At 40.2% G+C, this 72,089-nt stretch overlaps 1 protein-coding gene across 2 annotated transcripts; it reads right to left on the minus strand.

Annotated features, from left to right (window-relative positions):
• Positions 1-524: 524 nt before the first annotated feature.
• On the minus strand, positions 525-30,518 carry AADAT (aminoadipate aminotransferase). Of its 2 annotated transcripts, XM_001155018.8 has the most exons (14): positions 30,422-30,518; positions 29,900-30,012; positions 28,678-28,846; positions 27,398-27,530; positions 18,790-18,864; positions 13,417-13,626; positions 10,879-10,944; positions 9,440-9,522; positions 8,883-8,979; positions 7,623-7,684; positions 6,708-6,772; positions 5,011-5,117; positions 2,193-2,294; positions 525-1,270 (listed from the first exon to the last, which is right to left on the minus strand). In XM_001155018.8, exons 2-14 carry the CDS (start codon positions 29,964-29,966, stop codon positions 1,229-1,231), a joined length of 1,278 nt encoding a protein of 425 aa, XP_001155018.2. In that variant the 5' UTR covers positions 29,967-30,012; positions 30,422-30,518; the 3' UTR covers positions 525-1,228. The 2 variants fall into 2 exon arrangements, with proteins under 2 accessions (XP_001155018.2, XP_009446849.2); XM_009448574.5 differs by lacking the exons at positions 29,900-30,012; positions 30,422-30,518 and adding an exon at positions 29,539-29,658.
• Positions 30,519-72,089: the final 41,571 nt, after the last annotated feature.

Genomic DNA, 72,089 nt, shown 5'->3' on the forward strand with positions numbered 1-72,089 from the left:
ACAAGGGATGGCATAAATGATAATGACATAAACTTCCTAATCCCTCAAAGATACTTACAACTTTACAATTATTGGGTCATAGAACACTTCGTCAATTTGTTAAACAGAAAATGAATAGAAAATGAATACAGGGTATTTATGATACACTGTCACAATGAGATCCTATTCTAGATATTACATGTGTATGCAGAGAACATTGCAAAGGAAGCATGCTAAATGCTTATAGCAGTTATCACCAGGGGTGAGACAGTGAGTGGCTTTTACTTTATTCCTTATACATTCTGGATTGTTTGAAAACTCTAAAATGAGCATATCTTACTTCAATAAAGATTTTAAAAGGCGAGAAAAAATAGTTAAAAAATATTTCCTAATACCTTAAACGGTGGTAGTAGATTTAAATTACATAATTGATAAGAATGTATTTTTGTAAATTATGTAGTATTATGAAAATACAATGTAGTAAATTTTCCTAAGTCCATGATCTCCCCTCCTTACTTAGAATTAATGGGTCTGATGCCTTTAGGTATGTTTAGTTTAAGAATTTTATTTTAAAGGAATTTCTGTGGCATAACATAAGGTTTATGGTACTTTTACTAAAAGTCACTTATAATGACCAAATTATAACAATTTTTGCAATAAGCTCTCATTAAATTTTCCTAAAAGTAGAAAAAGTACACATTATATACCATTTTGCACTTAATTACTTCTTTAAAATCTCAAAATAATTCAGTGTAAAATGTTAGTCTCAAAGACAATTTATGGGAAATTATAAAGCAACTACAAAGTTCTTCATAATAAATCCAAGATAAAAGTAACTTTTTACAGGTTGAAAGTTTTTCAAAATGCCTAAGTGGATTATAAATACAGTTTGGCCATCTGATGAATTTAGGCACTTTAAAAGGTGTCTAGTTGAACTACTACAGATAGGACATGTTTGAGGAAATTTAATCTGTAAGTCTAATACCAGTGTTCATTTCTTCCTGCCAAAACAAGAAATTTATTGGAAAAATCCATGAGCAGCATGATTAGTTTGATTTCTTTCTCTTTTTTTAGAGACAGGGTCTTGTTCTGCCATGCAGGCCAGAATGCATGCAGGCCAGAGTGCAGTGGTGTGATCGTAGCTTACTGCAGCCTTGAATTCCTGGGTTCAAGTGATCCTCCCTCCTCTGCCTCCCAAAGTGCTGGGATTATAGGTGTGAGCGACCATGCCCAACCTAGTTTAATTTCTTCATAAAGATTCTTTTATAAGTTGTGCTAATACCTGGAAGGCCTAAAACAGAAAAAAAATTAGAATTAATTAAATTAGGATACTATATTGGAAAACTCTGTAACAACTTTAAAAATCCAAACAAAGAGTATCTGTCTAAGGTTGAGAGAAGGCATTGAAAAGTCAAGTTTAACATCAACTTTATCTGTGCAGGATACCATCAATGTCTATTAAAATATGAAGACTGAAGTACATCAGATTTTCAGGATTTTGTTGTTGTTGTTGTTCTCGTGGCCTTCAAGATAATTTTCCATTTTATCCATAACATGGATTATTTTAGATTTTACATAATCTCTCACCTGCATTTTATATAGATTCAATTGCCCAACTCCACTAATACATTAAAACAGAGAGAACTTATGAAAAACACATTTAATGACACGAGAAAGCAAGTAAATAAAGAACATGCCAAAAATGTCCCTTTCCAAGGATAAATATAAACTCTTCTCAAGGTTAATGGCACTGTTCAATTTATAGCTCTTCTGTTTGATTTCCACATACACAGCTTATTTTGGTTAAAGCTAGATTGTGATTCAGAATATTATTCTATTTGACCCTTGCTGATACTTTTTTCTTCAGAGAAAGAGACTGATAGCCATCATGAATTTGTACTTCTGGCTCATGTTAATTCAATAAAGGAAGGAAAGAAGTTTTCCTCATAACGTGACAATTTACGCAGCTCAGTAGGTTGTGATACATTATTCATGCAGACAATAAATTTTAACTCCAATTTAGTCTCATTTCTATAGAAGTCTAGCAACAAAGTAAAATGGGTCTTTTAATGATAGTTCATGACTGGTCAACAAATATCTGAATTTTAGAAACCCAAACAGATATTAAGTAATATTCTAATTCAGAAAGTATACACGTGCATTAAAAAAATAGAACTGCTAGCTAGTATTACTGAGGAGAATACTACACTCACCACATCCATCTGTTCTGGAGAAGCTGAAGAGAAGGATGCTCTCAAGTAAGGGCTAGGAGCTGAGCTATCGACGTAGAAAGCATTTCCAGGGAGCATTAATACCTAAGAGAGTTGGTGGAAGATAAGTAATGTACCACTAAAGAAAAACTCAAAGATAATATAGTTAAGCCTAATCTCAGAGTAGGGAAGGATGTTTTAAGTTTAAAAGCAGTTAAAGAAATCACAAGAAAAAATACTAATTTATATAAAAATTGTGTATGTCATACAATGAACAAAACTAAACACATAGAAACTGAAAAAATGTTCAGAATCAATATGGCAAATGCTCTCTTCTCAAAACATCAGGAATACACGGAAACTGAGAACACTCAAATTTCAGCTTTAATGTAGAAAGGACAGCTTACTAAAGAAAGATGAACGGTAATAAATACAAACAAATGTTTAATCTAACTAGAAAAGTAATTTTTAAGTTAATAAGTCTGAAAGTTACTTTTAAGCTGGGGCCTGAAAGATAAATTACGTCAGGCAAAAAGCAGGGAGCAGTATTTGAGGGCAAAGACACAGAGAGTAAAGGCCGTGAGATGGGAAGAAAATTGGTGCATTCAAAGAACTGAAAGGAGGTAAAAAATGTAATGTATAAAATGAAGGAATAAAAGTATTAAATAAGCGTGTCAAGATGGGGTGGTCGGAACAGCTGCTGTTCTTGATGGCCACGCAGGCAGACAGCTCACTGACTGTAAGCTCCATTTCCTCTTCTTCCGGGGCATCACATGTACCCTATTCCCCAGCCTCTTTCTAGCTGTGTGTGACCATGAGAGCGAATCCTAATCAATGGATGTGAGTAGAAGCCAGGTAAGAGATGTCTAAGGCTGGCCCATACAAATCATCCCATGTGTGATCTGCCATGCTCTTTCCATTTTGTAGCCATCTTGGAATCCGTGTGTTGAAGAATGAAAAGCAACGAGATGTAAGAAACCCGGGTCTCTGAATCACTGTTGGAACACAGAGGGCTGCAGGTCACATCTTAGAATTATATGTGAGTCAGAGATAAATTTCTATTGCTTATTAAGTCTTTGAGATTTTCAAGTTTATCTTCTGTGGTGGTTAGGGCTGACTAGTATGATCTTCAAGAGCATTGAGTAACTGCTTGTTACACTGTCTGCTAAGACAAGAGGAGTTGGGAGTGACATGATTTGGAGTACTCTGGGCAAAAGATTTCAAAGCAGAAGATGGGTTTCTCTGTCCTGGTTAAAAATTAAGTGAAAACCATCATTTCTCCCAGTAGCATGGAAAAGTTCTGGGATGTACTAGAAGCAAGGAGCTGAAAGAGAAGGGAGTGGTAATAATCTCTTCACAAGATAACCAACATCTGGGCTGACAAAGTGGGGATAAAGCTGGAGATTATTTAGAAAAGGTAAAAAAAGAACATGTAGCAGGATATATGGGATAAATGAAGAGGACTGAAGAAGAGTAGAGTAAAAACAAAGTCTATATCCTTAGCGCCTCGCTTAGACATACCTACAGATAACCACTTACCACATATTTTGAGGATAATGGCATTGACAGAAAAGAATGTATCAAATTGATTTATTATACTACAATGCATTTATTTGAAGTAAGTCAATTGTTTATCAAGTACCTACTATGTGCTGTGATTAGGGTTAGAACAATTAATGAAGTCTGAGTCCTGCCCTCAAGTAAGATGGTTAAGAGAGGATAATAGCTTTCCCAAGGTGGTGGAGGTAGGACTGAAGTCCAGGCAGTCTGTCTCTAGGTCTAACTTCTAGAGCACCTTGTCTCTTATGCACCAGCATGGCACGTTGCCATCATCAATCCAATCTGTCCTTTAGTTCTTATGATTCAAGACAAAAGTGAATCTAGCAGTAGGGTTTCAGTGTGTATAAAAGACTGACAAACATGCAAATGGCTTTAATTAATGGAGAAGGAATAATTTATCTGGTAAACTGGAAAGCTACACAGAAAAATATTTAGAATTTTCAGCTTACTTGATGCCCCCAATGAAACCTAAGTAGATTTATAATTTAAATATAAAAAGAGGAAAAAAAAAGAAACCTAGAATACATTCTACGAGCTAATTTTAAGTGAAAAAAAAGTCAGGATACAAACTTTTCTGTATAATTTTAACTATGTAACATAAGTGCACAGCCAAAATACTGTAAGAACAAGCTTTTCAAGGAACTATACTATAAATGGTCACAAAATCTGGGTAGTAAAATCATGGGCTATTTAAAAAATTTTCATTGTGCTTTTATACATTTTCCAAATATCCTACCACGAGTATACTTTATCTCCATCATCAGAAAACAAACCCTTCATTTTAAATACCAGTGGCTAATACTTACTGAGCACTGAGTATGTGCCACATACTAGTCTAAGGGCTTTACATATATTAACTCACTTTATCATCAGAGCAACCCTATGAGAGAGGGATTCTTATTACCTCTGTTTTACAGAAAAAGCACAGAAAGGGTAACCTATTCAAGGCCACACATCCCCTAAGGGGTGGTGCTGGGATTCAAACCCAACAGGTGTGGCTCCGGAGACTACCCTCAGCCACTACGCCAATCAGTAGCTGAGATGAACAACTATATTTCCACTAATTTAGACCAGCTGGATAATTACATAACCCAAAAACCTCTTATGATTTTGATAATGCAGTAAAATATCTAATATTAGAACATTATGAGTTGGCTGGCGGGCAACAAGAAACATTTCTTTCCATCCTATTCAAGCAAAATATTAAAGAAAAAGTATAACTTTTCCTTAGGTTTCCCAGCCCTTCACCTCCCAGTTTTACCCCCATCTTAACGGCCTTTTCTTCAATCAGTTCTTTTACATCATTAATGCCTTTAACTTTAATCCATAAAAACATTCCAGCAGCAGGAACATGCCATTCTGCCAAACCTACAAACAAAAGAAGAGAATAAATGTCTTCCAAAGGAAGGCATTTTTGATGATATCAAAGTGTGTTGTTAAATGGCATAAGTGTAGTAAGTAGAAACTAGTATTCCTAAAAAAGTTCCTTCAATTATAGCATTTTTTAAAATATCATTTTGTGAGCCTTCAAAATTGACGTTCTGGGTTTTATTTCAAAGAGTTACTGTGGGTGAGGGAAGAAGGGAGGGGTAGGGTGGGCAAGTGAATAGCTCACGTGTGCGTATTTACAATGTAGTCAGTCTTAGGGTAGTGCAAGAAATCCCACTCCTCTCTCCTTCACTTAGAACCATACCTAGACAAACATGGCTATTTCAATTTAGAAGAGGATTCTTCCATTATTTGTGGATTCTTCCAGCATTACAACAAATCCTAGTATTCTTGTAATAGTTTAGATGTCCAGTGGATTAGCATTTTTATCAGAATGTAATTAATTATGAAAAGAAATACTTAAAATTCAAGAATTCCAGAAGCAGTTGTGGGCTTTATGTTTCATTGAGTATTAGGATAGAGAAATCAAAAACAAGCATAATGATCTTTGATTTAAATTACTATCTTTTTAAAAAAAGAACTTGCTGTTGATTCAAAGTTTTTCTTCAGAACTATTATGCAAAGTGGTAAAATAGTGCTATTGTCAAAAAGATACTAATTCTGTTTTTTTTTTTTTTGGATGGAGTTTTGCCTCACCCAGGCTGGAGTGCAATGGCATGATCTTGGCTCACTGCCACCTCTGCCTCCCAGGTTCAAGCGATTCTCCTGCCTTAGCCTCCGAAGTAGCTGAGATTACAGGTGCCTGCCATCACGCCCAGCTAATTTTTATATTTTTAGTAGAGATGGGGTTTCACCACGTTGGCCAGGCTGGTCTAGAACTCCTGACCTCAGGTGATCCACCCACCTTGGCCTCCCAAAGTGCTGGGATTACAGGCATGAGCCACTGCACTCAGCCACTAATTCTGTTTTTACCAAGACTTTATAGAAAATAAGATAAGACAGAAATAAGGAATTGCTATTTTTGGTTTACTATTATTTATATCAAAGGCATTTTAATAATATAATTAAAGCCATGTGATTAATTTGACCTTCATAATAAAAAAATGAATCTAAAACATTTTGCAATCCAGTTAGCAATAGATAATACTACAGAGATAAATGAGGTTAATGATTAGAAGGCAAATAATTTGTCAATAAGACATCTGCCTTTGTACAGCTTAGTTAGAGAAGAATGGTTTGACAATTTTACCCTTTGGGGTAAAATTCTGAAATAACTAAAATTTTTGAAAATAGATATTATTAAGCTTTAAGTAAGTTAGTGATTGATTTTTAGATCTTTTTTTTTTTAATCACAAATTCTTTGCAGCAGACAGGTAAAGTGGATAGGAAGGTCTGTGCCCAGGTTTATCAAATGTTGCTTCTGAGATGATTTATGGTGTAATGTTTCCTTGGCAAGAATACTCCTGGACTGTTTCTTTTCCACCAGGATTGTTAGTAATATTCAGTGTTTATCCCCTACTTTTACAGATGCTACTGTTTATCATGAGGACAAATATACGTTCCACTCACCAGTTAACCACTTGTCTGCAGCTGCCAGTATTGCATCCTTCTGGTTACTATAGAAATCAATAACCCTAGAAGAAGAAAACAATGAAATGGATGTGCTCAGTACATTGATTGCAGAAGCAAAACAGTCTCCAGAGTCCAGGCTATAAGAATTTGTTTTCTATCTTGATTAAAATATTGAATGCTTGATAGAAGAATGGAGCATATTTGTTTCACTTGTCTGGTGAAAAACTTTTAACCGCTGTGTTTTTTCCTTCATTGTAGAATAATTAAAAAATAAAAATTCATAAAGAGAAGTCCATTTCTATGTAAAATATGGAACCCAGAAGTAGCAGGATCAATCTTTGTGTTTAGCTGTCTAAATACTGGTTCTCATCACTCAGGATAAAAGACAATACTATTGAAATAATGAATCACTGGTCTGGGAATGTGAATACCCCATTCCTCCTTATTTCTAAATGTCCTAGGAGGTACCACATTTACACAGCTAAAGTAATCCATAACTTGTACCAATATACAGACTATTTAGGGAAATTATGTTCACCTTCATCTTTACTTGAGCCAAATCCCGTGTCATGTATCCTTCACAATTAATCATTATTAAATAAAGTATTTATGTGTATGAATAGTTTACCCATTACATCATTTAAGTAAGTAAATCTTAACCTGGTGGGGATTTTGGACTACCTTAGGAGTGGGTGGACACTGCTTTCAAACCACACCTTGGATGCTGAGAAGACTTGCTAGGTGAAGAACTAATAAAATGAATAGACTTTTGACTTATAATAGACTGTTCCTATTGTCTCTCCTTTCCGAGGATACTTAGGAAGGAAGAATAAATCAATAATGTAGGTGATCTGTACTATGTTCACTGGGCTCCTGTTTTGTTCATAAATATTTAAAGAAATGATACAATACCTGTCTACATGAGCCATGAAACCTTCTTCTCCCCATTCGTGTAGAAGCTGTGATATCATGAGCTAAAAGAGATAAAATCATAAATACCATGTTTCATCCCCTGAAAATGTAATTTTTGCCATATATAAAAGCAACTCACTTTTGATTACATGTAAACCACAGTAAGATATAACAAGCTGAGCCTAGCTTATATAGTCAGCGATTTAAAACAAATGTCAATTAATAACAATGATAATACTAGTAAAAATAACAAATATTGATATACTACTTGTTATGTAGCAGGCACTATTGTAAGATACTAATATATTTTACCAAATGTAATCTCTATAAATTTCTATTTTACTAATGAGGCACAAGGGTTAAGTTAACTTTTCTGAGTCCCACAGCCTGAATTCAGTCAGGCTATCCAGCTCCTGACCCGCACTGTTAATTGCCATACTATACTGCTTCTCTAAATATAAAAATGTACAGTAGATGTGTAAAGTTACATGACATATTTGGAGATTTTCTTTTTAAAATAGAAGTTCTAGGCTGGGTGCGGTGGCTCATGCTTGTAATCCCAGCACTTTGGGAGGCCCAACAGGGGCAGATCACCAGAGGCCAGGAGTTAGAGACCAGCCTGGCTAACATGGTGAAACTCTGTCTCTACTAAAAATACAAAAATTAGCCAGGCATAGTGATGCGCGCCTGTAATCCCAGCTACTCGGGAGGCTGAGGCAGGAGAATCGCTTGAACCCGGGATGCAGAGGTTGCAGTGAGCCAAGGTCATGCCACTGCACTCCAGCCTGGGTGACAGGGCAAGACTCTGTCTCAAAAAAAAAAAAAAAAATTTAAAATGTTATAAATTGATAGTGAACTTCTGTTGATAACAGATACAAAAAATATGAAAAAGTCTCCAACTTGGTAAAACATGGGGCCATCTGCACTTTATGGAACATACAATATCAAACAAGTGTCCTATTCTACACAAACTTTTCTATTCTATTCATATTCTTGCAACCTGCAAGGTTGTGTTACACACGGATCCAATAATTTCTCAAAGTTTGTAAGGAAATTTACACATTCTCTTAAATTAATTTTACTTTATTTTAATTAAAATGCATTCCAACCCATTTCTTTAGAAAGATTAGCATGTCTGCAAAGAAGGCAAACTATGAGTCACTAAACAGGTTTGGAGTTTCTGTTCTCTACCATCTATTTTTTTTAAAAATTCTAATCTGATTACAAAAAAAAAAAATCGATTTCCTAAATTGTCCTTACCTGGTTAAAAGTGCTGGGGTGCAATGTTGAAACTTGTATGTGTAAAATAACTCTCTCTATTAAGGGTTTTGGACCAGTTAAAAATCCTATTCTCAACCTATGTGGAAAGAGAAAAGGCACGATACCAATTCCATATTAACAATTAATACATATCACTTTCCTGATTTCATTAGACAGACAATTGTGACCTGGGGACAAAAGGATCTAGATAATTAAAACATTCTAATAAAACTAACTACTTCTTATTTCAAAAACAAATTTAAGTGTACATTTAAAACAAGATCGACCACGTATTTCCAAATGTGCCCTTTCATACCTGATATCAAAAACCTGACTGGTCCCACTACAACTTTAGATAAACAGCCAAGAATCTTTGACTATTGCAGGTGAATAAAGGGAAAAAAAGGCCTGTGTTAATATTAATCATGAAACTGGTATTTTAAAACAAGTAGACTACAAGCATTTTAAGTGAAAAAAATTGTCTAGACTAAAAGATACTGAGGTACTATCTCTGGCTGTATTAGATCTAGCGTCAAGTTAGAGACACAGGGCCTTACCCAGAGGAAATGATTTTTGAAAAAGAGTCAGCTCTGATGACACGTCCATCAACATCCATGGAAAGAAATGTTGGTACCCTGAACTTAAAATGAAAAATAAAAAATACTGTTGGTCTGAAAGCTCTGTTAGTCACTGTACGATTATTTTGAATAGAGAGTAGACAGGAGATGGATTTGGATAACAACAGTACAAATATTCTCTTACCTTTATTTCAACCCTTTAACATGGAATAACAAACAAAGATGCATATTCTTTTATTAGCATCTGCTTGTCTTCATGGCTTTTCTGCCAAAAACACACACAAGGGCTTATTATTTGCTCCAGATGCCATTATTATGAACTTAGGGAAACTTCAAACAGGCCCTCTTTGCCCCAGAGGTTGAAATCCAGGATTAACAGACTTACAGGAGGGACTCAAGAAACACTAGTTTGAACAAGACCATAATGAGGATGGCCAGCAGCACTGAAGGGTGTTCAGAGAGAGAACGCTGATCCTTAGGACTGACAGAAAGAAAAATGATGAGAATGAAGATGAGAAATTAGTCAACATGAAAGACTGACTTCGACATTTACTTTAAAAGTAGCTACAAACGAGAAATGAAATTTGCTGGCATGCTGATGGTGGGAGGCAGGAGGCAAAAGTGATGTTTTAGGAAACCCTGTAGAGAAATCAAGAGTTCTTATCTCTTCCCAGTATATTTAAGGGGCAAGCTGAATCCAAGTACATGTTCTTCGCAGCCCTAAGAGCAAAGAAAGTGTTGGCTTTTGAAGAATCAGGCTTTGGTCTTAACATTATTATCATCTATCAGAAAAAAGTCATCATGAAACGTAGCTCACATACATGATAGTGTGAGAATCAATCTAAATGCCCATTACTCTGCAGTAAGATCCAGGACATAAATGACAGGGTGGCAAATGTGTGATGCGCTGCCTGTGATGCCTCCTCTTGTGTCCATCGGGGACGCTGCTAACAGAGCACAGCCTCTTTCTCCTTCAGCTTGAGCACGGCTTCCTAATCCTTCTCATACATCATTCTAATCGGCCACCACCAAGACACAGAAGTCAACTGCCAAAGATGAAACTCAGTTCACATCCCTGGGTGATGTTTGAGGAGCTGTTAACTTGGATGTGGAGTTTAAGACGTCCATCAGCCCTGATGTACTCTGTTTGTCCCAGTGCCTGGTATAGAAAGCCAGCTACTATTTTGAAGGTAAGTAATTTCTGGAAAGAGCAGTAACACCAAAAAAGAAAGGTACTAATTCCATAATAAAACTGGAAGACTGAAAAGTAAAGTAGTAGCAAATTAATCATAATTGATTTATTTTCCATGTAAAAGTGGATTAGTTCTGACTCAGCAGTCAGCCCAATACCCAACAGAGTGCAGTAACTTAAAACAACTTATCTTCTAATAGTGAAGTAAGTTCACATAATCACTTACCTTGTTAAACTGGAGAAAATAGTAAGGATCATCTTCTATTATGAGGAAATCATATTTTCTTGCAAGCTAAAAAAGGTTGAAGTAATTGTTTATTTCTTAAAGTAATCTATTTATTTCTTAAAAGTTATCTAAAATTAAATTCATTTGGAATTATAATTCTTTGTACTCATTCAAGGAACTACTGTGTCTATTGTCTTAGACAATGAGGATAAAAAGAGGAACAAGGCATTAAAGGCTCTTATTCTCATGGAAGTTAGATTCCAGGGGAAAGACAGAATATACATAAGCCTGTGGATCATGAGCAGAATAAACATTAGATAAGTGGTTTTATTTATTTTGTTTTTTTGAGACGGAGTCTCGCTCTGTCGCCCAGGCTGGAGTGCAGTGGCGCGATCTTGGCTCACTGCAACCTCTGCCTCCTGGGCTCAAGTGATTCTCCTGCCTCAGCCTCCCGAGTAGCTGGGATTACAGGCATGCACCACCACACCTAGCTAATTTTTGTATTTTTGGTAGAGATGGGGTTTCACCACGTTGGCCAGGCTGGTCTCAAACTCCTGACCTCAAGTGATCCACCCACCTCAGCCTCCCAAAGTGCTGGGATTACAGGCGTGAGCCACTGCACCCAGCTAGATGGGTGGCTTTTAAGTGCTGGGCAGAGCATTACAACAGGTGAGGGAGAGAGTGACAGGGTAGCTATTTCAGGTTCAATCACTGAGAAGGCCTTCCAGACCAGGTAATATCAGAGCTTAAAATGACAGGAAGGAGTCAGTTGTGCAAATATCAGAGAAGAAGAATCTAGACTGAGGGATGAATGCGGGCAAAGGCCCCAGGATAAGCAAAATGCTTGACATGTTTAAGGGCTAAAAAGGACAGTGCGGCTGCCCCAAGTGCAGCAAGAAGAATGATAAGAGAGAAGGCTTGAGAACAGACCAACCATGTTACCTAGCTCTGCAAGGCAGATAAAAGAATTTGGGCTTTATTTTAACTGCAAGGAGAAACCACCGGAGGGCTGTAAACAGGAGAACCCGGAGCTGGGCTTTATACTGACATTTCTGCAGGGACAGATGTGGCTGGCTGCTGTGTGAAGAGTGTGACTGGTTAGAGGGCAGGGCGAAATGCAGCTGGTGTAGTGAAGAAGGCATTGGAGGAGTCCAGTGAGGGCAGGCAGGGGCTCAGAAGATGGGGACAGTGATGACAACAGAGAAAAATGGATGGACTTGGATAAGCTCAGTGGTAGAGTCCACAGGAGAAGCAAGATGTGGGGGATGGGGGGCAAAGGAGGGAACGACAGGAATAAAGGGTAACCATTCATAGTTGCACTCTTTATGGAGATGGAGAATGTGAGAGGCTGTAGATCAGAGGTTTGGGGTGGGGCTGTGGAAAATCAGGAGTTCTATTTTGGGCATGTTAAGTGTGAAATGATTTTTAGACATCTCTGTGGAGGTATCAGCAGAAAGTTGGATACAGAAGCATGGGCCTCAGGGAAGAGGTAGGGGCCAGGCAATGTGCCGGTCATCGTGTACGTAATGGAATAGACAGCTACAAAACTGGACAAGCCTGTCTGGGGAGTATGTAAACAGAGAAGAGAACTCAGGACAGAGCCTGGAAAGTACAAACATTAAGAACATGACTGTGTGTGTGTATGTGTGTGTGTGTATACGTGTGTTTATATAGATACACGTATATATATGTGTGTGTGTGTGTGTGTATATATATATATATTTAGAGTTGGGGTCTTGCTATGTTGCACAGGCTGGTCTTGAACTCCTGGGCTCAAGCATCCTCCCACCTCAGCCTTTCAAAGTGCTGGGATTACAGGCGTGAGCCACTGCACCCAACCTGAGGCAATATTTTGAACCTAAAAATTTTCTAAGTAAAAGGAACTGGCTGAAATCTTTCCTATGATTCCACTGGATGTGACTAAATTCTATAGAGTTTAACATGGGTTTGGTATTTATTTTAAAAAGCTATTTGTAGTGAAAGGTTGGAGACACAGTCAGGTACATAAAAGAGACTTTCCAAAAGGCACATTTCTCTTATTTTTCAAAGATTTCTGGGGAGCTTAATATATGTTTGATACTTAAAAAAATGTTTATAGTGAAAAGCTAGGCATCATCGGTATCTCAAAGAGATTTTATGAAAGGGGAGCATGCCTCTTATTTTTAAAGAATTCTTGGTAACCTAAGATGACAAGAAGTAGGAAGCAGAACAGACAAGTTAACAACACGGAAAATAATGGAACTCAAACTTGGGGTAAAATATTAAATAATCTCAAAATTTAACATCAGGCTACGGATGCTATTTCTTTTATATTAAAACATCAATTATGGGGAAAGAAAAATCTCATAACTAATGAAAGATGCAGAAATTTATTGTGTCTAAATTTATTAGGACCCTGAGCATATATGATTTCCTTTTATTCAAAATTATATTCCTTGAAAGCAAAAGGCTAAGAAGAAAGGGAGCTTGCATAGTGCTCTTCTAAAAAGTCACAAAGAAACAGGAACACAACTACTTTAACCCATTCTTCTACAATACCTCATAGATTTCCTTTTTGCGTTCACTTGTTAATGAGTTTCCAGTAGGGTTGTTGCCATTTGGAACAGTATAAAGAAATTTGGGGGTGTTTTTCTGGGGATTCTTTGAATCTTCTGGTTTCCATCTGGAAAGTATGTCTCTTAGGGAATCTGGAACAATCCCGCTTTCATCACTGGCAACATTAATAATGTTGCAGCCCAGTGGGTGCAGCTGTTGAGCACAAAAGAAAGCCTGAGTCAGTCATGATTACAAATGTAAGTGCTATTGGTTTTTTTTTTCTTTCTAACTAAGAACTTGCTCATTCATACCCTTAAAAATATATAAACCCGCACCCAGCTCTGAGTTCCTGAGGATTGAGGTTATACATTTATTTTTTTTTTTGAGATGGAGTCTCACTCTGTCACCCAGGCTGGAGTGCAATGGCGCGATCTTGGCTCACTGCAACCTCCCTGGTTCAAGTGATTCTCCTGCCTCAGCCTCCCGAGTAGCTGGGACTACAGGTGCACGCCACCACACCCAGGTAATTTTTTGTATTTTTAGTAGAGACGGGGTTTCACCATGTTAGCCAGGATGGTCTGGATCTCCTGACCTCGTGATCCGCCCACCTCGGCCTCCCAAAGTGCTAGGATTACAGCCGTGAGCTGCCACACCCCTGGGGCAGATTCCATTATTGTTCAAAAATACCTCCTGTCCCTTCCCAGAGAATTATATAATTCTTTCTTGCCCCATTTACGTCAGGTATGGCCATGTGTCTTGCAGTGGGCAACAAATTCGGGGCAGAAGTGACGCATGTTCCTTCCAGGCAGAAGCTTTAAAATCCAGCTTGTGGTTGTCTATGTCTCTTTTCCCTCTGCTCTAAGATTGACCATGTTTCAGATAGAGATTGCTTCTGTCAATCTGGGGCTTAGAAGAAAGATGGCATGGAACTGAGCTCCAGCAGTCTTGTAGTGGATATGGAATGTAAGGGAAATAAAACTGTACTGGGGTCATTGGTTGCAGCATAACCTAGCTTCTTCTGACGGAATTATCTTTTTTTCTGATTTTTCCTTTATTATTATTACTTTTTCAACTTTCATTTTAGATTCAAGGGGTACGTGTGCAGGTTTGTTACATGGGTATACTGCATGATGCTGAGGTTTGGGGTACAATTGCTCCTGTCACCCAGGTACTGAGCATAGTACCCAATAGGTAGTTTTTCAAGCCCTTGCCCCCTTCCTGACTCCCCCCAGCAGTCAGCCTCAGTATCTTTTGTTGCCATCTTTATGTCCCTGATGAGTACCCATGAATTATCTTCATAATTATAATTATTACTGGTTTATGAAGTAGGGGTTTGACAAAAGAATGTTTTTTGATAGAGTAAATAAATCACATGATTAATTTACTGTTGTGTTCATATATAAAATAGTCACAAGCAGAGGTGATATTAAAAATATTTAACAAGTGGCATAGCATGGGTATATCAGATACAGCACAGCCTGGAATGGGGACCTGTAGGCCCCCTGTTATGCCGACATTAACTCTGGATCATGGGAGGTTCAGGGTGGTCCTAGGAGAGGGGTCAAGGAAGCCAGGGTAGTGGCGGGACACTGAATGGGATGAGCAGATCACCAGGCAGTACAGTAGAATTTCCATATTTTACCAATTGCTAAGGCTGAACTGGCATGTACTGGTATTGCTTATAGACTTAGCTTTATACAAATTTGTGGAATCTCATTCATGGTTGAGCATTAAAGAAAAAAAAAGGAACTTAAGAAATAATAATTGAATGAGGTTCTAAAAAAATTGCAAATGAAAACCAAACACTCTTTTAGCAGTCAAATGTAGAATTACGCATAAAAAAAGAACAATTCAGATCCTCCTTATGACAAATTTAAAAGGCCTTAACCTTATAAAGCACATCTACCATGAATAAAGCAAATCAATACTGGGCCATAAACTAAACACATACTGCTTATTAGCATATTTCCTCAAAGCTTGGCATAGTTTCTGTTTTTCTGTTTGGGTATGTGAAAACATTTGTGCATGTGTATATGCACGCTTCATATGTAGACACTGGTTTTACATTCATAGACATTATGTAATCTTAAATCTTAGGCATTTAGGAAAATAAATTATGAGTATCCAATCATTAAGAAAAAGTAATTATTTTATTTTAGTTTTATTGTGGTAAAATTGTTGCCATTTTAAGCCTTTTTCGTTTGTTTATTTTTTTAAGCAACAAGGTCTCACTTTGTTGCCTGGGCTGAAGTGCAGTGGTGCAATTATGGCTCCCTGTAACACCACGCTCCTGGGCTCAAGCAATCCTTACACCTCGGCCTTCTGCCTGGCTAATTAAACAAACAAACAAAAAGTTGTAGACACGTGCTTTGCTATGTTGCCCAGTATGGTCTCGAACTCCTGACCTCAAGTAATCCTTCAGCCTCAGCTTCCCAAAGTGCTGGGATTACAGGCGTGAGCCACCTCGTCTAGTCCATTTTAACTATTTTCAGGAGTACAATTCAGTGGCATTAATTACATTCACAATGTGTGCATCCATCCATCACCTCTGTCTATTTCCAAAACTTTTTCCTCACCCCAAATAGAGACTCTGTACCTATCAATAACTCTCCATTCTCTACACTCCCCAGCCTCTGGTAACCACTCACCTACTTTCTTTCTCTATTAATTTGTCTATTCTAGATGTTTCATATAATTGGAATAATACAATATTTGTCCTTTTGTGTCTGGCTTCTTAAAGTTAAAATGCTTTCAAGGTTCATCCATACTGTAATATGTATCAGATCTGTGTTCCTTCTTATGGCTGAATAATATTCCATTGTATGTATATACCACATTTTATTTATCCATTCATCCACTGATGGACACTTGAGTTGCTTCTACCTTTTGGCTATTGTAAATAATATTGCAATGAACATTTGTATACAAGTATCTGTTTGAGTCCCAGTTTTCAATTCTTTCTGGGTATATACCCATGAGTGGAATTGTGGGTCACATGGTAATTCTATTTTAATTTTCTGAGGAACTGACAAACTTTCCCACAGTGGCCATACCATTTTACATTTCCTTCCACCAGCAATGAATGAACCCAGTTTCTTCACAATTCACTATTTTTTTTTAATAATAGCCATCCTGGTATGTGTGAGGTAGTATCTCACAGTAGTTTTGATTTGCTTTTCTCTATTTAAAAAAATCTTTTTCCCCAAGCCTGAGTCTTGCCAAATAATCAGACTGCAGGTACAGCTGTCACACATTGTAGAGTACTAACCACTACACGATCATGGAACTTGCGGCTTTCATACGTTGATTTATGTTGCTTTGCATTTCTCTAATCACTAATGATGTTGAGCATCTTTTATGTGCTTATTGGCCTTTTGCACATGTTCTTCAGACTAATGTCTATTTAAGTCCTTTGTCCATTTTTAAATTGGGTTGTCTATCTTTCTGTTGTTGAGTTGTAGGAGTTCTTTATATGTTCTGGTTATTAAAGGTTTATCAGATATATTATGATAAATATTTTCTCCCACTGTATAGACTTTTTTTCACTGTTTTCATAATGTCCTTTGATACACAACTACTTTTAAATCTTCAAGTTCAATTTATCTATTTTTGTGGTTGTTGTTGCTCATATTTTTGGTCATATCTAAAAAATGCACCAAATCTAAGGTCATAAAAATTTGCCCTTATGTCCTAAGTGTTTGTAGTTTTAGCCCTTATATTTAGGTCTTTGATCCATTTTGAGTTAAATTTTCATATGGTGTGAAGTAAGGGTCCAAGTTCTTTTATATGCATGTGGAAATCCAGTTGTCCCAGCACCACAGTTGAAGAGACTATCCTTTCCCCCACTGAATGATCTTGGCACCCTTACTGAAATCAACTGGATTTGTGGGTTTATTTCTGGATGCTCAGTTCTATTCTATTGGACTATATGATTGTCTTTATGCCAGTACCACATTGTTTGATTACTGCAGCTTTGCAGTTTTGAAATTGGGAAGTGGGGGTCTTCCAAATTTGTTCTTTTTCAAGATTATTTTGGCTATTTAGGTCCTTTAAACTCACATCAATTTGAGGACTGGCTTTTCCATTTCTACAAAAAAGGCTGTTGGCATATCGATAGGGGTTGTATTGAATCTGTAAATTGCTTAGGGTAGTATTAATATCTTAACAATATTAAGTCTTCCAATCTATGAACTGTGGAAGTCTTTCCATTTATTTGAGTTTTGCTTAATTTCTTTCAGCAAAATTTTTCAGTTTTTAATGTACAAGTCTTCCACCTCCTTTGTTAGATTTATTCCTAGGTATTTTATTCTTTTGAATGCTATTACAAATGGAATTGTTTTATATATTGCTTTATATGTTGATTTTCATAAAAATAATATAAAATTTGAAAAAAATAAAAGGATCCATGAAGTTGGAATCAATAGAGCATAAAAGTCATCGCATTCAATTCCCCTACTCTAAGCTAGAATTACTTTAGCCATATTTGTGTTAGGTGGCAGTCAAGAGTGACTGAGCACCTACAGTGATGGGCAATGTTGTAACCCATTATGAAGTCCGGTAAGGCCAATGGTTAGCAAGTTCTTATACAGAGCTGAAATTGTTTCCCTGTGGTTCCAGTTCTATTAACCTAAGGTCATGTACAAATAAATCTAATTCTTTTGTCACATGGCTAACTTCTATGTATTTGAGGACAGTTTTCATGCCTCTGTTGAGTCTTTTCTTTCTGGGGAAAATAGCTCCAGTTCCTACAACCATTCATCATATGATATGGCTTCCAATTCCCTATTTACTCTGACTATCTTTCTCTGAGTATGCTCCAGTTGTGGACATTTCTGTCTTAAAGTAGACTGCCCCAAACAAACCTAATTCTCAGCAATGTGCTCTGACCAGTGCAGAGCAGAGTCAGATCATCAGCTTCCTCATTCTGTAAATCACAGTTCCACGGATCTAACCTTGGAATGGAAAGTCGTCATTATACCATATAAGTATACTAAACTGACATATAACATAGTTGTACTTATGCATATGGTAATAAGATAGTAATAAAAAATAAATTTTTGTAATTTAAGTTACATTTCAAGTAAAATATTAAGAGAATTGGACATGATTTTGCATAATCTAATTTTAATGCCTATACACTTGGATTTCAAAAAAGAAATGTATAAAGAAGAGAATACATTTCACATATGTTGTATATATCCTTTAAGATTATCCTGCTTATGGGTAAAAGATGCTATTTCATTTTTCTGTGGACAGATTATTTTAAAGTTAATAAGATATTAACTTTATTATAATAAAGTTATTATAAAACCTTTATTATAAGTTTTCTTCTTATTTACTACAAGAGAGTTGCCTTTAGTAAAAATGTATACTCACACTTTGAAGAGTTCCTGCATAAGCAGGTTCATCTAGGAGGACATTATCTCCAGGGTTAATGATCATTTCAAACACCTAACAAAAGAAGCATAGGTTAGCTTGTTAGTCAGCATAGGTTAGTACTGTTTCCATGCTCAGAAGCCCATTTTTTAGTTTGAGCTCACATGGTTCTAGAGTAAGAATTAGCAAATTGTTTATAAAGGGCCAAACAGTAAACACTTTGCGGGTCATAGTATCTCTGTTGCAACTACCCTGCAACTACTCTGCCTCTATAATGAAAAAGCAGCCATAGACAATATATAAATGAATGGGTGTGACTGAGTTCCAATAAAACTTTATTTACAAAATTTGATGAAGGGCTGGATTTGGCTCTCAAACCATAGTTTGCCAACTCCTGTTCCAGAGAAAGGTGAACAGAGGTTTGGCTGCTAACATTCATTTATTCCTCTTATTGCTTCTTTGAAAATCTATTAAATGTTTACTATACGCCAGGCCTGTGTAAAGTGTCAGAGATAAAATAGCAAAATGACATGGTTCTTACTCTCATGGAGCTACTGGTCCACTGGGAAAGCTAGACACCAATTAAATAACTACCCAATAAATGTGCAATTAAAAACGGTGGTGAGTGATATTAAGTACAGATGCACAATGACATAAGAGCTCATTGTAGGAAGACCTAGGCATTCAGGGAATTCAGGGAAGGCATCCTGGAGGAAGCGATGAGTTGGTGTATGGGGTAACAACAGTTAGATTTGAAAAACCAAAATAATTATGTGTCTTGAGGCAGAATGTAGAGAAAAGAGTGGTGTGACATCAGACAGAAGTGGGCAGAGACCAACCATGTAGGCATTTGAGCCAAGGGAGGCAAGTAAGGATTTTAGAAGAGAGTGGGGAGGAGGAGTCACATGATTAGATACTCATCTTGAAAAGATCAATCTGGCTGCAGTATGAAAGAATGAAAGAAGGGTGAGAATACATGTGGAAAGTTTGGAAAGTTTTTAGGATTGTTTGGGAAGTTACTGCCACAGGCCTGGAACAGGTAAGGGTCATCTTAAAGTAGAGTGGTGACAGAGGAATTGTGGAGAAGAACTGAGAGGTATTAGGAAATGAAAAGTAATGGAACATGATTATGGACAATAGGGAAATGAGGAAGAGGAGGTGTCAAGAATGATGCCTAGATATTTGGTTATGGAACTAGATAGATGGTGGGGGTGGTGCCATTCACTGAAACACATAACCAAAAAGCCATCCATATCTGAGTGAGAGGATGATTTGTTTTAGTGTGAGATGCCTTTGAAACACCCTGTGATGATGTCAGATGGATAGATGGACAAATGGATTTGGAAGGAGCCTGGAAGTTACTGGCATATGGTTGATCATGTGAATGTAAATGGAGATACCCAGGAAAAGTACATAGACTAAGGAGAGATGTTCAAGGACTGAGCTACAGGGAACTCCAATAAATAATGGCTGGGTAGAGGAGGACACTGCAAGGAAGGGAGGGAAAGTGGGCTGGAGGAGAACCACACAACATGCTACTGAGAGAGCTAGAGGAGGACAGTGTTTTCAAAAGGGTGGGGGAGACTTCCAGTTCCAAAATGGTGGTGTAGAAGCAAGTTGACTTCATTCCCTCCCACAAAACCACTAACAAATATACAGTGCTAAAATTTACACCAGAAACAACCCAGAACTCAAATATGAGGATGAGTCAGTTCCTAGGACTACAGAGAAGTGAAAAAACTCTGAACAGATGGTAAGAAAGGCATACTTCAGCATCTATGATACCCCTCCTCCCAATTCTGCCTGGCACCAAGCACGTGGAAAAACTCCCCCTAATTCACGGCTTCTACACTGGAAAAAGTGAGATTGAGGTGGCCAAGAGTTTTCCCCACCATCTTTGGTTCCCTGGCTGGAGACCTGTCCTTGCCTTTAACCCTTTGGAAGCATCATGACTGCCTGGAGGGAAAAACATCCCTGAGGACAGGCAGAGACAAAATGGGGAGGCAGGACTACCATCCCAAGCCCTGGAAACTCTGCACTGTAACTCAGCGAAAGGCATGCCAAAACAGAGTGACTGTTCAGCAGCACCACACTGCAGGAGGAATGTTCCAGAGGTTCCTGGGTATAATTCTTTTGCTAGCCATCTCATGCCAATGGAATAAATCCTTTGGGACCTCCCTGATTTGGGACAGGCTGTTCTCGAATTATTTACTAAACCTGGACTTAAGGTGCCATCTTGGAAGATGCCAACAAGGAAGCAGTGACCCAACAATAGAGATTTACTAAGCAAATATATCCAATAAAAAGCAAAGCAAGCCAGACAAATCAAACAAACAAACAAAACTAGAATAAATAACTAATCCTTTAATGCAAAAAACTGATGTATACATACAAGAAACAATAGCCAACAGGAAACCATGACCTCCCCAAAATGACAAAGCAAAAATCCAGTGACTGATCCTAACAAGATGGCAATTTGTCAGCTTTTTGACCAAAAATTCAAAATAGCAGTTTTAAGAAAACTCAGTGATCTTCAAGGTAACTCAGAACAGCAATTCAGAAATTTATCAGAGACATTTAACAAAGAGATTGAAATAATAAAAATAACAAAAAACCCCAGAAATTTTGGAACTGAGAAATACTGAACTCAGAATTGTTGAACTGAGGAACTCATTAGAGGCTCTCATCATCAAAATGGACCCAGCAGAAGGAAAAATAGGTAAGCTTGAAGATTGGCTACGTGAAAATACAGTCGGGGAAAAAAGAAAAAATAACAAAGAGTGCCTACAAAATACAGAAAATTACCCCAAAAGACTAAATCTAAGAATCAGTGGTCTGCAAGAGGAAGGTGAGCAAAAGCAAGGAGTACAAAGCTTATTTAAAGAAATAATAACAGACAAGTTTCTAAACGTGAGAGAGATAAATATCCAGGCCACAGAAGAAGGTCTGAGAACATCAAACAGATTCAATCCAAATAAAACTACCTCAAGGCATATAAGAATTAAACTCTCAAAGGCTAAGGACAAAGAGAAGATATGAGAAGCAACAAGACAAAAGAAGAAAATAATACATACATGAGCTCTAATTTGTCTGGCAACAGACATCTCAATGGAACTGTACAGGCCAGGAAAAAGAGAAATGACATTTTCAAAGTGCCCAAAGAAAAAAGCTGCTATCTAAAAATATACATATATTTTTATTGATTGATTGACTGAGATGGGGCCTCGCTATGTTAACCAGGCTGGGCTCGAACTCCTGGCCTCAAGCAATCTTCCCATCTCAGCCTCCCAAAGTGCTGGGATTACAGGCGTGAGCTACCATTCCCGGCCCATCCAAAAATATTGTACACTTGATCTTAGCCAAAAGGCCGAGAAGCGATCATCCAAGAATATTGTATCCAGCAAAATTATCCTTCAAATATGATGGAGAGATAAAGTCTTTCCCAGACAAACTAAAGCCGAGAGAATTTACCACCACCAGATCCATCTTACGAGAAATGCTAAAGGGAGTTCTCCAACCTGAAAGAAAAAAATACTAATGTGCAAAAGAAAACTTTTCAAGGTAAAAAACATAGTGGTAAAATTAAGTACGTGGACAAACCCAGAATACTCTATGATTGTAATTATGGTGTGCAATCCACTCATAATTCTCATATGAAGCCTAAACGACAAATTGATCAAAAACAATAATAGCTACAGCAACATGTTAAGATAGGTAATATGTAAATTGAGACATCTCAAGCCAAAATGTGGGGGGAATGGAGTTAAAGAATAGAGGATTTTTTTGTGTTTTTTGCATTTGTTTGCTTCTCCAAGATAAGTTGATCCAAGATAAGTTGTTACCTCTTTAAAATAACTTGTTATAAGATTTTTTTTTGTAAGCCTCATGGTAACCACAGTACAAAAACTTATTATTGATTCACTAAAAACAAAGAGCAACAAATTATAAAATACTACCAGAGAAAATCACTTAACCACAAAGGAAGACAGTAAGAAAGGAAGAAAAGAAGAGAGGAGTCTCAAAACAACCAGAACACAAGCAACAAAATGCCAGTAGTAAGTTCTAACTTATCAATAATAACACTGAATGGAAATGGTCTCCATTCTCCCATTAAAAGGCATGGAGTGGCTGAGTGGATAAAGAAACAAGACCCAATCATATGCAGCCTACAAGAAACCCACCTCACCTATAAAGACACACAGTCTGAAAATGAGGAGGTGGAAAAACATATTCCATGGAATTGGAAACCTAAAAAGAGTAGGTGTAGCTACACTTAGAAAAAATAGACTACAAACCTAAGATTGTAAAAAGAAACAAAGAAGGTCACTATATAATGATAAAGGGGTCAATTCAGCAAGATAATACAACCTCCCAAGTATACAAATATTAGTAAATTTAAAGGGAGAGATAGAATGTAATACAATAATAGTAGGAGACTTTTTAACATTTCACTTAGTAATGAACAGATTATCCAGACAGAAAATCAACATGAAGAAACAGTGAGATAAAACTACATACTAGATCTAATAGACCTAGTAGACAGTTACAAAAATATTCAACCAACTGCTGCAGCATATACTTTCTTTTCATCAGCACAATGAAGAGTCTGCAGAACAGACCATACCTTAGGCTATAAAACAAGTCTGAACAAATAAAAAAACCCAAATCTTATCAAATATCTTTTCTGACCACAATAATAAAACTAGAAATCAATAACAAGAGGAACTTTATAAAATATGCAAACACACGAAAATTAAACAACGTGCTCCTGAATGGGTCAATGAAAAATTCAGAAGGAAATTAAAAGTTTTACTGAGATAAATGAAAATGGAAATGCAATATACTAAAATTTGTGGAAGACAGCAAAAACAGTACTAAGAGGAAAGTTTATAGCAATAAACGCCTGTTTCAAGAAAGTAGAAAGACTTCAAATTAACAACCTAATAATGCACTTCAAGGAACTAGAACAACCTACAGGAGAGGAGAAAATATTTGCGAACTACCCATCTGACAAGGGATTAACAAGTCAATAGCAAAACCCCCAAATAATCCCATTAAAAAATGGGCAAAAGATCTTAACAGACATTTCTAAAAGAAGACATAAAAATGGCCAAAAGACATTAAAAAAGTTCAATATTACCAATGCAATCAGAAAAACCTCAAAACCACAATGAGATATTACCTAACCATATTCAAAATGGCTAGTTTCAAAACGACAAGTGATAACAGATGCTGATGAGGGTAGAGAAAGGGGAACCCTTATACACTTTAATGGAAATGTAAATTGGTACAGCCACTATGGAGAACAGTACAGAGGTTCCTCAAAAAACTGAAAATAGAACTACCATATAATCCTGCAATTCCACTGCTGAGTATATATCCAAAACAAAAACATCAATATATCAAAGCAGTATCTGCACCTCCATGTTTATTATGGCACTTATTCACAATAGCCAAAATATGGAACCAACCTAAGTGTCCATCAGCTGATGAATGGATAAGGAAAATGTGGTATACACACAATGGAATATTATTCAACCATAAAAAAGGAATAAAATCCTGTCATTTGCAGCAACATGGATAGAACTGGAGGTCATTATGTTAAGTGAAATAAGCCAAGTACAGAAACACAAATATTGCATGTTCTCCCTCATCTGTGGGAGCTAAAAAAGTGGATCTCATAAGGATAGAGAGTGGATTGGTGGTTACCAGAGGCTGGAAAGGACAGGAGGGAGATAGGGTGAAGGAAAAATAAAGAATATAAATGTACTTATTACCACTTAACTGTATACTTAAAAATGGCAAGGATAGCAAATCTTATATGTGTATTTTATGGCAACAGAAAAAATTAAAAATTAATTTTTTAAAATAAAATGGATGGGGAGATCAACGGAGTTAAAGAATATTTCTAGGTCAAGTAATAAAAGGTTTGACAATCTTTGTAAATTATGTGGATAATATGATTTCTACTACAATCACTAGAGCCAGGCAATAGATTTTTCCAGCCTGAATCAAAGGGGTCTATTATGACTAAATCATACATAAGTCACAGAATAATTGCTTCTTAACTTGTGATGTTTCACAATCCCCAGTTTGAGTCCTTTTTCCTATCATTTTAACAACCCACATCTCACCACAAACAGTAGGGCCATTATCAATTGAGATAGAAGATTTGACTTTTGTTCCCCAACTGGCCTGTGATGTTGAATTTACCTTTTCCTTATGAGCTTTTGGCATCTTATGACAAACAGTATCCTCCTCCAAAAAGTTTCTAATTGACTTAAGCTTTACAAGACATCCTAGGACCAAAGGAATCACTTGGGTGGCAGCATGTACATATCAACAGATCAAATGAAAACCTAATTAGCGTTGATCCTTGAACAACATAGATTTGAACTGCACAGGTTCACTTATATGCACAGTTTCTTCTGCCTCTGCCTCCCCTGAGACAGCAAGACCAACCCCTCCTCTTCCTCCTTCTCCTCAGCCTAAGCAACATGAAGATGAGGATGAAGACCTATATGATGATCCACTTCCACTTAATGGTAAATATATTTTCTCTTGCTCATGACTTTCTAATACCATTTTATTTTCTCTAGTTTACTTTATTGTAAAAATATAGTGTACAATACATATAAAATATAAAATATGTGTTAATTGACTATATTATCAGTAAGGCTTCTGGTCAAGAGTAGCCTATTAGTAGTTATGTTTTGGAGGAGTCAAAAGTTATATGCAGATTTTCAACTGCATGGAGTCATTGCCCTTAAAGCCCTGCGTTGTTCAAGGGTCAACTGTAAATATATTTTTCATATCAGTTAGGGGACATACAAATTTCAAATATCCTAAATTAGAAGGGAAGGCTGTTTATCATCTGGGAGCACTGTTTAAAAGATGAGAGAGAAACACAGGAGTCTAAAATAACATGACTCCTGGAGAACAAAGTGGAAGAAATATTAAACCAGATACATATTAGTGCCCCTATAATAAGCATGTCTGTAAGTAGTAAGTTATTGACGTATTTAGCCATCTATGCTATCTTCCTTTTTTGTGTAACTGGTGTTGTGATGGATAAAGAAGAAACTGTCTTGAGCAACTTTCTGGAAGAAAAAGTCCATAGTATCCTTTCTTGAGGAAAGAATTTATTTCATTAAAAAATACTCTTATATCATTCTATACAATCACAAATGTTTCTCTTCAAGCAAAGACTCAAACACTAGCTAATTCTTTTACTTTTCCTAATTAAATACAAAAAGGGTAAGTTTTTTTAATTTTTAAAAACTTTAAAAAATATTTTTACTACTGTAACCCATTATTCTGTAACAATAATTTAATTAAAATTCATTAAAGCAAACCAGATTACAGTTTTCATATTTCCATGAAAAAGAAAACTACTCTGGTTTAAGATAAAGATAAATGGGAGTCATAGATTAATTTAGATCTGAGAATGAATATAGAGAATCTTATTATTCATGGAAAACAAAGGAGAAAATATACCAGCACTTTGGGAGGCCAAGGTGGACAGATTGCTTGAGCCCACGAGCTCAAGACCAGCCTGTCCAACATGGCAAAGGAATATAAAAATTAGCTACGCATATTGGTGTGCACCCGCAGTCCCAGCTACCTGGGAGGCTAAGGTGGAAGAATTGTTGGAGCCCAGGGAGGTCGAGACTGCAGGGAGCCGTGATTGCGCCACCGCACTCCAGTCTGGGTGACAGGGTGAGACCCTGCCTCAAAAAAAAAAAAAAGAAAGAAAAGAAAATAACAGATCAAACTGAGGACCACAGATGTGGTCTCTTTATTGTGGCAACTAACCAGTGGTGTTTACATCTGTGGAGTTCCTGGAACCCAGAAGGGAAGAAGATGGAATAACTAATGCCAGGGGGAGAGGGAGAGAGAACCAATCCATGTAAGAAGTCAGAAATACAGACATATAAATAGATGTAGAGAAATACACCCAAGAGGGGGACAAGATACAAGCAGTGGCAAGCAGAGATTCTACAGACAGATATGTAAAAGAATATAAATATGTGTATCTCAGGAATATGAAAGCATGCCCTCTAAAAAATTTTAAAATTGTATTGAAATTTCCTAACTATAGGCGGAAATCAAATGTAACTTGAATTTTTGAGCCAGATGATGAAATTAAGCAGTGTTCACTAAGCTTTTGGTAGGAGTTGAGTACTCCCTTAGTGGGCATCCTGCTTTAATGGTTAATAGGTCTGGGTAATTGACCACATGCTCTGTATTTAATATTTAAGAAAGATTAGGCTAGTGAATGATGTTAAGAGCAGATAATTTTTCAAAGTCCTTGTGTTCACAATGAGGAAAACTAGGGGGAAATATTGATAGATCAACCTACAATATTTCCACCTGGCTTTTGCTTACAGTCAACACCCCCTACCCACCCTTGCCCATCCCCGGCCACAACTGCTCCCACCCCCATCCCATGACTTGTCTTTTAGTTCCCTGTTTATAATTCTAGGTGAAGACAAGAAAGACTACCAGTAATCCATAAAATATAATTCTCTGTGGTTAAGTGCGAGAGGACTATAGAAATGAATGCTTCCAATTCTATATTTTGGCTGAGTTTTCCTTTCAGTCTTACCTTACAAAGACCTTGTTGGCTGCCGGATGTGACACATAGGTCCATTTGTCCTTGACTGGGTGGGTAATGGATGGTAGGAGGATTATGCAATTTTATTTGTAACTGTTTTAGCCAGGACAAAAGCTCTGGAATTCTAAAGCAAAAAATGTATATTTAAATTCATAGTAGTAAAAATCATAGTAACAGTAGTAGACAGGAAATAATAAATGACAGCTTTATCAAGCACTTTGTACACTCAATTAAAAAACCCTCAAATGCTTTTTGCCAGTATGAATATTCCTATTTAAAAGATAGGCAGTAGACTTAGAGATTAGGAAATTCCCGTAAGTCATTCAGCCAGAAATTCTCAGAAAGTCAATTATGTAATAAATGAGCTGAGATTTGAATCTACATCTTTCTTATTCCAAACCTGAAGTCTTTAGCGCATGCATTGCATAATCGATTCTTTGTTCTCTCTAGGAAGAGTTCTATGGCTACCTAGAAGTTCAGACTCAATAAGTTGTTTGTATCATGGAATGTTTGAATAAGCCTATGTATATTTAACATATTACATAACTAACACATATATACATGAATAACATTTCAATACACTTTTCAATCACAGAACAAAGCAGGTTTTAATAAAGTATAATTTATAGATTCTCTATAAATTATCCTTTATCACTTGAAGAAGACCAGCTAAGAAAGTCAAGGTATATGTTTCAGCTTGCCTTTAAGAAATTAAAGACATTTGAACCTATGAGGGCAATGTATTTGAATGGCTGCTTGTTTAGACTATAGAAATGAATGACTATATTCAATGTATTTGCATGACTGCTTGTTTAGACTATAGAATGAAGAAACGGAAGATCCAGGAAGCTTCAACTTTTTAAAGTTGAAGCTTCCTGGATCTTCCGTTTCTTCATTTCTCCTGATATGTTTTTTTCACCTGGACATCTTCTTATTTTTTTGGACTCAGCTCTAATGGTATTTCCTTCTAGAAGCCTTCTCAGTCATTTGCGATTGAGAAGCAATCACTGAGGAGTGTTAAACATTCAATATCCTTTCTGCTCTTAATTATCCTTTGAAAACCTTTCCCCAGACCTTCCTAACCATTGAATACTCATTTGGTTAGTATTCAATGACTGAGTATTTGGTCACTGAATGACCAAATGGGTCAATAGCTTTAGAATATTTATGAATGGACCTTAGAATATTTCTTTAATATTCTTTATCAATGGGCCTTAGAATATTTCTCATGAAAATAAGCCAATAAAATTATGTTAAGTATTGATACTTACCCAGCACTCGGAGAATACTGAAGTGCTCTCTTCATCATCTCTTCTCCAAATTGGATGGTCTTTCCATTTTCTACAGTGATTACAGCAGTCTTAAAAGGAAACATGTTTGGATTTGGTAAGCCACCAGCCAAGGAGATCATCGATTTTGGTCCTCTGCTCAATATGTCAGCTACAATACACATGGAAGAGAAGAAACAATTTCATTGAAGACTGTTATAAGCGGAGAGTTAAGCATGCATTATAGTCAATAAAACTATAAAGTTTAACGATTTCTAGTGATAGAGTGTGCTATGGTCTAAATGTTGGTGCTCCCCCAAATTCATACTTCGAAGTTAATACTAATGTGATAGTTTTAAGAGGTGGGGTCTCTAGAGGTGATTAGGTCAAGAGGGATCCACCCTCCTGAATGGGATTGGTGCACTTATAAAAGAGGGCTGAGGGAATGCCCTTGGCCCTTCTGCCACGTGAGGACATAGGTTCTCCCTTCTACCACGTGAGGATGCAGCAAGATGGCTCTGTCTATAAGGAAGGGCTCTCACCAGACACAGAAGCTGCTGGCACTTTGATCTTAGACTTCCTAGCTTCCAGAACTGTGAGAAATAATTCTATTGTTCATAAATTACCCAGTTTGTGGTATTTTGTTATAGCAGCCTGAATGGACTAAGACAAAAGCTAGTCTAAAATAAACATACAGAATAACTTTTTCTGGGCACCTCACTTGCGGAGGGACTAAAGAATGAAGATGACCAAAGAGAAGGCAGAGGGATCAGAAAGACAGCAAAGGGCCACAATAGCAGAAGCCCTCCTCCACTTAGCCCCGACCTGTCTGTGAGCTTCATGGCCCACCCCTCTCCCATTTACCTGGCCCTCTCCACTGCACACCCATCTGCACGCTGTGCATGCCCCTTCTCAGCTTCCCAGGAAGAGCCTTTCTTGATAGCACGCCCCCTCCCTTCCAAGGCCGTGCCCCACAGCAGTCTGCGCCTCTCTACTGTTGCTCCTACTCTGCTCCAGCAGAAATACCCGCCTTCCGTTTCAGCCCGAGTTCTTTGAGAACAAAGGCTGTGTCTATTTCATTTCTGCACGCAGAGCCTGGCTCACCGCGAGCGTGCACAGGGGTACGCATGGAGGCAACCAAGCGGTGGCTTGCTAGGGAACCCTCCTTAGAGGCTGTGCGAGGAATGCCCCACCCCAAAGGAGAGATGGTCACCCCGTTTCTCACTCATGGTCCGGATGGGAGAAGGGTTTCTGGCTGCGCTCGCTGCCGTGATGAACCGTGCGTAATTCATGTCTTCTGACAGCCAAGCATCAAGCTTCTTCTTCAGTGGTTGAGGACTAGAAAAACCAAAGAGCCTCGTCAAGTCCTGCCTGCTAACTCCTCACTCTGGCAACGCCACCGCGAGCTGTGTCCCCCCGCTGCGTCTGGCTTCCCGCGCGCGGTGCCCGGAGAACGCCGCCGAAACTCCCCGGCTGGACGCTGCGTTCGGTCTCCCGGTCCTAAACGGGTCTGGGGCTGTGTGGCGAGCCCGGCAAAGTCCACGCCACACGCGCTCCGGCGGCCGCCAGGGCCCAGGCCGGTTTTGCCCCGCCGCGGGCCTCGCCGCGCCCCCTCCCGCCCCGCGCCGTGGCCTATGGCCGCCCGCGGCGCGCGCCTCCCCGTCCCGGATCATCGCCCTCAGAGCGCAGGGCGCGCGGGGGAGCCCAGGCGCGAGGCGCTTGCAGCCCCAGGCCAATGACTCTTGACCTCGCCGCTGGGAGTCACCGCAACCCGGCGTCCGCTTTGGCCGGCCTAGGCGCCGGCCCAGAGGCTAGCCCAGGGGCTGACCGAGGGGACCGGAAGTGCCCGTGATCCTAATCCTCGGGAACCATCTGGCGGCGGCTTGGGTCCACTGCAGGGGGCTCCCGAGCTGCGCCCAGCCTGGAGCGGCCCCACCCTCGTTCCCGCGCGCTCCGCTGGCCTCCTCTCAGTCACTGGGACTGTGCATTTTGCCCGCTCAGACCATGGCTATGCTAAATACCCATCTTTCGTTAGTGAAACTCTGGGCACTCTCCTGGGAAGCATCCCGGCGACCCAGACGAATTTCAACATCACTTTCTCGAAGATCTCAGCATTTTGGAGTGACGATGGAGTTCTGACAAAAATTTTTGAAAAATCACTCTGAGAGTCTCTTCAATTTTAGTGTATACCCTCACATTGAATTTCTGACCTTTCGTTAAATAATTATCTTGGAAGTGACTATCCGGATCTTTTTGGGTCTAGCACCTTGCCTTTTTTTTTTCTTACAAAATAACCCTTCTTACTCCCCACCTCCCTCAACTTTTCTGCAATTTCTCCTTCCTGAATCACCAAAATGGAATGTACAAGGTTTAATGGGAGCACTTAATGAGGGAAGGGTTTCAGACAACCTCTCTTTGACTTTAAAAAATTCTTTAATGGTTATTAAAATGAATGAACAGATTCATTCATTCAGCACAAATTTACTGAGTACTTCCTAGATGATTATTGACTCACTGCCAAATGGCTCTCTTTTAAGTTTACCTAATAGGTTGGTCAAGGAGCCACTGTTTTTATCTAGGTCCTGGCGGCAAAAAGCTGCAATAACCCAGTAAAATCTTTGTGCTAGCAGCTAAATAACAAAAAGGGAGTATTGAGAGGTGATAGCCTGCTGGCAGCCCTCGCAGCCCTTGCTCACTCTTGGCGCCTCCTCGGACTCAGCGCTCACTCTGACCGCGCTTGAGGAGCCCTTCAGCCCGCCGCTGCACTGTGGGAGCCCCTTCCTGGGATAGCGGAGGCCGGAGCCGGCTCCCTCAGCCTGCGGGGAGGTGTGGAGGGAGAGGCACGGGCGGGAACCAGGGCTGTGCGGGCGCTTGCGAGCCAGCTAGAGTTCCGGGTGGGCATGGGCTTGGCAGGCCGGCACTCAGAGCGGCCGGCCGGCTCCGCCGGACCCGGGTAGTGAGGGGCTTAGCACCCGGGCCAGCAGCTGCGGAGGGTGTGCCCAGTCTCCCAGCAATGCCGGCCCACCGGCGCTGCGTTTGAATTCTCGCCAGGCCTCAGCTGCCTCCCAGCGGGGCGGGACTCGGACCCGCAGCCAGCCATGCCTGAGTCTCCCCACCACCCACCCGTGGGCTCCTGCGCGGCCCAAGCCTCCCTGACGAGCGCCGCCCCCTGCTCCACAGCGCCCAGTCCCATCTACCGCCCAAGGGCTGAGGAGTGCGGGCTCACAGCGTGGGACTGGCAGGCAGCTCCACCTGTGGCCCCAGTGCCGCTCCACTGGGGGAAGCCAGGTGGGCTCCTGAGTCTAGAGGGGACTTGGAGAATCTTTGTCTAGCTAAGGGATTGTGAACACACCAATCAGCACCCTGTGTCTAGCTCAGGGTTTGTGGATGCACCAATGGGCACTCTGTATCTAGCTAATCTGATGGGGACTTGGAAAATCTTTATGTCTAGCTAAGGGATTGTGAATACACCAATCAGCACTCTGTATCTAACTCATGGTTTGTAAATGCACCAATCAACACTCTGTATCTAGCTCAGGGTTTGTAAATACACCAATTAGCACTCTGTATCTAGCTAATCTAGTGGGGACTTGGAGAACTTCTGTGTGTAGCTCAGGGATTGTAAACACACCAATCAGCACCCTGTCAAAATGGACCAATCAGCTCTGAAAAATAGGCCAATCAGCTCTCTGTAAAATGGACCAATCAGCAGGATGTGGATGGGGCCAGATAAGAGAATAAAAGCAGGCTGCCTCAGCCACCAGCGGTAACCCGCTGGGATACTGTTGCACCATGTGGTGGTTTTGTTTTCTCGCAGTTTGCAATAAATCTTGCTGCTGCTGACTCTTTGGGTCCACATTGCTTTTGTGAGCTGTAACACTCACCGCGAAGGTGTGCAGTTTCTCTCCTGAGGCCGTGGAGACCACGCACCCACAGGGAGGAGTAAACAAATCCAGCCGAGCTGCCTTAAGAGCTGTAACACTCACCGCCAAAGTCTGCAGCTTCACACCAGCAGCCAGTGAGACCACGAACCCACCAGAAGGAAGAAACTCCCAACACATCCGAACCTCAGAAGGAACAAACTCTGGACACGCTGCCTTTAAGAACTGTAACACACCGCGAGTGTCTGCGGCTTCGTTCTTGAAGTCAGTGAGACCAAAACCCCACCAATTCCAGGCACAGTATCTAGTAAACCTGTTAGAAACCCACGAGGCAAAATGCTTCTGCGTTCAGAGACTTCAAGTAGTTGAAATCCCACTTGATGGCTTAATAGCTGGGTGTCTTTGGACAAGTTAATTAACCTTTCTCTGTATTGGTTTTCTCGCAGGCATGTTGACAGGAATAAATGGGATAATCTGTGTTAAACTAATCAGTGCAGTGGTCTGCACGTGGTAAAAACGCTATGAACATTGGCTGTTGTTAGTAACATGCATTTAAGCAAACCTTAAGGCCTCAGCCTCCAAATGTTTTTGACTAGAGAAGCTATTTGGCAACTTTTAAGGCGTGTTCTCAGTTAATCCATGCACACAGATCCTTATCTGTTTGAGCTTGTCCATTCTAAAAGTAGTTGTTGCTGAATTTTTATAGAAGTTAACAAGCACTGAAAACATCTAAATAAGGTGTAGACCAAGGTAAATTATAACTTGTAACTAGATATGTTGATGTTCCTGGGGACTTCAGGCTTTTTTTTGATAGGGGGAGGACTCTAACTGAGCAAGGTTTCCTTAGATACTTGGAAGAAAATTTAAACTTTGGCCAGGAGCTGTGGTTCACGCCTGTAATCCCAGCACTTTGGGAGGCCAAGGTGGGTGGATCAACTGAGGTCAGGAGTTGGAGACCAGCCTGGCCATCATGGCAAAACCCCATCTCTACTAAAAAATATAAAAATTAGCGGTGTTTGGTGGCAGGTGCCTGTAATCTCAGCCACTTGGGAGGCTGAGGCATGAGAATTTTTCGAACTCGGGAGGCGGAGGTTGCAGTCAGCTGAAGCCGAGATCACGCCACTGCACTCCAGTGGGGGACTGAGCTGGGGGATTGAGCTGGGGGATAGAGCGAGACTCTGTCTCAATTTAAATTTCTTCCATTTGGTAGTAGGAACCTGTTCGGTCAAAGGAATTTGGAGTCCTGGGCCAAAGAAAAGACCAAAGGTTTTTGTAAGCACGTTGATGCACCGGTCTGTGATTTGTAGTATTTATTACTCACAGGCTATTTATTTTATTTTATTTTGAGAGGCAGAGTGTCTAGAGTCTCGCTTTGTTATCCAGGCTTGAATACAGTGGCGCCAACCATAGCTCACTGCAGCCTCGTCTTCCCAGGTTCAAGCATTTCTCTCACCTCAGCTTCCTGGGTAGCTGGGACTACAGGTGAACACCACTACACCAGGATAATTTTTAAAAATACCGTGTAGAGACAGGGTCTCCCTATGTTGCCCAGTCTAGTCTTGAAGTCCTGGCTTCAAATAGTCCTCCCACTTTGGCCTCCGAAAGTGCTGAGATTACAGGCATGAGCCAGCGCACCTGGCCTCACGCAGGCATTTTTAAAAATACGTAATTAATTGATTTTTTTTTACCCCCTTTCCAATCAGTGGTAACACAATTTAAGGAAGCCAAAACTGAAGAGCTGTGAGAGCATCAAATCCTAAGGTGCAGGTTTTCAACCCTTAAACAGTTTGCTGAATTTTCTATTTGGCCTGCCCTGGAGTTGTACTGGTGAGACGGTTGGGGGTGCTGATTGATTGCAAGCTGGCTGATGATTCAGGCCAGATGGAGAGGCAGAGAAATGGCCCATCAGGGCAGGCTAATGGAATGCAGGGGCACTGGGGGGTCATGATCAGCAAATGCAAGGCAGAATATAGTCACAGTGGTGGGGAAGGGACAAGCAAGGGTTAAGTTGGGAAGAGCTTACCAGACAATAGAAGCTGAAGACTGAAGGTAAATTTGATTGCCAGAGAAACCAGACTTTGGATTTGTCAGGCACCAAGAGCAGAAGGCTTCTCCTGAGGGACTAAGATAAATGAGCAAGGTTCATAGCTCAGTGTTGCCTTTTTAGAAGCTTGGCTTAGGACTGCCCAAGGACAGAATTAAAGACACCAGATTCTTTCTCCAAACATTTACTGAATTCTTACTCTGTTCTAGGAACTGTAATTGATTTAAAAAGATAACTATGACAAGTCACTACTCTTGAAAAGCAACTGTTTGTACATTAAGACATCAACAATTTCAGATAATACAATGTTTGTGGCAGAGGCAGGTACAAGCTGCTAAGGAAAGCAGAGAGAAGGAGGTCTTTTTTTTCTTCTCCTCTCCCCTCCCCTCCCCTCTCCCCTCCCCTCCCCTCTCCTTTTCTTTTCTTGAGTATCCCTTATCTGAAATGCTTGGGAACAGAAGTATTTGGGGGTTTTGGATTTCTTTACATTTTGGAATATTTGCATATACATAATAAGATATCTTGGGGATGGAACCCAATCCTAAACATGAAATTCTCATTTACATTTCATATACGCCTTATGCACATAGCCTGAAAGTAATTTAATACAATATTTAAAATAATTTTGTGCATGAAACAAAGTTCATGTACATTGAACCACCCATGTAGGCCCTCTGTGGTTGTTTGGCATCATCATCATTCCTGACTCTGAGTTTATATGCTACTGATAGGCAATCATTTTCTTATAATTATTCACACATAGTAATTAACAGTAAAATATTTTGTTAATCATTAGTACAGTGAAGAGATAATGTGTTTAGGTCAACTGAGCAGCACAGCAGCATCAGCACATTACCTGTATCAGCTGTTAAACAGCAGTAACAGCAAACAATGGCAGGAGTTCAGTCTCTAGATATGATGCTGTGTTTTGATTAAGGTTATGTAGACCGTATTTTATATTTTAGATGAGAAGAAATGTCAGAAGCATTTGAAGGACCAGAAAGTGGGTCCCGTAGGGATGAGGAGTCAATCTGCTGGATGGATTTTAAAAATCTGTCCTCCAGAGTCATCTGCCTCACCTCATTAACAATGGTTTTTGTCTGAGAAGGCACTCTCTGATTTCATAAGCTGACACGGTTTCTTGTTCTCTTATACATGCATGCTGCTCTAGTGCTTAAAAAAGCCCATCACAGATTTTCACCATGTCAGCTATAGACACTTTTCCTGCTGAGTTAACATTATCTTTATCATCCACTTGTGGCATCATTTTGGTGCTCAAAAAGTTTCAGATTTTGGAGCATTTTGGATTTCAAATTTTTGGATTAGAGATGTGCAACTTGTACAAATAAGATCACATTCACACGTTGTGTGTGTGCACGATTTTTGGGAGACTATTCAGACCACTATAGTCAATGACTAAAGGAGCCTAATATGTAATAGTCTGAGAGATTAGAGGACAACCAGAAGTTTACAGTGAGAAAGACAGCAAAGGAAGGGAATGTTTTGAGAAAGACCAAAGGGCTCCTAAGAGGATAAACTTATATCTTTTATCTCGCAACTCCAGGGTCATAGATTCAATTACCACTAACTAATACGAGTAACACTCAATTGCTTTAAGACTGTTTTGGGTTCTTATGCTAGCCCATGTCTCATCAAGGAATAAGCATGAGATTGTGTCTTAGTGTCTTAGTTCATTTAGTGTTGCTAAGCAGAACACCCGAGGGTGGGTACTTTATAAAGAAAATAGGTTGATTTGACTCATGATTCTGAAGGCTGGAAAGTATAAGAGCATGATACTTGCATCTGATCAGCTTCTGGGGAGGGCCATGTGCTGTGTCAAGACATGGCAGAGAAGTGGAACGCTGAGGGGACATATGCAAAGAGACAAACACTAAAGGCTGGGCTTACTTCATAACGCCTGTTCTTACAGTAACTTATCCAGTCCTGTGAGAGTGAAAACTTACTCTCATAAGATGGCATGAATCAATTCATGAGGGATCTGCCTCCATGGTCCAAAGACCTCCTATTAGGCTCCACCTCCCAATGCTGCTGCACTGGTAATTAAACTTCAACATGAGTTTTTGTGGTGACAAACAAAATCCAAACCACATCACATAGTAACTTGAAAAAATTGCTATTCATAAATGGCATCTACCTCAGAAATAATTCTTTGAGTTAGGGTGGACAGCCTTGCCTAATGGCCAATATATCCCTGTTGAGGTTATGTATATTGGAGATCTCAGTCATTAATTTGGGTGCACTTTGGAGTGCAGAAGAGAAACACAAAAATAACCACTGGATTCTGATAGAGACAGAAATGTACTGAGGTCCATAGTGTAACCATCATAATAGAATGGTCAGTCAAAGCTTGAGGGATGGCAGATATTACTTGTCATGAAATGGGTAGGCAACTCTAGAACTTCATAATTAAATAGAAATAGTATCATCTTAGAGAACTGTTCAGAATCAACACCCTTGTGTGTTGAGTCTATGGGTATGGTCTTTGGAAAGAGACACAATATATCTTTAGACTGAAGACCATAGGATGACTCTGTGGAATGCTGTCCTTGTCATTCAGGATGCTGGCTGCTCAGCTTTTAAATAGCTAATGTTCATTTGGTATAATGCCATTTTTCTGTTACATGCATCATATGTAGGATACTTGTTTATATTATATGTATTTTAAATCTTCTCAATCTATTCTTCATTTCTTTTAACATCTTTCATATTTTATGACTCTCACTGTGCTGTGTCCTTGTGGATTTTGTAGTTATATTTTTCAAGTATTAATTTTTAAATTCAGTTATTTGTAGTTGTTTGCACATTTTTCTCAGTTGTTTTTTCCTTTTTTCGAAAATAGGGTCTTGCTGTGTCACCCAGGCTGGAGTGCAGTGATGTAAGTATGGCTCACTGCAGCCTTGACTTCCCAGGCTCCAGTAATCCTCCTATCTCAGTCTCCTGAGTAGCTGGGACAACAGGTGCACACCACCATGCCTGACTAATTTTTGTAGCTTTTGTAGAGACAGGGTTTTGCCATGTTGGCCAGGCTGGTCTTGAACTCCTGAGCTCAAGCAATCCACACACCTCGGCCTTCCAAAGTACTGGGATTATGGGGATGAGCCACTGCACCCAGCCAAGTTTTAAATATCAATGAAAATATTTTTTGTTTCTAGGATTCTGATGAATTCTTTTCCATATTTGTGATTCTTTCACATATTCATCTGCTTTATTTAGATTTTGAAAAGGGGATATCATTTTCACCACTAATTCTTTCAGGTCTTAAATATACTTGTTTTTAGGCGTTTCTCATATTGCTTTCTTATTTTCATCTTCATGAGAGTGAATTCCCATCTGTTGAGCTTCTCTTGGCCCATATTTCATAGTGTCTGCTTTCCCCATGTCTTTGACATTTTGAATGGGTAGTTTTGTGTTTTCTCTCCTAGTACTCTCTCCTTTCTTCTGGCAGTATTCATTGCTTCCTCCAAAATTCCAAGAGAGGTAGAATCAGCTCTACTGTAGAGGTTTGTGGCTCTTGTCCACAGGATGTCACAGATGGGCTCCCATAGCCTTGGGCAGCTCCACCTATGTGGCTTTGAAGGGTATAGCCCCCCTTCTGGCTGCTTTCACAGGCTGGTGTTAGGTGTCTGTGGCTTTTCCAGGTGCTGGTGTTGAGGGTCTGCGGCTCTTCCAGGTGCACAGTGCAAGTTGTCAGTGGATCTACCATTCTGGGGTCTGGAGGACAGTGGCCCTCTTCTCACAGCTCCAGTAGGAAGTGCCCCACTGAGGACCCTGTGTGGGGGCTCCTACCCCACATTTCCCTTCCATACTGCCCTACTTGAGGTTCTCCCTGAGGTCCCCCACCCCCACAGCAAATTTCTGCCTGGACATCCAGGTGTTTCCATACATCCTCTAAAATCTAGGCAGAGGTTCCCAAACCTCAATTATTGACTTCTTTCCACCCTCAGACTCAACACCACATAGAAGCTTCCAAGGCTTGGGGCTTGCACCTTCTGAAGCCATGGCCCGAGCTGTACTTTGGCTCCTTTTAGCCACAGCTGGAGCTGGGACACAAGGGCACGAAGTCCTTAGGCTGCACACAGCAGGGGGGCTCTGGACCTGGCCCATGGAACCATTTTTTCCAACTAGGCCTCCAGGCCTGTGATGGGAGGGGCTTTCATGAAGGTCTCTGACATGCTCCGGAGACATTTTCCCCATTGTTTTGGTGATTAACATTCAGCTCCTTGTTACTTATGCCAATTTATGCAGAGGCTTGAATTTCTCCCCAGCAAATGGGTTTTTCTTTTCTATCACATGGTTAGCTGCAAAATTTCAAAACTTTTATTCTCTGCTTCCACTTGAACACTTTTCTGCTTAGAAATTTCTTCCACCAGATACCCTAAATCATCTCTCTCAAGGTCAAAGTTCCACAGATCTCTAGGGCAGGAGCAAAATGCCTCCAGTGTCTGCTAAAGGATAACAAGTGTCACCTTTGCTTCAGTTCCTGACAAGTTCCTCATCCCCATCTGAAACCACCTCAGCCTGGACTTTATTGTTCATATCACTATCAGCATTTTGGTCAAAACCATTCGACAAGTCTCCAGGAAGTTCCAAACTTTCCTACATCTTCCTGTCTTCTGAGCCCTCTGAGTCTCTAGGAAGTTCCAAACATTCCCACATTTTCCTGTCTTCTTCTGAGCCCTCCAAACTGTTCCAACCTCTGCTTGTTACCCAGTTCCAAAGTCTGCTTCCATATTTTTGGGTATCTTAATAGAAATACCCCACTCTACCAGTACCAATTTACTGTATTAATCCATTTTCATGCAGCTATGAAGACATACATAACACTGGGTAATTTATAAAGAAAAAGAGGTTTAATGGACTGAGAGTTCCACATGGCTGAGGCTTCACAATCATGGCAGAAGGTGAAGGAGGAGCAAAGGCATGTCTTACATGGTGGCAGACAAGAGAATGTGTGCGGGGGAACTGCCCTTTATAAAATTATCAGATCTTGTGAGACGTATTCACTATCACAAGAACAGCATGGGAAAAACACGCCCCCATGATTCAATTACCTCCCATGTTGTCCCTCCCATGACATGTGGGGATTATGAGAGCTACAATTCAAGATGAGATTTGGGTGGGACACAGTGAAACCATATCAGTCCTATTCCCTTGCAGGAGTTGAAATACCAGAAGTCATCCAAAAGATTTTAAATAAAGACAAATAGTTGGAAAAAAAAAAAAGAAGAAGAAGACATAGTAACAGTGCTGTGCTGAGTATATCGGAGTTGGGGCAAAATAAAACATCCTCGTTCCCTATCTCTTTGTATTTAAATGGTTGATATTTATTCATCTTGGAATTGCTGCTTCAATTTTTACATTTTAAATATTCTATAGAAATTCGTTCATCCTGATAACTGAGATTTTGGTGCCTTTTCTAATTTTGTGCTGGAGGCTCCTTGCCTCCCTAGTCTCATCTGGTCCAGGTTCTTCCTCCCTGTTCACAAGTGACCAATGTCTTTGTTTTCTTTTCTAGGCTTGGAATATTCTCAATGGCTATCAAGGCCACCATGTGGAGCAGTGCTTCCTGGACCTGGTTTCTTCTTGGCATCTGGACCTGGCCCAGTGCTACAGGATCACCTGCTTCATCTCCTGGAGCTCCTGCTTCAACTGTGCCCAGGAAATGGCTGGGTTCCTGAGGGAGAATAGACACATGAGCTTGCGCATCTTCACTGCCTGCACCTATGATTACCACCCAGGATATGAGGAGAGGCTGCACATGCTGCAGGGAACTGGGGCCCAAATTTCCATCATGACCTCTATGGGTAAGAATGGAAACTTTGGGTGGGCTGGGGTGTGTCGGGGCAGGGAGAGGAAAGTTACTAGAAAGGCAGGGAGGATCGGTATCCGTGGGCAAAAAGCCTTGGTTGGCTGCCTGCAGAGGCTTATGAAATTGCTGTTCATAAATGGAATCCATTCAGAAACAATTCTTTGAGTTAGGGTGGACAGCCTATACTGAGGCTCAGAGCCCTATAGATGTGTGTTTTCATATCCCAGACACCACTATGTAGTTCCATTCTATTTCTGGTTTCATATAGATTTCTAAATTGTTTTTGAACTCACTTTTGTCTTTTTATGTTTTAAAAATATTTAATGCCCTATTGTGTTTTGTGTTTGAAGTAAAGGGAGAAAAACAGATCAGCAAGTTTCTGCATAAAATTTGTTGTGGCAAATTGTTGCTCTTGGTACCTACTTCTACATGTGCATATATATACAGGCATACCTCATAGATATTGTGAGTTTGGTTCCAGACCATTGTAATAAAGTGAGTATCTCAGGATAGTGAGTCATGAAAATTTTTTGGTTTCCCAGTACATGTAAAAGCTATGTTTATACTATACTGTAGTTTACTAAGTGTGTACAGCATTGTGTCTGAAAATCAATATACATACCTTAATTTAAAAATATTTTATTGCTGAGTGGAGAGGTGGAGCAAGATGGCCAAGTGAACCCTCCAGTGATTGTCCCCTCCTGCAGGAACACCAAAGTGAACAACTATGCCCACAAGAGAGCACCTTCATAAGAACTAAAAATCAGAGAAGCAATCACAGTACCTGGTTTTAATGTCATGTCAAGGAAAGAGGCACGAAAGAGAGTAGGAAAGACAGTCTTGAATTGCCTACATCACCCCTCCCCTTTCCCTCAGCAGTGGCTGTGTGGCATGGAGAGAGAATCTGTGTGCTTGCAGGAGGGAGAGTGCAGTGATTGTGGGATCTTGCATTGAAACTCAATGCTGCTTTGTCACAGCAGAAAGCAACATAGACAGAATTCAGCTGCTAAGTGCCCACGGAGGGACCATTTAGACCAGCCCTAGCCAAAGGGGAATTGTCCATGCCAGTGGTCGGAAACTCAGTTCTATTTAGCCCCACTTACCATGAGCTAAAGCACTCTGTAGTCCCAAATAAATTTGAAAGGCAGTCTAGGCCACAAGGACTGCAATTCCTGGGCAAGTTCTGGTGCGGTGTTGGGCTCAGAGCCACTCACAGGACTTGCAGTGCGTGTGACCCAGTGAGACACCAGCTGGGGTGGCCAAAGGAGTGCTAGTGTCACCCCTCTCCTAACTCCAGAAAGCACAGCTTGCAGCTCTAGGAGAGACTCCTTTTGCTTGAGGAAAGGAAAGGGAAGAGTAAAGAGGATTTTGTCTGGCAACTGGGATACCAGCCCAGCCACAGTAACATAAAACAACAAGCAGATCCCTGAGGTCTCCATTCCAGGCCCTAGCTCCTGGATAACATTTCTAGACCCACCTTGGGCCAGAAAAGAACCTGTTACCCTGAAGGAAAAAACAAAGTCCTGGCAGAACTCACCACCTGCTGACTAAAGAGCCCTTAGTCCTTGAATAAACATTAGTAGCAGCCAGGCAGTACTCATCACAGACCTAGAACAGTGACGGCCATGGGAAAAGACTCTTTTTGAAGAAAGGAGAGGGAGGAGTAAAAAGGACTTTGTCTTGCAAATTGGGTTGCAGCTCAGCTATAGTAAAATAAGACACCAAGTAGATTCCTAAAGTCCCCAGTTCTAGGCCTTAGTTCCTGGACAATATTTCTAGACCCAGTCTGGGCCAGAATGGAAGCTGCTATACTGATGTGAAGGACTCAGTCCTGGCAGGATTCACTATCTTCTGAGTAAAGAGCCCTTGGGCCTGAAATAAACATCAGTGGTAGCTAGGCAGTTATTGCCAGTGGCCTGGTGATGGCCATGTGAAGAGATTCCTTCTGCTTGAGGAAGGAAGAGGAAAGAGTAAAAAGGATTTTGTCTTGCAACTTCAGTACCAGCTCAGCCACAGTAAAATGAAGCTCCAAGTAGATTCCTGAAGTTCTTCAATCCAGGTCCTAGTTCCTGGACATTTCTAGACCCACCCTGGGCCAGAGGGGAGCTTACTGTACTGAAGAGACGGACTCAGTCCTGGCAGGATTCACCATCTGCTGACTAAAGAGTCCCTGGGTCTTGAACAAACATCAGCAGTGGCCAGGCAGTAGTCATGAAGGGCCTGGGACAGCGGTGACCATGGGGAGAAACTGTTTCTGCCTGAGGAAAGGAAAAGAAAGAGTAAAAAGGACTTTGTCTTGCAACCTGGGTACTACCTCAGCTACAGTAAAATGAAGCACCAAGTAGATTTCTAACATTCCTGATTCTAGGCCCTAATTCCTGGACAACATTTCTAGACCCTCTCCTGTGGCCATCACCATCCCAGGCCCTGGGCAACTACTGCCTGGCTACAACTGATGTTTGTTCAAGGCCCAAGGGCTCTTTAACCAGCAGGTGGTGAATCCAGCCAGGACTGGGTCCTTCCCTTCAGATAGCAGGCTCCCTTCTTGTTCCAGGGTAGACAGAGGTGGGAGGATTTTTTGAGCTTTTGAGCCTGGGAGGCAAAGGTTGCAGTGAGCCAAGATTGCATCACTGCATTCAAGCCTGGGTGACAGAGTGAGACCCTGTTTCAAAAAAAAAAAAAAAAAAAAAAAAAAAAAAAAAAAACAAAGAAAAGAAAAAGCAATGAAATGTTTAAAAAATGAAAATTAAATTAAAAAAAGGAAAATGAAGGAAAAGGATGTTAATGAGCAATCAGAGATCATCTGAAGCTACAAAACTCACTGGTAATAGACAAATACAGAATATTATAATACCGTATTGTAGTGTGTTAACTACTCATATCTTGAGTAGAAAGGCTAAAAGACAAGTCTATCGAAAATAACTACAACAACTTTTTAAGACATAGACAAAATAATGATATATAAATAGAAAAAACAAAGTTAAAAAGCAGGGTGGAAGATGAAGTTAAAGTATAGAGGTTTTATTAGTTTTTTCTTTGCTTGTGGTTTGTTTTTGCAATCAGTTAAGTTGTTATCAGTTTAAAATAATGGGTTATAAAATGTCATTAAGCATAATGGTTACTTCAAATAAGCAACCTACAACAGACACACAAAAAATGAAAGGCAAGAAATTAAAACATACCACCAGAGAATATCAATTTCACAAAAAAGGAAGGCAAGAAAGAAGGAAGACAGGAAGAAGGGAAGGAAGGAAGGAAGGAAAGAATGAAGGAAGAAGGAAGAGAAGGCCACAGAATAACCAGAAAACAAATAACAAAATGGTAGTAGTAAGTTCTGATTTATTAATGATAACATTGATAATGTTGAAGGTAAATGGACTAAACTCTCCAATCAAAAGACAAAGAGAGGCTGAATGGATGAAAAGAAGTAGGACCCAATAATGATCTGTTGCCTACAGGAAACACACTTCACCTATAAAGGCACACATTTACTGAAAATAAAGGGATGGAAAAAGATATTCCATGCTAATGGAAACCATGGAAACCAAAAAGAGAGCAAGAGTAGCAATACTTATATTAGATAAAATATATTTCAAGACAAAACTTTAGAACGAGACAAAGAAAGTCATCATATAATGATAAACGGACCAAATCAGAAAGAGGATATAATAGTTGTAAATAGATATATGTATCCAGCTGTGGAGCACCCAGATACATAAAGCAAATATTATTAGAGCTAAGAAGAGAGAGATAGACCCCAACACAATAATAGCTAAATACTTCAATACCCCACTTTCAACATTGGGTAGATAATCCAGACAGAAAATCAACAAAGGAACAACAGACTTAATCTGTACTATAGACCAAATGGACTTAATAAATATTTAGAGAACATCGTATCCAGCCACTACAGAATATACACTGTTCTCCTCAGCACGTGGATCATTCTCAAGAATAGAGCATATGTTAGGCCACAAAACAAGTTTTTCAAGAAATTCAAAAAAATTGCAATCATATCAAATATCTTCTCTGACCACAATGGGATAAAACTAGAAATCAATAACAAGAGAAATGTTGGAAACTATACAAACCCATGAAATTACACAATATTCTCCTGAATGACCCCTGAATCAATGAAAAAATTAAGAAGGAAATTAAAAAATTTCTTGAAACAAGTGAAAATGGAAAAACAACATACAAAAACCTATGGGATACAATAAAAGCCATACTAAGAGGGAAATTTATAGCAAAAAGTGCCTACATCAAGAGTAGAAAAACTTCAAATAAACAATCTAACAATGCATCTTAAAGAACTAGAAAAGCAAGAGCAAACCAAACCCCAAATTAGTAGAAGAAAAGAAATAATAAGTATCAGAGTATAAATAAATAACATTTAAATAAGTGCAAAAGATCAACAAAATAAAAAGTTGTTTTTTTGACAAAACAAAAAAATTAACAAACCTTTAGCCAGACTATGAAAAAAAGACACAAATAAATAAAATCAGAGATGACACATTACAATTGATACTGCAGAAATTCAAAGGACTTTAAGCAACTTACATGCCAATAAATTGGAAAACCAGAAGTAGTGGATAAATTCCTAGACACATGAAAGCTACAAGATTGAATCATGAAGAAATTAAAAACCTGAATAGACCAATAACAAGTAATGAGATCAAAGCTGTAATTGTCTCCCAGCAAAGAAAACCCTGAGATCCAATGACTTCACTGCTGAAATCGACCAAACACTTGAAGAAGAACTAGTACAAATCCTATCCAGCTATTCTGAAAAATAGAGGAGGTGGGAATACTTTCAAACTCATTCTATATGGCCAGTATTGCCCTGATACCAAAAGCAGACAAAAACACATAAAAAAATGAAAACAATGAGCCTATATTTCTGATGAACATCGATGCAAAAATCCTCAAAAAAACTTGTAAACCAAATTCATCAGTGAATTAGAAAGATCATTTATCATGACCAAGCAGAGTTTACCTCAGGGGTACAAGGTTGGTTCAACATACACAAATCAATCAATGTGATACAAACTATCAACAGAATGAAGGACGAAAACCTGATGATCATTTCAATTGATGCTGAAAAAGCATTTGATAAAATTCAACACCCCATTCATGATTAAAAAAACCCTCAAAAACTGGGGATAGAAAGAACATACCTCAACACAATAAAAGCCAAATATGACAGACCTGCAGTTAGCATTATACTGAACAGCAAAAAACTAAAAGTCTTTCCTCTAAGATCTGGAACATGATAAGGATGCCCACTTTTACCACTGTTATTCAACATCGTACTGGAAATCCTAGCTAGAGCAATCGGTCAAGAGAAATAAAGGGCATCCAAATTAGAAAGAAAAAAGTCAAATTATTCTTGTTTTCAGATGGTATGATCTTATATTTGGAGAATCCTAAAGATGCCACCAAAAAACTATTAGAACTAACAAACAAATTCAGTAAAGTTGCAGGATACAAAATCAACATACAAAAATCAGTGGCATTTCTACATGCCAACAGTGAACAATCTGAAAAAGAAATCAAGAAAGTAATCCTACTTATAATAGTTACAAATAAAATAAAATGCTTAGGAATAAACTTATCCAAAGAAGTGAAAGATCTCTACATAGAAAACTGTAAAACATTGATGCAAGAAATTTAAGAGAACAAATGAAAGAAGGAAAAGAGGAGCTGTATTAGTCTGTTCTCGCACTGCTATAAGGACATACGTGAACCTGGGTAATTTATAAAGAAAAGAGGTTTAATCAGCTCATGGTTCTGCCAGCTGTCCAGGCTTCTGCTTCTGGGGAGGCCTCAGGAAACTTACAATCATGGCAGAAGTTGAAGAGGAAGCTGGCACATCCACCATGGCTGGAGTAGGAGAAAGAGAGACAGGTGGGCAGGTGCTACACACTTTTAAACAAGCAGACCTCTGGAGACGTCTATCACCAGACAGCACGAGGGGGATGGTTCTAAACCATTAGAAACTGCCCACATGACCCAATCACCTCCAAGCAGGCCCCTCCTCCAACACTGGGGATTAAAATTTGTCATGAGATGTGGGTGGGGACAGAAATCAAAACTGTATCAGAAGGCTAAATGGCAAATAATTATTCCTGTTATGCTTTGTGCAAACAACCAGGCCACGTATATTAAGACTGAAGCTTATTTCACAAACAAATCAGTCCTATCCTGATTTGTTTTTAATAAAAATGAGGATTGGAGAGAGAAAAATTATGTTTCAAGAATTACAGTACACCTGTATTTAGATTCTAGTCTCATCAGTTATTTTTGAGTTTTGTCAGCAATTTAGACTAACCCTTCTTATTCCTGTGAAACAATCAGTGATCTCTGGCTGCAGCTCAGAAGAAAAGATGGATGGGTAGTGTAAAAATCTGGATCAATATTCTAATTCTGGGCATGTATTAGAATCAGCTAGCAACTCCATGCACCCAAGTCTTAGCAGGTGTGACTATACCCACCAGCTACCTAGGTGTGTTGGTAGCCCTAGGATTTTTTGGAGCTGTCATCTTCCTCTTTTTTTTCTTTTTAACCATTCTTCTAAATCTGATAACTTGATTTGTCCCCTTTCACCTTCAGGTCATCAAGCTCCAGATGATCCTCAGTGAAGGATACTGACCTCTCAAATATTCAAGAGTTACCCTTCTATAGCGGGCCTCTAGACTGCCCATCAATGGGACACAACAGAGGCAAAATCTTGCCCCTGTCTCCCTTAGGCCTGGCTGGATACTGCTTTTTTACAACCCATAGAGCCAACCCTGCCCTGACAGCTAGTAAGAGGCCAAGACCCACAGAACCACCACCACCGCCCCTCTGTCTGCAGGAAGCAGTTACAGAAGACTGACCTTCATCCATTTTCCCCAAAGAATTGGAGTCTTGGACTCCAGAGGGGGAAATGTTACAGCAGGTAGCTAGTTAAACATGAGCAGGGCAGGACAGGGCTCCCAACCCCCACCAGGAATGTCAGGCGACATCAAGTGATCTCTCAAGTCACCCACTCTGCCCTCTTCCAAGTGTACTTTACTTCCTTTCATTCCTGCTCTAAAGCTTTTAAGTAAACTTTCACTCCTGCTCTAAAACTTGCCTCGGTCTCTCCTTCTGCCTTATGCCTCCGTGGTCTAATTATTTCTTCTGAGGAGGCAAGAACTGAGGTTGCTGCAGGCCATATGGATTCACTGCTGGTAACATGTTGACTGGAGTAGCACTTTTAATTTTCCTCAAGAACTTTTCTTTTGTATTTACAATTGGGCTAATTGTCTGATGCAAGAGTTTTAGCTTTTAGCCTCTGCCAGCCTTTGACATGCCCTCCTCACTAAGCTGAATCATTTCTAGCTTTTGATTTCAAGTGAGAGACATGACTCTTCTTTTCACTTGAACATTTAGAGGCTATTGTAGGGTTCATAATTGGCCCAATTTCAATATTGTTGCATCTCAGGGAATAGGGAGGCCTGAGGAGAGGAAGAGAGATGTGGGAAATGGCTGGAGGGTGGAGTAGTCAGAACACACATACTGTCTATGTATTAAATTTGGTGTCTTATATGGGTGTAAATCTTGGTGCCCCCAAACAATTACAGTAGTAAAATCAAATATCGCTTATCACAGATCACCATAAAAGAAATAACAGTAATGTAAACATTTGAAATATTGTAGGATTACCCAAAATGTGACACAGAGACACAAAATGAGAACATGCTCTTGGAAAAATGGCTCCGATAGACTTGCTTGATACAGGGTTGCCACAAATTTTTAATTTGTGCAAATCATAGTATCTGTGAAATTTAATAAGCTAAACAGTAAAATAAGATGAACCTTTATTGTGCATAAATAGATAATTATTTGGGGGTAATTCTTCACATATGTAATGAATATTTTTGTAGAAAATGTACACATGAGCCAATCATTTCTAAGGAAGATAAAGAGTTTTAGGTAAGGCTGATATGGAAAACAAACTAACCTGAATCTACCAGATAGAGGAACTGCTGCTAATAAATTAAATAATTTTTATAAATTCAAGAGCCTTGAAAACACTAATTGGTCCACTAAAATGTTACAGATTTTAAAATAAATCTTGGGCAATATGTCAACAAACAGGTAGACTATATGACAATTCATTTGTCAAATCTAGTATCAAATAGAGGAAATGAAAATTGAAATTGAGAATATTTTATGTTAGAACACGTTAAGAAAGGATCTAGTAAAGCAAGGATTAGATTGGAGTTATGATTTTGAAAATCTCTTTGTCTCTGAAACAGCCCAAGCAGGCTCGCTGATGTCATCTTTTTTGGGCGAATAATTATTATATAGTTAGAAAGCTCAGGGTCTGATGGTTAACCCACTGCATATCTCTACCCAAAGAATGGGGGCTTGCCCATAGGGTTGGCGCTCCTGAAGCATGGGGCAGGAAAGCAAAGATCTTCTTCAAGGATATCTGGGGGTAGTGTTGGAACGACAAGGCCTTCAGCCTAGAAAAGGGCTTCCTCTGTAAGTGTGGCCATCAGTGACAAAGAAAATACAAAAACAATGATATAACCAACGAGAACAAGCCAAAAAGAGGCTTGTATCAATAATAATAAAATTTAAATAATCTATGCAAAAGATTTTAATTTTTATTTATTTTTGAGACAGGGTCTTGCTCTGTCACCCAGGCTGAAGTGCAGTGGTGTGATCACTGCTCACTGCAGCCTTGATTTCCCAGGCACCAGGGATCCTCCCACTCAGTGCTCCTGACCCCCCAGGTAGCTGGGACCACAGGTACGTGCCACCTGCCTGGCTAATTTTTGTATTTTTGGTAGAGACAGAGTTTCATTATGTTTCACAGGCTAGTCTTGAATTCCTGAACTCAAGCAATCCACCTGCCTCAGCCTCTCAAAGTGCTAGAATTGTAGGCGTGAGTCACCGCCGCATCCAGCCAATTTTTATAAGGCATGAAGTTTAACTATTATTATTAGTAATAGTAGAAGAGAATGCTGTATGTTGATTTAGGAGTGTTTTGGCTAAAATCTGAATTAACAATTTAAGGTACCTTTGTTTTACAAGATATTAGACTTAGTCATATGGGTTCACAGCATTCCACTGAAGTTTCAGATTGTGCTCTGAGAAACAGCCTGCTTAGCAAACTTGGGGAACAAAATTGCTAAAACCTGGAATAAGATATTAAAATAACAGAATATTTTAATAACATCTGGGAGAAGGGAAACAGACATGAATGTTGTGAATTTTATTATTATAACATTTAAAAAATGCAGGATGATCTATTTGTATTTTTTTCAAGTCTCCTCAGTGAGTATGTATACTCGTAGAGGTAATAGTAGAAATTGTAACTGACGATGCAACCATGGCATTAATCCATTCGAACATCTTGCATCCAGACAATGGGATTTGTTGAACAATAGGGAAATATTCTCACTTGACAGGTTTTAGGATTTTGTTGTGGCTGTTGTTGTTTTTGGATATGTGGGTGTTGGCAGGAATAGCTTCCTTAACACATTACATTGATTTCCAGAGTTGACTTGGTGGACCTGGCTGGCAGGGTATTTGGGTGTTTCTTTCCTTTCTATTGCTCCTTACTGGTTGCTATGGCAGCTGTATTCCTGTGAAGAGAGAATGCCTGCCTAGTGTCTGTCTGTTCTTGTTTCAATCAGAAAAGCATGTGGAGCCTTTCCAAGGCAGGCTGGATCTTACCTATGATGTATCGGTAGTGCATGAACATGCCATGGTCAACACTGTCCACCTTGCAGTGTGCCTCTGGGACATGTCCTGAGATGGATGAGGTTTTCAGTTTGTACTTTTTGAGATTCCGTGGTCTGCTTTTTAGAAACCCATACAGTATTACAGCCATTGCTTACAGAAGCTGTCCACTTTAAATAGTGTGGGTTTGAAAATTGAGACCAGAGCTGCTTAAAAGACTCCAGAGTATAACTGAGATAATTTGTTGCACATGGATGGGTAAAATAGGAAAGAGTAGGAGGAAGGGAGGGAGATGATTGCATAAGGAGACAGAAAAGAAGTCTGTGTAGGGCAGTGACTCAGAAACATGACTTACCAGGGCAAAGGACTCATGTATAATAATTGATCTCCAATTCATCTGCTTCTGTGAGGTTTACTACAGATGTCCGTTCTGGTTTTAATTCACCACTTCCTACCATTACCCTGTGAAAGAAAAATAAAAATCGTGAGACTCTAGATTCACTATGCCAAAAGGGAAAAGTTAAGCTTGAAAACTGAGTCATGCCAAAACAACAACAACAACAACAAAACTGCCTTTCCTTTTGTTCCTAAACCAATAGCTACAGGGTAGAAGGTCACGTATCTCTGCAGGTGACCTCTCTCATGCTGACAATGTAAATCAACAGCTTATCTTCACAGGCATGGGACAACAGGAGACTAGAAATCATCCCCTCAATGAACCTGAGACAAACCCCTATTTGACTTTTCCCTGTACTCGCTATGTTTATCTTTTGTAAAGTGCAGGTTTACTAAGCGTGAGACACTAAGCATGAGACAAATACATAATTTATTGTTCCCTCTACCACCTCCTTTTCATGTACAACATGTGGATTCATTGAGTTCTAATCAAAGCCTCACAAGATGTGACCATACCTTCCTCCCTCTTTTTTTCTTTTCCCTCCTGCCTGTTTTTTCCCCTTTAAGTGTTGAAACTCTCAAAATCCTCTTTGGAAAAAGTATGGACCACAGATCTTACTGTGGTTTGTGTCTCTTTTTCCTGGGTGCATCCTCAATCTTCGCAAAATAAACCTCTAAATTAATTGAGACTCATCTCAGCCATTCTCTTTGGTTTTACAATGCTGTGCAGGTTTATCACAGTATCTACAACATTGCTTATAAGCATCTCTCTTTCCAATAGTTGGTAAACTACTTGAGGGTAGAAACTCTTTGAAGGAAATTAAAATATTTTACCCCAAACTATATTCCTTTGACATGTTTAAAAATGGCTGCCACTTGGCCATGCTGTCAGAAATAGCACTGCACAGCTGTCTTAAGTGGGGAGAATTTGCATCTGTAGAGAATCCCCGTGAAAGTAACCTTGCCTCCCTCCCTTTCCTATGCCTTTCCCTGGATCCAGGAGTGACTGACAGTCTGACACCTTTTAAAGCCTGAAAAGAAACATTTACCATCTGTTCCCTCTGAGGGAGGCTTCGTCCACATAACAAGGCCATCTTTGCTAGCCAAGCTTCTTGCTTTCCTTCTGTCTTAACCTGTCTTGCCACTAACCCTGATTTACCTGTTTCTGGCTGTGCTCTGAGTCTGTGTTTCTTACTGTGGCCTCAGGATGGTATATGTTTCCGTAACTCTCTGGGAATTTGGGTCTTCACACCGAAGGCTCCCTTATATATACATTAAATACATTTGTATGCCTTTTCTCTTATTAATCAATCTGCCTCCTGTCAGTGATTTTAGTGATCATTTAGGGGGCCAAGAGCGTATCATCCCCTACAGAACAGGATGATCATCAGAGTTGCTCTTCTCTTCTAGAGGCTACAGGGAAGAGAAACCAAGAGACTGATCTGCTGGCAAAGGGATAAAAATTTCCTACCAACTAGGCTACTGGCCTGTCTTTCTCTGTGTACCCCAGTGAGCAGATGGTAAAAATCCCAGTCTCATCTGCAAGGTTTTGATTAACAGGAAAAAGGAATTTGACTAGTCTTGCATTGTAGTGTCCCTGGTGTACTTTCAGTACTTGTGGTATGAATACTCATATTGTGTGACCCCTTTTCTCTCAGAAATAGCCTTTTCTGTTGCCATTTTCCTTTGTCTTTCTGTGTTGTTCTGTCATAAAGAGGGGTAGCATTGGATAGAACATGGGCCTAGAACCCCTTTATGCCTGCTGTTCAAGCTGACCCTGCATACTGGTCAGTTTTTACAGTTCTGGATAGACCAGCATGTGTTCACACAAACTTTTCTGTGAGTCCCTGATACAAAAATCAGATGAGGTTTCCCTCTCATCTTGTTTTATGTCCTTAAGAACTTGACTTTATGGCTACACGGGGGTACTCTCTCTTAGTCTCTACCATCTGGGAATGTCTTTTTAAAAATTTAACCTTTTCATCAATTGTTTAGAATAGAGGGCATGAATTTTTTGGTTCACATTAGATGGACAGTCTGAAAAGACTGGGAATCTGAGACACATAATATTTTAAGCAAGACACTTTTGATACTGAATGTGTCACACTCTTAGGGAAATTTTGTCTGACAAGACCCATCCCTATGGAGCTTTTGTGATCTTTTGTCTATCTTAACTCTATTTTTCAGAGTGGATTTTTGGGAGTCATGAGGATGTCTCCTTCATGCCCTCTCCAGGAATGTAAAACCTGAAAAATTACCACTTGGGCTTTAAAGAGGCTTTTGAATTTAGTTGCTATTGGAATAAAGTACACCATTGAAAATTCTAATTGCCAATGGCCAGAAGATAAATTAAAAGAAAGATTTTTGAGACCTGTTATTCTAAACCATTGATGAAAAGGTTAAATTTTTAAAAAGACATGTAATAATGTTATGGCTAGCCTTAAGAAATTTTTTTGAGAAAAATTTGCCATAGTTAAGTCATAGCCTTAGTTTAGGCTTATTGATTTCACCTAGGAAGTTACCTTTGGTAAAGAAGTTCAAAAATCAGAAATATCAGCTGTTTGTCCTGACTAAAATCTGATAATAAGAGATTTGAAAGAATTTTTAAAGAGTTCTGTAGTCAAAAGTCAACTTAATTAAAACAGGTATTTAGGCTACATGTGTATCTATATTGTTTTAAAGCCTCTGTTCTCTCTCTGTATCAACTTCTCAGTGAATTCTGTCTGTTCCACCATTTACTTCTTCCTATCTTCCTTCCACTTTCTATCCTGTATGCCACACGAGGGACCTAAAAATACAAAAGGAATTTCTAACTGCCCAGGATCCCCTGGGAAAAATGGAAAATGTACCAGACTCCTGTGTCTGGAAGGAAACTCTGATTTTCTTCATGGAATCCCAAGAGTTGTAAACGGACAGATTCCACTCAGATCTAAAAGCTTTTCTCTCTTTTGTATTGCATTCCCTAATCTTTTTGGCTTTTGGGGAATTGAAAATTACTTTGCATTATGAAAAAATTTTTGACATTGGTGTTTGTAATAGATATACTTTCTGAGATGGCTAATGGTAGTTGCTTAGAGCAAACAGTTATTACTACAGGGGATACTCTGTGTGTTTAAGATAAGAAAGGACATGGTTTAAACACTTAGACAAATGTCTTCATGACAAAATGTGCTCTAAAAATATTATGTGACCTGGCCCTGTGGTATTTTTCTCTTTTTGGGGATTCAGAATTCAGTGTGGGCTCTGCTCTGGGCTCAGTGGTCCAGTTAAAAGATAGTAAATTAAAAAACACCTATCTAAATAAAATTGGTCTGACAAAATACTATGATAGAGTTCTATGATTTTGTGCTGTCTTGACATCCATTTTATTATTTAATTTTATTTTTTGAGACAGGGTCTTGCTCTGTTGCCCAGGCTGGAGTGCAGTGGCATGATCTTGCCTTCCTCCAACCTCTGCCTCCTGTGCTCAAGTGATTCTTGTGCCTCAGACACCGAGTAGCTGGGATTACAGGTGCTCACCACCATGCCCGGCTAATTTTTGTATTTATAGTAGAGACAGGATTTCTCCATGTTGGCTAGGCTGGTCTTGAACTCCTGACCTCAAGTGATCTGCCCACCTTGGACTCCCAAAGTGCTGTGATTACAGGTATGAGCCACTGTGCCTGACCGACATCCATTTTAAAACTTCCTCTAACACACTCAAACTCTCTCTCTCTGATTTGAGATGTAAATTTGCTATCTTGTTTTCTCCAAAACTCAGTGAGGGCATTAGTCATGGCCATGATAAATAAATTTTAACATTTTCACAATTTAATCCAACTGTCTTTTTAGACTAGTGAGTATATCTATCTTATGGCTAAAATTTTAAAATCAAACTATAAAGTCCTGGATAAAGAAAATGTGGTACATATACACCATGGAATGCTATGTAGCCAAAAAAGGATCATGTCCTTTGCAGGGACATGGATGGAGCTGGAAGACATTATCCTCAGCAAACTAATGCAGGAACAGAAAACCAAATACTGCATGTTCTCACTTATAAATGGGAGCTGAACAATGAGAACACATGGACACAGGGAGGGGAATGATGCACACTGGGGCCTATGGGGAAGTGGTTGTGGGAGGGAGAGCATCAGGAAAAACAGCTAATGCATTTTGGGCTTAATACTTAGGTGATGAGTCTATTGCTGCAGCAAACCACCATGGCACACGTTTACCTATGTAACAAATCTGCACTTCCTGCACATGTACCCTGGAACTTAAAATAAAGTAAAATAAAAACTATAAAAAGTCTTTATGTTAGTATAATCTTTATGTGTACATGGGTATATGTCTGTCTGTATACTGTCTACATGGGTTTTAAATTGACTTACTCATAAATAAAGTAGATAATCCTAAATGCTTTTCAAGTTCATATGATTTTAGTAATTTTTGGTAAATAAAGATAGTTTTAAAATTATCAGTAAAATAAAATAGAAGCATGTTCAGAATTTAGACATTTGACCTGAATTAGTCACTGTCTCTGTTTGATGTTTTAAGATGCAGAACTTTGCTCCTGATACTTGCTTAACTTGTCTGTAACTTACGTGCTTAGATTTGTGCCTTTAGGATATGAAGCCTAGCTCCAGGCATCGTTCTTTGCTCTGGGTTATGTACCTGGTACATAATTAAAATTGCTTACTTACTAGGTTTTTTCACTAAAATAAGAGTTTCTGAGAATTAACATTACAATTAATACATGTAATGAACATTACTAGATATATACAAAGTGTGTAAGAAAAGTAAGATGTATTTTTGGCAAAAAAAGTTAAAAGAAGGCATGAGAATTTTTTTTTTTAATAAGGGGAAGGAATTTTGTCTAGTTTAAGGGTTTTTAAGGATTCTTTTAAGTTATAAATAGAACAAAATGGAAGGTGTTTAAGCAAGTTGGGGAAAGTTTGAGAAAAGATTGATCTTGTAAAAGGAATTCTGTATGTGAACGAGTTTGCTAAAATTTGAAGGGGATTATTTAGTTTTTCAATAAATTAAGCATTAAAATAAAAAGCACAGTGACGGAGAGCCAGTATCTGGGCTGCTGTGTCTGAATAACAGAGTTTTCTTGGAGTCTTGATCTATCTGCTTTTTGACAGGAAATTATAAAAGGTTATAGAAGGCTTATGACAACCTTATATTATGGCCAAGTTCATTAAAGTTAGATTTGTTCATGTGGTTTTATTAAAATTAGATTTAGTGCTAATAATACACTACACAAAGGTAAAAATTGGTTTTCTCTTGAACAAAATTTTTGTGTAATATTAAGAGATAGTAAAAGATTTCTGTTTACCTTTTGAGTAAATTGCAAAAGAGCGAGAGACAGATTTAGTTGGCCTCATGCTGTGTCTATTAGGTCTTATTATTTGGGAAGTAAGTCTCCATTCTCAAAGAGTAAAGGTTTTTGCTTTTTGAAAATTTTAAGTTATTATTTTGGGTAAATGATTGATTTATTTTACAATGACTCATGATTCTATTTTGTGATATAGTGTTCTAAACCTTCAATATTTGACAAGTATTCCAAAATCAAATTCTAGATTCAAACTTTTGACCTCAAACTAACTTTATAGAAGTCTAAGAGAGAGAGATTTAGCTTAATTAATATGTTAAAATCATACAGGAAACATTGTCAAAAATAAAACTGTGTTCAACTTTTTTTGGTTTATATTTATGTAAATGTGTTATTAGTATGTGTTCCAAAATTGTGAGATTTCTGTAATTCTGATACATATTAGTATACGTTATCAGTAGTAATTATAATTATTATGTTAAATTGTTATATACCACAGAAATAACCAAATTTCTTTGTCAATTGTGTCTTTGACCATGACTGCTCTAAGACTTTTGTTATCTAAAATTATTTTACTGTGATCTTTTTAAAAAGACAGCTTAATTATAAACTAATTATAGTTAAAGGATTCTTACAGATGCTCTTGAATGCAGGTTTCTGATAACTTTAGAAATTTGCCATTGGAATAGAGAAAAAAGCATCTAGGACTCATGATGTGTTCATGAGGCTTGCTGGCCCAATACTGAGCAGAACAGGGGCAAACCGTGAAACTGCCTTTGCAAAAATTATAACTGAAGAAATTGTGACAGTGAAAGAGATCAGACCTAACAGACTCTATCTTGCTTCTAACCTCTAAGCTGTTCTTGTTCATTCCTGAGTGTCAGGCCTCTGAGCGCAAGCTAAGCCATCATGTCTCCTGTGACCTGCACGTACACATCCAGGTGGCTGGTTCCTGCCTTAACTGATGGCATTCCACCACAAAAGAAGTGAAAATGGCCTGTTCCTGCCTTAACTGATGACATTGTCTTGTGAAATTCCTTCTCCTGGCTCATCCTGACTCAAAAGCTCCCCTACTGAGCACCTTGTGACCACTACTCTGCTTGCCAGAGAATGACCCCCCTTTGACTATAATTTTCCTTTATCTACCCAAATCTTATAAAACGGCCCCACCCCTATCTCCCTTCGCTGACTCTCTTTTCAGACTCAGCCCGCCTGCACCCAGGTGATTAAAAGCTTTATTGCTCACACAAAGCCTATTTGGTGGTCTCTTCACATGGACATGCATGAAATTTGGTGCCATGACTCGGATGGGGGACCTCCCTTGGGAGATCAATCCCCCGTCCTCCTACTCTTTGTTCTTTGAGAAAGATCCACCTACGATCTCAGGTCCTCAGACCAACCAGCCCAAGAAACATCTCACCAATTTCAAATCCGGTAAGTGGCCTCTTTTTACTCTCTTCTCCAACCTACCTCACTATCCCTCAACCTCTTTCTCCTTTCAATCTTGGTGCCACACTTCAATCTCTCCCTTCTCTTAATTTCAATTCCTTTCATTTTCTGGTAGACACAAAGGAGACACGTTTTATCCATGGACACAAAACTCCGGCACCGGTCACGGACTAGGGAAGGCAGCCTTCCCTTGGTGTTTAATCATTGCAGGGATGCCTCTCTGATTATTCACCCATGTTTCAGAGGTGTCAGACCACGCAGGGATGCCTGCCTTGGTCCTTCACCCTTAGCGGCAAGCCCTGCTTTTCTGGGGGAGGGGCAAGTACCCCAACCTCATATCTCTGCACCCCGATCCCTTATTTCCGCGCTCTGACCTCTTATATCTCTGTGCCCCGATCCCTTATTTCCGCGCTTTGACCTCTTATATCTCTGTGCCCTGATCCCTTATTTCCGCGCCCCAACCTCTTATATCTCTGCACCCCAATCCCTTATTTCCATGCCCCAACCTCTTATATCTCTGTGCCCCAATCCCTTATTTCCACACCCCGACCTCGTATTTCTGTGCCCCAAACCCTTCTCTGCTTTTCTGGAGGGTAAGAACCCCTGAACCCCTTCCCTCCATGTCTCTACTCTCTCTTTTCTCTGGGCTTGCCTCCTTCACTATGGGCAACTTTCCACCCTCCATTTCTCCTTCTTCTCCCTTAGCCTGTGTTCCTAAGAACTTAAAACCTCTTCAACTCTCACCCGACCTAAAATCTAAGCATCTTATTTTCTTCTGCAATGCCACTTGACCCCAATACAAACTCGACGGTAGTTCCAAATAGCCAGAAAATGGCACTTTCAATTTTTCCATCCTGCAAGATCTAAATAATTCTTGTTGTAAAATAGGCAAATGGTCTGAGGTGCCTGACATCCTGGCATTCTTTTACACATCAGTCCCTCCCTAGTGTCTGTGCCCAGCACAACTCATCCCAAATCTTCCTTCTTTCTCTCCTGCCTGTCCCCTCAGTCCCAACCCCAAGCGTTGCTGAGTCTTTCTAATCTTCCTTTTCTACAGACCCATCTGACCTCTCCCCGCCTCCCCAGGCTGCTCCTCGCCAGGCTGAGCTAGGTCCCAATTCTTCCTCAGCCTTCTCTCCTCCACTCTATAATCCTTTTATCACCTCCCCTCCTCACACCCAGTCCGGCTTACAGTTTCGTTCTGTGACTAGCCCTCCCCCACCTGCCCAGCAATTTACTCTTAAAAAGGTGGCTGGAGCTAAATGCATAGTCAAGGTTAATGCTTCTTTTTCTTTATCCCAAATCAGATAGCGTTTCGGCTCTTTTTCATCAAATATAAAAATCTAGCCCAGTTCATGACTCGTTTGGCAGCAACCCTGAGACACTTTACAGCCCTAGATCCTAAAATGTCAAAAGGCCGTCTTATTCTCAAAATGCATTTTATTATCCAATCTGCTCCCGACATTACATAAAACTTCAAAAATTAAATTCCAGCTCTCAAATCCCATAAGAGGATTTAATTAACTTTGCCTTCAAGGTGTACAATAATAGAAAAAAGTCGCAATTCTTGCCTCCACTGTGAGACAAACCCCAGCCACATCTCCAGCACACAAGAACTCCAAACACCTGAACCGCAGCTGCCAGGTGTTCCTCCAGAACCTCCTCCCCCAGGAGCTTGCTACAAGTGCCAGAAATCTGGCCACCAGGCCAAGGAATGCCTGCAGCCCAGGATTCCTCCTAAGCTGTGTCCCATCTGTGCAGGACCCCACTGGAAATCAGACTGTCCAACTCACCTGGCAGCCACTCCCAGAGCCCCTGGAACTCTGGCCCAAGGCTCTCTGACTCCTTCCCAGATCTTCTTGGCTTAGCAGCTGAAGACTGATGCTGCCCAATCACCTCGGAAGCCCCCTAGACCATCACGGACACCGAGCTTCGGGTAACTCTCACAGTGGAAGGTAAGTCCATTCCCTTCTTAATCAATACGGAGTCTATCCACTCCACATTACCTTATTTTCAAGTGCCTGTTTCCCTTGCCTCCATAACTGTTGTGGGTATTGACAGCCAGGCTTCTAAACCTCTTAAAACTCCCCAACTCTGGTGCCAACTTAGACCATACTCTTTTAAGCACTCCTTTTAATTATCCCCACCTGCCCAGTTCCCTTATTAGGCTGAGACACTTTAACTAAATTATCTGCTTCCCTGACTATTCCTGGATTACAGCTACATCTCATTACTGCCCTTCTTCCCAACCCAAAACCTCCTTTGTGTCCTCCTCTTGTATTCCCCCACCTTAACCCACAACTATAAGATACCTCTACTCCCTCCTTGGTGACCGATCATGCACCCCTTGCCATCTCATTAAAACCTAATCACCCTTACCCCGCTCAATGCCAATATCCCATCCCACAGCATGCTTTGAAAGGATTAAAGCCTGTTATCACTCGCCTGCTACAGCATGGCCTTTTAAAGTGTATAAACTCTTCTTACAATTCCCCCATTTTACCTGTCCTAAAACCAGACAAGCCTTACAAGTTAGTTCAGGATCTATGCCTTATCAACCAAATTGTTTTGCCTATCCACCCCATGGTGCCAAACCCATATACTCTCCTACCCTCAATACCTCCCTCCACAATCCATTATTCTGTTCTGGATCTCAAACATGCTTTCTTTACTATTCCTTTGCACCTGTCGTCCCAGCCTCTCTTCGCTTTCACTTGGACTGACCCTGACACCCATGAGGCTCAGCAAATTGCCTGGGCTGTACTGCCACAAAGCTTCACAGACAGCCCCCATTACTTCAGTCAAGCCTAAATTTCTTCCTTATCTGTTACCTATCTCAGCATAATTCTCATAAAAACACACATGCTCTCCCTGCTGATCGTGTCTGATTAATCTCCCAAACCTCAATCCCTTATAAAACAACAACTCCTTTCCTTCCTAGGCATGGTTAGTGTGGTAAGAATTCTTAATGCAAGAGCCAGGACTGCACCCTGTAGGCTTTCAGTCCAAACAACTTGACCTTACTGTTTTAGCCTAGCCATCATGTCTCCGTGCAGCGGCTCCTGCCACCCTAGTACTTTTAGAGGCCCTCAAAATCACAAACTATGCTCAACTTACTCTCTACATTTCTCATCACTTCCAAAATCTATTTTCTTCCTTATACCTCATACTTTCTGCTCCCCAGCTCCTTCAGCTGTACTCACTCTTTGTTAAGTCCCACAGTTACCATTGTTCCTGGCCCAGACTTCAATCCGGCCTCCCACATTATTCCTGATACCAGACCTGACCCCCATAACTGTATCTCTCTGATCCACCTGACATTCACCCCATTTCCCCGTATTTCCTTCCTTCCTGTTCCTCACCCTGATCACACTTGATTTATTGATGGCAGTTCCAACAGGCCTAATTGCCACACACCAGCAAAGGCAGACTATGCTATAGAACAAGCCACTAGCCCGCCTTTTAGAACCTCTCATTTCCTTTCCATTGTGGAAATCTATCCTCAAAGAAATAACTTCTCAGTGTTCCATCTGCTATTCTACTACTCCTCAGGGGTTATTCAGGCCCCCTCCCTTCCCTACACATCAAGCTCGAGGATTTGCCCCCACCCAGGACTGGCAAATTAGCTTTACTCAACAAGCCCCGAGTCAGATAACTAAAATACCTCTTAGTCTAGGTAGACACTTTCACTGGATAGGTAGAGGCCTTTCCTACAGGGTCTGAGAAGGCCACCACAGTCATTTCTTCCCTTCTGTCAACATAATTCCTCAGTTTAGCCTTCCCACCTCTATACAGTCTGATAATAGACCAGACTTTATTAGTGAAATCAGCCAAGCAGTTTTTCAGACTCTTAGTATTCAGTGAAACCTTTATATCCCTTACAGTCCTCCATCTTCAGGAAAAGTAGAACAGACTAATGGTCTTTTAAAAACACCTCACCAAGCTCAGCCACCAACTTAAAAAGGACTGGACAATACTTTTAGCACTTTCCCTTCCCAGAAGTCAGACCTGTCCTCAGAATGCTACAGGGTACAGCCCATTTGAGCTCCTGTATAGATGCTCCTTTTCATTAGGCCCAAGTCTCATTCCAGACACCAGAACAACTTAGACTATGCCCCCCAAAAAACTTTTCATCCCTACTGTCTTCTGTCTAGTCATACTCCTATTCACTGTTCTCAACTACTCATACATGCCCTGCTCTTGTTTACACTGCCGGTTTACACTGTTCCTCCAAGCCATCACAGCTGATACCTCCTGGTGCTATCCCCAAACTGCCACTCTTAACTCTTGAAGTAAATAAATAATCTTTGCTGGCAGGACTATGCTGAATCTCCTTAGGCACTCTGTAATGAGATGTCCTGGGTCCTCCCAATTCTTAGACCTTTTTTACCTGTTTTTCTCCTTCTCTTATTCCATTTAGTTTTTCAATTCATACAAAACCATATCCAGGCCATCACCAATAATTCTACATGACAAGTGTTTCTTTTAACAACCCCACAATATCATGCCTTACCAAAAAATCTTCCTTCAGCTTAATCTCTCCCACTCTAGGTTCCCACGCCACCCCTAATCCCGCTTGAAGCAGCCCTGAGAAACATCGCCCATTATCTCTCCATACCACCCCCAAAAAGTTTTCACCATCCCAACACTTTACCACTATTTCATTTTATTTTTCTTATTAATATAAGAAGACAGGAATGTCAGACCTCTGAGCCCAAGCTAAGCCATCATATCCCCTGTGACCTGCACATACACATCCAGATGGCTGGTTCCTGCCTTAACTGATGACATTCCACCACAAAAGAAGTGAAAATGGCCTGTTCCTGCCTTAACTGATGACATTGTCTTATGAAATTCCTTCTCCTGGCTCATCCTGGCTCAAAAGCTCCCCTACTGAGCACCTTGTGACGCCTACTCTGCCCGCCAGAGAACAACCCCCTTTTGACTGTAATTTTCCTTTATCTACCCAAATCTTATAAAATGGCCCCACTCCTATCTCCCTTCACTGACTCTTTTTTTGGACTCAGCCCGCCTGCACCCAGGTGATTAAAAGCTTTATTGCTCACACAAAGCCTGTTTGGTGGTCTCTTCACATGGACGTGCATGAAACTGAGTGTAGGCCAAGTTAGCCTTGGGAAAGGATTTAGTTTATAGTTTAATCCTGAAACAAAGCTGATAATAGTCCTTTCCTGAAAAAACTCCCTTTTTGCCTGTGAATCAGTCTGCCTTTGTAGGACTAACAAATCAGCTACAAGATTAGAAATTACCATTTAGGAGCCTTGCAGCCTCTGGCTGCAAGAGTCTCAACCTCCTCAAATTGCTCCTGGGATTAACATCACTGTTGTAAAACCTAAGATCAGTGCTTAAGATATTTCACAAACCCTGCATTCTGATGTACCAGCTGACATGGCCCAGACCAGTAATCTGGCTCAACCAGTTCTGCAATCCCACATAGGAACAGTTGTCAGCAAGAAGAACTCACTTCAGCCCCTTATGATTTCATCTCCAGCCAGATCTATCAGTACTCCTCACTTCCCAATCATCTACCCACCAAATTATCCTTAAAAACTCCAATCCCAAGTTTTCATTTTTGGGGAGACCGATTCGAGTAATAATAAAATTCTGGTCTCCCCACACAGCTTGGTCTGAGTGAATTACTCCATCTCCATTGCAATTCTCCTGTCTCAATAAATTAGCTCTGTCTAGGCAGCAGGCAAGGTGAACCCATGGGGCAGTTACAATTGATTGCATGGACTGAGCTAATAGAAGACTGAAATAATTTTTTTATGACTTCTTGTGTTTGAAACATTGCTAATTCTTTTTGTTTTACAGAGTCAAGGAAATCTTTTTTGAGTTACTTACAGCTTTTAACAATTGATTAGAGCAAAATTTGAAACACATTTCTTTCTTTGTACTTGATTTTTCCAGAATTTGAAAGCTATTTGTGAGTATTCTTAACTTATGGTAATATAGTTATTTGCATAAATTCAGTAAGATCTATTTTCTTTTGTAACAGGACACAGTTGGAGGCACTGGCTCTTTTACCAAGGCTTTAATTGGAAGGGTATATTTTCAGATATGAGCAGATTTCTGTGAGGAATTGAGATTGACTTATAGATCTGATAAAAGTTCTTTGGAAAAACTGACCTCAAACATTTTCTATGTAGTTCCTTTACAGATTTCCTTACATGTTCCTGACCTGTGGTAAGTAAAGAATGTCACTTTCTCACAGGCCCAGGAACCCCAAGTTATTTTGGGATTTCAAGAAGAGAGAAGTTTCCCAATTCATACAGGTATCTGCAGGGATAAATACTTGGCTGTGTTCATGACTTTTAAAAGGTCTAATTTGTGATTCTTTATGAAAAAAGATTCCAGAAAAGCCAACTTACAACAGTCTGTATGTCAAATAATTATTCTGCCTGCACTTTATGCAAGTAATCAGGCCAAGTATAATAAGACTAAACTAATTTTGCTAAGAAATTGATCCTACTATGATTTTGTCTTTAGTAATATTGGAAGATTGGGGACAGAAAAATTATGTTTCAAAGGAAACTATGGTATAACTGTTATTGGATTTTAACCTTATCCATTGCATTCAGTTTTGATTATTTTCTACCATTTGGACTGGATCCTATTTTTTTTTTTTCTGGCTACAAGTCGCCAAGCTAAAATGTTCAATTTCTGCCCTCCAATTTTTTTAACTTGAAATCACTAGAAATTAAAACTCTGCTTTTCTTAAAGCTCTGCAAACTGAAGCTATACAGCTTAAACTCCAGGAGAAAATAACAGCAACTTATATATAAACAAGCTTCGAGCCTGCTTGCTAATGTAAAGACTTCTCAGAAAGTTAGCCTGAATGCCCGGTTTGAATTACAATCCAGAAGAATTTGTCAGATTGTCATTGCAATCTGAAGATGCCTCAGAGACCTTAGGAAAGCAGTCTATAGACTGCTCCAACCATTAACCTTTGTTTATTCTTCTGTTTTTATAGAAATACCTTTATTAGAGATCCTATTGCCTATATCATATATAGAGGTCTAGCCCATCTGCAATGCCACCTCTCAGAATGGGACACAGTTGTTTAATGGAACTGATCTATTCTCAGTATTCAGAGACTGACTAAAGAAGATATGGGAAGATATATTTAAATTTGCTCCTTTCTATTTATCTCAGTTTGTCTTTCTACTCCTTTCTCTATCTCTGTCTAACAATCTCTAGATCAAATCTCTCCAAAGCTATCAGCTTGGTTTTTGATATGAAACATTTTAAATTGCAAAGTGGAGACTGAAGGAAATTAAAATATTTTACCCCCAAATATATTTATTTGATGTATTTTGAAATGGCTGCCTCTTGGCCATCCTATTAGAGGTGGCATTGCAAAACTGTCTTAAGTGGGGAAAATTTGCATCTGCAGAGAATCTCCCTTAATGCAGCCATGCCTCCCTCCCCTTCCTATTCCTTTCCCTGGGTCCAGGAGAGACTGACAGTCTGACATCTTTTAAAGTCTGAAAGGAAACATTTACCATCTGTTTCCTCTGAAGGGGGCTTCCTCCACATAACAAGGCCATCTTTGCTAGCCAAACTTCTTCTTTTCTCTCTTAACACCTCTTGCCACTGAAGCTGATTGAGCTGTTTCTGGCAATCCTCTGAGTGTGCTTTCTTTACAGTGGCCTCAGGATGGTATGTAAGTGTCTGTAACTCATTGGGATGTTGGGTCTTCATTCTGAAGGCTCCCTTCTATATATTGTTAAATAAATTTGTATGCCCTTTCTTTCATTAATCAATCTGCCTCCTGTCAGTGATTTTTTAGCAGTCATTTAGGGGGCCAAGAACATTTGGCCCTCATGCCTTTTTAATTTATTTCCTTTCATTTTTTAGAATGAACTGCTTTCCTTAGTTTCTGGAACATCTGTGGTACTCCATAAATATTTCTAGGACAAGTAAGCACTTCAATTATTTTACACTGTTTGTGGCATTTGGGTTACATAGTGATATGGTTTGGATTTGTCCCCACCCACATCTCATCTTGAGTTGTAATTCACACAGTTCCCACATGTCATAGGAGGAACCCAGTGGGAGGTGTTTGAATTATGGGTGCGGGTATTTCTTGCACTGTTTTTGTGATAGTGAATGAGTTTCATGAGATCTGACGGTTTTAAAACACGAGTTTCTCTGCACAAGCTCTCTTTTTGCCTGTTGCCACCCATGTGAGATGTGACTTGCTCCTCCTTGCCTTCCACCATGATTGTGAGGCCTCCCCAGCTACATGAAACTGTGAGTCCAATTAAACCTCTTTCTTTTGTAAATTGCCCAGTCTTGGGTATGTCTTCATCAGCAGTATGAAAGCAGAATAATATAATAAATTAGTAATAGAAGTGGGGTGCTGCTGAAAAGATACCCAAAAATGTGGAAGCAACTTTGGAATTGGGTAACAAGAAGAGGTTGGAACATTGTGGAGGGCTCAGAAGAAGACAGGGAAATGTGGGAAAGTTTGTAACTCTCTAGAGACTTGTTGAATGGCTTTAGCTAAAATGCTGATAATGATATTGGCAATGAAATCCAGGCTGAGGTGGTCTCAGATGAGGAAGTTGGGAACTGGAGCAAAGGTGACTCTTGTTATGTTTTAGCAAAGAGACTGGCAGCATTTTCTCCTGCCCTAGGGATTTGTGAAACTTTGAACTTGAGAGAGAGGATTTAGGGTATCTAGTGGAAGAAACTTCTAACCAGAAAAACATTCAAGAAGTGACTTGGGCGCTGTTAAAGGCATTCAGTTTTATAAGAGAAGCAGAGCAAAAAAGTTCAGAAATTTGCAGCCTGACAATGTGATTGAAAAGAAAATCCCATTTTATGAGGAGAAATTCAAACTAGCTGCAGAAATTTGCATAAGTAATGAGGAGCTGAATGTTAATTACCAAAACAATGGGGAAAATGTCTCTAGGGCATATCAGAGACCTTCATGGTAACCCATCCCATCACAGGCCCAGAGACCTAGGAGGAAAATGTGGTTTTGTGCATTGGGCCCAGGCCCCCCATGCTGTGTGCAGCCTAGGGACCTGGTGCCCTGTGTCCTAGCCACTCCAGCCATGGCTGAAAGGGGCCAATGTAGAGTTTGGGCCATGGCTTCAGAGGGTGAAAGCCTCAAGCCTTGGCAGCTTCCATGTGGTGTTGAGCTGCCAGTGCACAGAAGTCAAGAATTGGAGTTTGGGAACATTTGCCTAGATTTCAGAGGATGTCTGGAAACACCTCGACATCCAGGCAGAAGTTTGCTACAGGGGCAAGACTCTCATGGAGAGCCTCTGCTACGGCTGTGTGTAATTTTGATCTGCCTCAGCCATGGGGATACTCACCACCAGGGAGATTACCGCCATCATAGCTACCATTAGATTACTCATGGTCAGCAGCTTGTTCTGAGACCTCAGTTTCTCTTCTGCAATGTGAGCTAGTCTCTTCATCTGCCCCCAGGTCAATGGAGTTGCTTGGTGAGTTTTACTGGTTCCCATCTGCTCAACAGAGATGTTTATCTGAGCCATCAGATGAACTGGGGGTGCAGGGACATTCTGAGGTCTTTTCCTCTTCCTTGGATTCTGGCTCATGGAACAGCTTAAGATGTCTTCTGGTACCCAGACAGGAAGCTGATTCTCTCCTGGTGAGGTACAAGCAAACCCTTGACCCCATGTAATGATTTTGCCCTTTTCCCAGGTTTTAGTTCTGACGTCCTTCCACCACTCATGTTTTCCTTCATGAGGATTTATTTTTTGCCCTGTCAAATGCTGCTCTGCTGCCATTATAACCTGATCTCTAGACAAATCCAAAAAATTTAAAGTGATAATGTGTCTGGAATTGGTGGGTTCTTGGTCTTGCTGACTTCAAGAATGAAGCCGCAGACCCTCACGGTGAGTGTTACAGTTCTTAAAGATGGTGTGTCTGGAGTTTTTTCCTTCTGATGTTTGGAGGTGTCTGGAGTTTCTTCTTACTGGTGGAGTCGTGTTCTCGGTGACTTCAGGAGTGAAGCTGCAGACCTATGCGGTGAGTGTTACAGCTCTTAAAGGCTGCACGTCTGGAGTTGTTCATTCCTTCCAGTGGGTTCGTGGACTCGCTGGCCTCAGGAGTGAAGCTGCAGACCTTCGCAGTGAGTGTTACAGTTCATAAAGGTGGCATGTCCGGAGTTGTTCGTTCCTCCCAACCAGAGTTGTTCATCCCTCCCAGTGGGTTCGTGGTCTCACTGGCTTCAGGAATGAAGCTGCAGACCTTTGCAGTGAGTGTTACAGCTCATAAAGGCAGCACAGACCCAAAGAGCAGCAGCAAGATTGAATATGAAGAGCAAAAGAACAAAGCTTCCACAGCATGGAACGGGACCCGAGTGGGTTGCCGCTGCTGGCTGGGGCAGCCTGCTGTTATTCCCTTATCTGACCTCAACCACATCCTGCTGATTGGTCCATTTTACAGAGAGCTGATTGGTCCACTTTACAGAGAGCTGATTGGTCTGTTTTGACAGGGTGCTGATTGGTGCCTTTACAAACCTTTAGCTAGACACAGAGTGCTGATTGGTGCATTAACAATCCCTTAGCTAGACAGAAAAGTTCTCCAAGTCCCCACTAGATTAGCTAGACACAGAGTGTTGATTGGTGTGTTTACAAACCTTTAGCTAGACACAGAGTGCTGGTTGGTGCATTTACAATCCTTTAGCTAGACAGAAAAGTTCTCCAAGTCGTCACCCGTCTGAGAAGCCCAGCCAGCTTCACCTCTCAGTGGCACTCGCCATGGGATTTAGCGGCACCTAGCCTGGGCACTCTGGCAGCCCAGAGGGAGCTCGTCCCCAGATCCAGCCCAGCAGGCGCCAGCTGGCTATGCTGAGTGTGGGGCCTGCCGAGCCCATGCCCACCTGGAACCCACAGTAGCCTGTGAACGTGGCACACAGCCCCGGCTCCTGCCCACGCCTCTCCCTCCACACCTCCCCGTGAGCAGACGGAGCCGGCTCTGGCCTTGGCCCGCCCCAGAGAGGTGCCCTCATGGCACAGCAGCAGGCTGAAGGGCTCCTTGAGTGCGGCCAGAGTGGACTCCAAGGCCAAGGAGGTGCCGAGAGCGAGTGAGGGCTGCTAACACATTGTCACCTCTCAATAAGAGCCAGTTGTATCTGTGTATGTGGAGTAGAGTATTCTCTGGTTCTCCCCTTCTGTCTTTTGTTTTCGTAATTGAGATTTTAAGGTTTAGTTAGCCCATTCAACAATGGCTTGGCCTTGAGAATTATAGGGTATTCCAGTACTGTGCTCAGTGTGCCATTGTTGGAGGAACACTTGTAAAGATTTACTACAGTAGCCTGGGCCATTGTCTATTTTAATCTTTTGTGGGATGCCTGTGGCAGTGAAACAGGAAAGTAAATGTTTCTTAATATGAGCAGCTGCCTCACCTGTTTGGCAAGTTGTCCATACAAAATGAGAAAAGGTATCTATAGTAACATGGACGTATGAAAGTTTCCCGAATGAAGGTACGTGGGTTACGTCCATTTGCCACAACATATTGGGGGTTAATCCCTGTGGGTTAGCACCAGTCCCTGCATGTGGCAGTTGTAGTACCTGGCACTGAGGGCAATGTTGCACAATGTCCTTTGCCTGTCTCCAAGTAATTTGATATTTTTGTTTAAGTCCTGCTGCATTAACATGTGTTAGGGAGTGAAAATCTTGGACATTAGTAAGCACAGTGGAAACTAGTAAATCACCTTGATCGTTAGCCCTTACAACGGTCCCAGGGAGATTAGTATATGCTCGAATGTGCATGATATAGAAAGGAAAATAGTGATCACGCACTGCCTTTTGTAAAGAAGAAAACAGCTGATAGAGTTGTTCATCCACAAGATATTTAATGAGTGCAGTTTCTATGTATTGAGTGGCTTGAACAACATAAGCTGAATCAGAGACAATATTTACAGGTTGCTTAAAGTCTTCTAACACAGCTATAACTGCCTGTAATTCAGCCCTCTGTGCCGATTGAAAGTCAGTTTGAATAATTCTGTTTTTAGGTCCCACATAAGCTGCTTTTCCATGGCTAGAGCCATCTGTAAACACAGTCAATGCTCCTTCCAATGGAGCACGATGGGTAATTTTTGGAAGGACCCATGTTGTTGGCTTTAAAAACTGAAAAAAAATTTTTTTGGATAGTGATTGTCAAGAACTCCAATGAAGCCAGCTAAATTTATTTGCCAATTGACCAAATTAACAAAGGCTTGCCGATCTGATTTGTATTCATTGGAACTATAATGTTATCTGGATCTGAACCGCAAAGTTTAACAACTCTAAGGTGAGCTTGTCCAATCAAGACTGCCATCTGATCCAAGTATACTGTGAGTGTTCTGACAGTATTCTGAGGCAGGACGGACCATTCAAGTAAGTCCTCACTCTGAACTATAACCCCTGTAGGAGAATGGAGAGTAGGGAACACAATGAGCTGTAATGGTAAACTTGGGTCTATTCTATTATCCTGGGCCTGCTGTATTTTTTCTTCAATCATTTGTAATTCTTTGGCAGCCTCAGGAGTCAGTTCTCATTTACTATTGAAAGCAGGGTCTACTCTTAAAATAGAGAACAGATTAGACATAGCATAGGTAGGGATTCCCAAAGTAGGTCGAATCCAATTGATATCCCCTAATAATTTTTGAAAATCTAAGTTTTCAGAGAGTCTTTTTGAATTTGAACCTTTTGGGGTTTAATTGCCTTTTCCTGAACATGCATTCCACATATTGGAAAGGAGTGGCCGTTTGAATTTTATCTGGTGCCATGAGCAATCCAGCATTGGCTACCACCTCCTGTAAATATGAGTAACACTGGATAAGTTGGTCTTGATTTTCGGCCACACACGATATATCATCCATATAATGAATGATATACGAATCTGGAAACTGATCTCTCACAGGTTGAATAGCCTTCCCCACAGAAGTTTGACAAACAGTAGGACTATTCAACATACCCTGTGGCAGGACTTTCCAATGATATCTGGCTGCTGGTTCCTTGTTGTTCATAGCAGGAATAGTAAAAGCAAATTTCTCAAAATCAGACTCTACTAGAGGAATATTAAAAAAGCAATCCTTCAAATCTATAATTATTAATGGCCAGTCTCTAGGAATCATGGTAGGGGATGGAAGACCTGGCTGCAGGGCCCCCATTGGCTGGATGACTGCATTGACCACTTGTAAGTTGGTTAGCATGTGCCATCTGCCAGACTTTTTCTTTATTACAAACACTGGTGAATTCCATGGAGAAAATATGGGCTCAATGTTTCCTTTGTTTAATTGCTCTTTGACTAATTCCTGTAAGGCCCCCAATTTTTCCTGAGAAAACGGCCACTGCTAGACCCAAACAGGATTTCGGGTCTTCCATTTTAAGGGAATAGGACTTGGAGGCTCAACAGTGACCACCCCTAAAAATGGCAACCTAATCCTTTTCGGTCATTTTTTACAGTAACCTGTATGGGTTCAATAATGCCTGCCTCCTGTTTTCCTAGGCCTTTTCTGGGAACATAGCCCATGTTTGACATTATTTTTTGACTAGCTTGACCATACCTGGGAGAAGAGATTGAAATTTCTGTGCCCCATTGTGGAAGCAGATCTCTCCCCTGTAAGTTAACAGGAATGGGTGTAATTACAGGTTTTATTGTGACTTCCTGTTCTTCTGGACCAAGACCAATAAGATAAAAGTACTTTGGAAAACTTCTGAAGCAGTTCTGACCCCAACAAGACCCACTGGGGCCTTTTGTTTGGGCCAGTTTTTTGGCCATTGATAAAGAGCTATGATTGACACATCTGCTCCTGTGTCGACCAGACCCTCAAGTTATTTTCCTTGAATAATGACCTTACAAATAGATCTTTTGTCAGAGACTTGATTTACCCAACAGGCAGCCTCGCCTGCTGAATTTGTGCTTCCAAATCCTCCTGTTCTTTTTTCTGAGTTGTCTTCTAACTTAACATATGATCAAAGCAACAGTTGAGCTATTCTGTCACCTGGATTAGCACTCCAGGGAACAGTGGAAGAGATAACAATTTGAATTTCTCCCTGGAAATCAAGGTCCACTACTCCAGTATGTACTTGAATTCCTTTAAGTTTAAGCTGGACCTTTCCAGTATAAGTCCCACTGTGCCTTTTGGCAATGGGCTGTAAACTCCCATTGGGACCTTCCTAGGAGGCTCCCCAGGAAGGAGGGATACGGCTTTGGTACAGCATAAATCTACTGCCCCACTTTTAGCTGTGAAGGGGGATGATTGCTTTACATTTGTACAGGGATAGACTGGGCTGGGAACACTCCATTTGGGGTCGGGGACATCCTGTCCTGAATTGAGAATGCCCCATTTTGAATTGGGGCCTGGGGCTGGCCCCTCTGTCCATTTCCCGGCAAGGGCTGTCCACTATTATCAAACTTTGAGTGACATTGATTAGCCCAGTGTTTTCCTTTTTTACATCTAGGAAAGGTACCTGGTTCCCTGCTTTTTCCTCCTGAGTTTTGCCTTTTTTGGCTCTTTGTACACTCTCTTTTTGTATGTCCTATCTGTCCACAATTAAAGCAAGATCCAGGGAACACTCATGTGTTTTTTGTTACCCTTAGTCCAGCCATTGCCTGAGCAAGGAGACTGGCCTTATATAAGCGCCCCCCCAATGCCATCGCAGGCTTTAATGTATTCACTTAAAGTTTTACCCTCATTTAGATCTGCCTTTCCCTTAATAGGTCTAATTGCTGCCTGACATTCTGTATTAGCATTTTCATAAGCAAGCAGCTGAACAATCACTTTCC

Source organism: Pan troglodytes, chromosome 3 (genome assembly GCF_028858775.2).
Source record: "Pan troglodytes isolate AG18354 chromosome 3, NHGRI_mPanTro3-v2.0_pri, whole genome shotgun sequence".
Taxonomy (NCBI): Eukaryota; Metazoa; Chordata; class Mammalia; order Primates; family Hominidae; genus Pan; species Pan troglodytes.

What these genes read in the sequence shown, in the direction of transcription:
- AADAT (XM_001155018.8), bottom strand. Translation starts at nt 29,966, where the DNA reads ATGAATTACGCACGGTTCATCACGGCAGCGAGCGCAGCCAGAAACCCT. An exon ending in GCAAAAAGGAAATCTATGAG is followed by an intron (nt 10,945 to 13,416) that starts GTATTGTAGAAG and finishes AACCTTTTTTAG; the next exon opens with CTTGCAAGAAAATATGATTT. An exon ending in AAAAGGCCGTTAAGATGGGG is followed by an intron (nt 2,295 to 5,010) that starts GTAAAACTGGGA and finishes CAACTCTCTTAG; the next exon opens with GTATTAATGCTCCCTGGAAA.